Below are 72,089 nucleotides of genomic sequence, written 5' to 3' on the forward strand. Positions count from 1 at the left end.
GACCGGAGCAGAGTTGGTGAAATAAGTTGTGTTGTCCTTTGGGTCCCAGTGACCAGACCAGAAGGACAACACAAAAAGGGTTATATACTTCTCTTTACTTTGATGAGAATTGCTCTCTAAAACCCTGTCTCTTGTAAAGTAAGTAAGTAAAGTTTATTTCTAGAGCACATTTAAACACAGATGACCAAAATGCTGTACAAAAAAGCACTGAGGTGCTGTATTAACCAACACAAGGGTTAGGCCTAAGTGTTGTACACAGTGTGTGCGGTGTCCAAAATAAACTTGACACACTTCTTTTCAGTTTCTAGGTTTTCAGCAGTGAAAAATATGTTACGGTCAGGCTTCAGGCATCAGGCTTTTCCGAACTACCGTCAGTGGCTAAGCGAACTTCTGATAGGGTGAGCCGACTGCTTGCCTTTACGTGATTTGCTAAGATCCGAGGTAAATCACGTAGTGCCGTCTGGGTAGTGTAGTTTATGTAACATTAGGGTCAATCTCTCTGACACTGACGCTTTCTCTGATAGTGGTAGAGTACCGGCTACACGCGAGAAGTAGCAGTACGCAACAAAAAGTACGCTTAAGAGTAAAATGTAGAAGTGGTGGTACTGCGTACCGGTGAGTACCAGCCCACTTCGAGCACTGGGCTACACAACATAAACAGCATAGCTAACACACACACACACACACACACACAGGGTGTATCAACTGTACCCGTTTTACCACCTTGCCTATTTGACAACATGCTAGGTTATCCTTATAACATTCATGTTAGAACATATATTTATTAATAATACACAGTTTAAATATCACAAATATCTAATTTTATTTTCATTTGCGTCCTATGCTGGTTAATTACGACGTTTAACCTGAACAACTAAACAGCGTGTGACGTAATAGAACTCTGTCGCGGGGACAGTTGATACATTGTGTCTCAACCTGTACCCCGCTGGCCACATCGCACATTTCTCTAGATTTTGCAATGACCTTGCATGACACAATACCATGAAATATGTCAGTTTTTAGGGTACAGGATAACGTTTGTGATGATACCAGTTACGTTTAACAGTCACATAAGGACAATAAGCTATTCGTTGTGGAGAGTGCATGGTGAAGTGAACTTACCTTAGAAAAAAAAGGTTTGCCAATATCTTCGGATTGGAGATGCGTCCATTGTTCAAATTTCCCACAATCAAAGAGGACAATAAAATACATGTGCATGTGCACAGCAAAAATCACAACCTGTGCTTGCTGCGCACGCAAGTTATTTAAGGTGTCTGAACGGTACACGTCTCAACTGAGGATCTTAAAATATCTAAGGTTAAAACATCATGCATTCAGTACTAGTTCATAGGGATTGATCAAATTCATATAATTGTGTTAACAAGTTCAAATTCATCACACGTACAAAGGGTAAAAATTGTAAGAGGAATGTGTAAACGTTATATTGATCATTTTATTTTGTGGTGCCTACTTTAAGGGTAAAAGTGTTGATCTGTGATGTAAATATATCTTAATATATGAGCCTGAGAGCGATTGCTTTGGTCTCCACCCAAGTTCCCGTGGGAATCGCGGTCTTTTCCTCATTACACTCCATTAAGTTCTCAGTGGGGAAACAAAGCTGTATTACTCTGGTGAATATTTCTCCTCTTTTTCAGGTACGTTATTGATATAAAACAGTTAATTTAATAACTTGCTAACATGTCAAGAGTGTTTAAGGTGTGTTTTAATAACATTTTGACTAAGTTAGAGTTAAGTTAGCAGAGTGTGTGAGAGTGTGTGAGAGCGGAGCCCTGCTCAGTTACAGAGAACAATAGCTTTGTACTGAGAGTAGACGCCATTTTATGTCATGTTATGTAAGTTAACATGTAAGCAGTTAATAATATATTTTGCGGTGCTATTTGTGTAATGAGTTTCAAGCACTTTATTAACATTTTTGATGAATTTACTTTTGGTTTACTGAGCTAAAGCTACTTTGTGTATAGTATATGTTTCAGTTATTTACAGTGTATGCTGTTGTGACTTGAATAAGCCTTGTACCCTACAAAACTACCTATTTCCTGTAGATCTGTTGTTCTGTAAAATGTGGTACTGTTGTAAAATGATTTAAACTAAAGTTCTCAGTGAGGAACCATAACCGTATCGCTCTCGTGATTATTTCTCCCCTTTTTCAGGGGCGTAACACTTACTCATGATTCTAAGTATGGTTTGCATTAGGCCATCTCTTAAGTTTATGTTTAAAGGTTAGGTAGTTAATGCTTTATTTTAAACCAACCGGGAGACTTTTTCAGTAGTAGCTGGCTCTGACTGAGAAGACTGTTTGCCCAACTTTGCTTTGTCACGCAAAGGCCTGAGTGCAATTACTGAACAGCTCACGAGAAATTAAACTTAGCCTTTGTTGCTTTATTGCACTTAGATTAGATTAGATTGTTTTTATTGATCCCAAAAAAATGGGAAATAATGGTGTTGCAGCAGCATAAATATCAGACACACAGCACACATACAGAGTATACATTAAATAATAGGAAACAATATACATTAAATAATAATTGAATACTACACGAGCAATATTTAAAATATATACAATTTTTGGAAATAAATGTACAACTGATTCAACACAGTTCCTCTGGTACAACTGGTTATATAATGTGTAGTTTGTGCTTATTTTATGTCTGGTTGCATTTTGTGTTTGACACCCATTTTCAGGTGAGCACTTTTGTTTCTGAGACGTAAGCACACTTTTCATTCTCCGGCAGCATAAATTGCAGGTCGCCGCTACTCTTACTGATATATGAAGAAGTGAAGAGATGGCTTCAACAAGGGTAAGTCTCCTGCTACTGAGCTCTGCACTACACTTTCATTTTACTGAAGAGTAATCCAAGTATCTCTCCTGTACTACCTTTACCTTATTACACTAATGTGTTGTAGGTAAGGCAATACACAAGACGAACAACATTTGATTCTACCATAAAATTTACAAATTTAGACAGACATTCACCCCTGAAAAATAGGTAAATTATTTCACTTGGAGGAGAATAAATGACATGTCAGTGCCACATTTTATTTTTAAGTTCAGACTTCAAACTTCAGTCCTTAGGAGTAAAATAAATGAAACTACATTTTCAAATAAAAAAATTACTACTTTTTTATTTTATTTTTATTTTACCTTTTTATTTAACCAGGAAGAGATTAATTGAAATTAAAAATCTCTTTTTCAAGAGTGTCCTGGCCAAGACAGGCAGCAGTACGACCACACATACAGTACATACAAACACAAAATACGAAAAAACACTAAAAACATAAAACTGAAACAGCAAATCTTTCAAAGTCAACCACAATCCTAAACACATCAGGCAAAACATCTACAGCCAGATGTGGCTGCCTCCAAGTCAATCAACATCCTCTTAAAAGCGACCAATGAGACCAGCTCAGTAAGTTTCATGGATTTCTGTAACTTGTTCCAGGTAGAGGGAACAGCAAACTTAAAAGCCTTTTTTTCCCAGCTCAGTTCTAACCTTTGGAACAGACAGAAGGAAAATATCCTGGGAACGAAGATCGTAAGTCCTGGTACTATTTACACTGATAGGTCAGAAGGTAGGATGGAAGGAGACCTAAAATAGCCTTGTATATGAAGATATGCCAGTGTTGAAGTCTCCGTGTTGATAGAGAAGGCCATCCAACACGTTCATACAGTTCACAATGGTGAGTGAGGGCTTTCATACCAGTGATGAACCTCAGAGATCCATGGTATACAGTGTCCAGTGCATGTAAACTTTGAGATGAAGCATGCATGTATAAAACATCACCATAGTCAAGTACAGACATAAAAGTGGAAGCGATCAGCCTCTTTCTAGATATGAACGATAGGCAGGATTTGATTCTGAAATAAAACCCTAGTTTAAGTTTTAATCTTTTTGCTAGGTGCTGAATATGAAGGGTAAAAGAAAGAGATTCATCAATTAAAATACCAAGATATCTGTACTTAGAAACAAATTCAATTTTCCTACCCTGGAAAGTAAGGATAGAAGTCAGATTTGATTTAGATTTCAAATTTGAAAAAAGCATGACTTTAGTTTTTTCTGCATTTCAAGTTTTCAATCATAAAGATTCTGTTGAAGCGTGTTAAAGTCAAGTTGTAACTGGGAGAGGGCCTGGTCTGCGGTGGGTGCAGAGCAATACAGTACAGTGTTATCAGCATAAAAATGAAATTTTACATTAGATCAGTTACAGTTATGATCAGTGTTATTGATATAGAGGATGAATAGCCGTGGCACCAAGACTGACCCCTGCGGAACGGCTCCGTGCTCTGCCGTCCGTCAATACCCACCATGGCCGGATTTGTTGCGGCATGGCTGCGGCCATGACTGACAGCTGAAGTCACGAGGACCCACGAGATCTCGCGAATTCACGTAGAATAGAACCACAAAACCAACACCAGTTAGTTTCCATCCAGAGGAGTAGAGGGGAAACAGCTCTGTGCTGTGTTTTCAAGGTGTAGTGCAGGGAAATATGATCCGCCGTGAGCACGGTATATTTTATTTTGAAAATTAACCGGATATTTATTTTGTTTCTGTGCTCGACTTCCTGTCCCGTACTATCTGCCGTGTGCTGAATTGCTGCGGAGCTCTCTGGCGTCCGACAAAAATAGAAGCTCTGAGTATCTGCTCCGGAGAGCTGCCGACCGCCGGAGCTGGGACGCAGTCGGAACGTAGCCGTACTGCAACCGGTGGAAATGCACACATTGACTTTAATGGAAACCTAATGACTCTGCCGACGTTGTACTATGCCCTTTTCTAAAACCAGATTTGAAGTCAGATAACACATTATAACTGTTAAAAAAACCTTTTAATTGATCACTGACAAGGTATTCTAGAACCTTGACCTGGACAGATCGGTCTGTAGTTATTTAAGATGGTAGGGTCAACACCTTTTAGCAGGGGAACCACAAAGGCTGATTTCCAGATGGGAGGAATGACATTTGTGTTCAAAGACAGATTAAAAATATTAGTTAAGGGCTTCAGGATAAGGATTCAAATAAAAATCCTGAGGCTATGAAATGTTCATTGAAACAATCAAGCATTTTGGCCTTGTCGGTAACTTTTTGAGAGTCTATCACAATGCTTGAAGGAAGCTCTGGCCTTTCCTGTTTCCTGAACACTTGAACAGGTCTGCCAAATGCTTCCCTGACGTAGTAGTTGACATTGTACTGAAACTGTACTGAAAAAGCAGCTGTGGTCCAGACCTACACTTCAGTCCTTAGGACTCACTTCAAAGTATAATCAAACTTAAAACCAAGCTCCATATATTGTCTTGTGAGCCACAGACAGAAAATCAACACAAAAAAATACAAGGACATTTTATCCTTCACTTGAACTTGTGAGAACTTCAGCTGACCAGGAGGCTTCTGTTCAGCTATTCTTTTAATACCAGATGTAGGGCTGCTCGATTATGGAAATAAAATATAACCACGATTATTTCGGTCAATATTGAAATCACGATAATTTAACACGTTTACTCGTTGACTTCTGGAAAGATGTTACAATTATTGAACTTAAAAAACAGTGGAAAAAGTTAAGTAAATCAACAGTAAAAAAAACACATACAACTTTGCCTTAACACTTTTCCTCTTTAAACTTTATTTTTTTCATTCAGAACACGAGAAAATAAGAGTTTACTTGCAAAACGTCATGAGCTAAATAATTGTTGTTCTCGATTATTCTGTTTTTGTGATCATTCAGAGCCGAAATCATAATCATGATTAAATTATGATAAATTGCACAGCCCTAACCAGAGGTATGTTTTTCTTCACATATATGATCATCTCTGCTTTTTCACCGACCCACGTCAAAGTACCTGTCTTTGTAGCGGGCAACAAGCATGGTTGCAACAGAATAAAGTGCCTCACACTGCACACTATTAAAGTGATGATTGACAGCTTCCAGCAGGGTAGTTTTGGTGTCTGCACGCCTCTGTCCGTGTCACTCGGCCGGCCAAGCAGAGGCCTCTGCAGAACTTATATCTCTGGTTGTTATCTGTTTTACAGATCTCGAAATACCTCCACACAGCCGACATGTTGGAAGTTGGAGTTGAAGTTGCTGGCACTCATGCTATGTTCACGGTCGTCACGTGCGCATAGTAAACACGCCACTCTATCGGCAAGGATCTTTTTAAGCTTTTATCAGCCGATACCGATGTTGTGCCGATATCGTGCATCCCTAATTTAGATTGGAGAATCAGAACAAGATTTATTACCGTTACACTTATGAGGAATTTGCCTTTGTGATTGGTGCATACATAACAAACATATTAAACATAAATATGAAATAAACAAATATATACAAATAGCTGTTTAGCATACGAAAAAGGAGACTTAATGGATTGAGTGCAGAATGTGCAACAAAAAAATATATAGTATATTTAGTTGATGTGTTAAGTATTCATGGATTAGAATGCATAAAATAAATAGCTCCCACATATTTTACTGTAATGTGTTATCACTTTAGTCAAAGTGATCTATGACACTGAGTACCAAAATAAGTCAATATAAAGCATAGAAAAGAACAAACAGGGTGAAGTGACACAACAAGAGTAAATGATTATGTTAACATTAAGAAGAGCCTTTGTTGTGTAGAAAAGTAGAAAACTCCAACTGACTGGAGGTAAAATCTCCCACTGTTGACTAATTGTATCTGTGCACCATACCTAGTTTCCACAGCATGTCATGCCAGGTTTCTGAAAAACTGGGCCTTTCTTTGAGCTGCTTGTTTTATGGTTAATGCCCTGACACATTTATTGATTTTTTTTAAAAGAGCAGCAGTTGATTGTACAAACTGAGCCAAAGTAATCCTGAAGATTTTCATTTAAATAAATGTCTGTTAAGCCACTATCTATCCTCGAATTTGGTAGCACAATGTTAATTGAGACTAAGGTCAACTGATGAAAGCCCTTTCATTTGCAGTATTATGAACTGGGTGTCTGTGGTCACATTCAAAAGCAGCGCATAGTTAGCGACAAATTTTCCAGTTGTACCTGTTTTCTGGCACGTTCCTGATGTTGAATATCCTATTGGCTATTTTCGTGGGTTTACCTGTTTGAAAAACCAAAGCTAATTTTGGTAAAATAATGGGTATAACTGTCAATCACCCACCTGCTCGTAAACATGGTCAAAAACTCCAGGGGGTTCCTGCGGTACTGACTAAACGTGAAGTTGATTATTTTTATGATTTATACATTTTAATTGTTTTTCTTATGATTATAGTTCAATGCAAAGCCCGGTGACCTGATCGAGATCGACCGTGGGATTTATCAGCACTGGGCCATCTACATCGGTGGAATGGAAGTTGTTCATTTGACTACTCCAAGTGAGTGAAATGTTGCATTTAACACATTCATCTTGGAGGACCATCTATAACCTTTTGCCTGTCACTCTCCTTAGTTATAGTTTGTTGGTAATTATGTTGTATTATTATTTTATGCTCAGATGGACATTATCAACCAATTACATGCATGTAAATGTAAAATAATAGACAAAGACTTGATGAATAGCAATTTATCTTTTATTTGTCCCTCTAAATCCTTTTCTCTATACCTCTTTTTGTTTTATTCTAACTTCTTTCCTCTTTGTCTTTTCTATAAAACACACATAGATGATGATTCAAGCTCTTCTGGTTCTTCGTTGATGGCCCTGGATAGCCCTATAGGAAAGGTGAAGCGTGAGAAGATCTGGGAAGTGGTCGGCAATGATAGTTTCAAGGTCAACAACCTCCTAGATGACAAGTACCAGCCTCGTGAGCGTGACATCATCGTGAAGGAGGCCTGTAGCATGGTGGGTCTGAAGATGCCGTATTCTATCTTCAGTAGCAACTGCGAGCACTTTGTCACAGACCTACGATACGGCAAGGCAGAGTCTCGACAGGTGGGTATCCTTTGGCTTTTATACTTCTTTTGTATAAAAGCCACACTTTTGCAGGACTGCTTTAAGGGACAGTTCACCCTAAAATCAAAAATACATATTTTTCCTCTAACCTGTAGTGCTTTTTAACAGTCTAGATCAGGGGTCGGCAACCTTTTTGATATGAAGCGCCCTTTTTAAAATTTCATGTTTATTAGTGTGCCATTTCAACATGAAGTTTAATTATGACATCAAAATTTTATATCCAGGGAATCTGTAATTTTATTCCATAGCAACATTTGATAACATTTATTTCCCATAATCAGGCTGTAATTATTATTATTATTATTATTATTATTATTATTATTATTATACGGAACCATGGGTGTAGTATGCAGCGTCCTGATTGGTGGAAAATGTTTGCAGAAAGAAACGGCTGTTGTCAGGTAAAAATGTCACTGTCGAAGAGGTTGAAGCGAAAAGTTGACATGGAAAAGCCCAGCTTTAATGATGAATAGCAGGTCCTGTATGCCTCATTTGCAATGAAACAATGCTGTTGCAAAATAATACAACCAGCATCATCGTCAAGAATGAAGAACGCGAACATAACGATCGCATCATTCACGTGCATATTAAGTAGCCACATGCATCTGTTTTGGTCTTAATAAATCCATAGAGTTACCGCTCCAGCGGAGAGGTTGGTTCGCTCAGCCAGCAGTTCAGTTTATAAATGTGTCCAAATTTCAAGATTTCCTGCAAACTAAGATAAAACAGTTAGACTACAAACCGACAGCTTTTGTTTTAGCTTGTTTGTAAAAATTTGCTATTTGCAGAGTAGAGCAGTGTTTGCGTAAAACACGGTGGACAGCGCAGACAGAGCAGATTGAAATATCGTTTTCTACAGGTTTATGCCTGTCTAAACAGGTGAGTGCATTGATAAGTGTTGGCTTTTTTTAAGTTTTATTGTAGCCTACTTACAGTAACGAGACTAGCGTTAGTTCATCTGCCCCAGCGGCCATTGGTAATCCTCTTTGTATTGTTCGGGGATAGTTTTTATACAGTGGGGATAGTTACAGTCTATGGTGGGAATACAAGTCAATCAAACTACCATAAATAACAGGTCGCGCAACTGTGAACGTTGTAATTTGGCATGCGGATGAGAGAGTGCTTCAGCATTTCAACCATGATTTCAACACATCAAAAACTCCCTTGCACACTTTATATTGCCAGCGTGCCATTGGTCAAGGTAAGCCCATGGTGACACACGTGCCTTATTTTTCCCCCTGGTCTTGACTGTTTTGGTGGGAGTTGCCCAGTGTGGGAGTAATCGGCCGTGGAGATGTCTGCCTGCTATCCATTGTAAAGACACCAGCTGGCACTCGCATTGTGGTGCTCAAAGGGCCGCAAAAAAATCAATGTACAGTATTTAATACACACTACCCGTAAACTGTATAATTATGCAGAATCACTTCAATTTCTTCTGCGTTTTGATACGATTGGGGGTGTATTTTGGTGGAAAGAAAATAGTTCCTATTTGAAACTGCTCACAACCAGGTAGGTGAAGTATCTTGAGTGGCCGGGTCATGATTTCTGGAAAGAGACTTGAGTCTGTCATATGTATTTTTTGGCTCTTTGAGCACCACAAGCCGAGTATATGTTCTCTTGAAACATTTCAATTCTTGAACTCTAATTTTCTCTCCCAGGAAAAAGTCATTCAGATGTAACATTTTATTGATATTTCAGTGGCAAATCCCTTTATCAAAGTGATACACAGCTGTGTGTATGTGTGTGTGTGTGTGCGTGTGTGTGTGTGTGTGTCTACCTGGATACTGGAAGAGTTTATTATGATTGTCTCATTAATTGGCATTATGCAGCTTAAAGGGGCGCTATGCAGTTTTGGCCAATTCTTTGCTTTTTTCTCGGTTTTTGCTCGCAGGTTTCTCTGTAGAGCCCCCCCAGCTTCGTAATATTTGTCAGCTCTTATGTTTACATGTGTCTGAGTCTTCGCTCGGTCAGTCTGCCGTTTCCTCTTTCTCTGTTCCTCTGACAATGCTTTCCTAGCTTTCTGCTTCTTTTTTGCTGGCTGAGCTATGACGATAGTGTGAAAAACTCCATCGCTACCTTGTTCTTATAGCTAGCCAGTATCTGAATGGGGGTATGTTTGCAGTGCCATGAAGCAATTTGTTACATCGCGAGACCTGATATCATGGACGTCGTTAGGCCTATTTTAGGGGGGCTGAAGCTACCCCAAAATGTTCCTAAGCCCCCCTAAATAATAATAAGAACAACAATAACAATTTGATTTATCCTCATTGATATTTACAAATTATATATATATAGCTACAAAAAAATATCCGAAAAATCGGAAGTTAGACAGAAGTACAGAGAGTCGTTGTGCTATCAAGATGATGCACCGCACCGTCTCGTTGCATTGGTGTGAACTGGCAGCTTTGGCAGCTTTCAGAGCATTGCAGACCGGCGCGTTGCAAGTAACTGGGGGATTTATCCCGTCTCGTCCCCACTCTTTGGTCTGAACTCGCTGTGCACCCTCCCCCCCACACATACACACACCGATACCACCCTGATTTTCATTCTAGCAGTTCATCCAATAAGCAGCCAGAGGAAAGCTTTGAGTGAAAGCTTCTCAGCCAATCAGCGGCTTCTACCCCACGTGTGGACTCTTAAGCCTGCCCACAGGCTGCATTGCCACCAGCAAGATATCCAATGAAATGAATGACGTTTGCACGCAAGCTTTTCAAGCTAGCTCAATGAGACAGACACAGGCGGTAGCTATTAGCTAATATGAAACGCAAAGCAAAGCAGCTTGTTTTCATTTAAATTCAGCAAGAAACGCTGCGAGGAGCAGGAGGAGGACATTTTAAGTAATGCGGTTACAAGTGACGAGTTACCATCCTGCTCAGCCGCCCTCTCCCCATCAAGACCTCCCGTAGCGACCCCCTATCACACCAGCAGGCAAGTAGGCTAACAGTTAGGCTGACATTAACGATAGTGTCTGGCTGTCTATATGCAGGGGGAAGCCGTTGTTTTTTGGCTTATTTTAACAGGCCCATCCATTTTTCTGGAGGCCCACCTACAGTCAAAATCCTGGCGCCGCTAGTGACTGATACACGCGTTAATGGTGAAAGGAAGATTGATTACACGTAGTGATACAGAGTCAAATTGAAAGTTGTTTTTAATGACCTGCTTACCTTTTGCTATGTTTTCTTGAGGTAAAGGAAAGGGGATATTTTGGTTTGCTATGGAAAACTGAAGTCTAACTTGAGTGTAGGGCTGTGACGGTATAGTATTTTTCTTATCGCGGTGAAGAAGCAACATATCACCGCAGTATGGCGGTTAACCGTAACCCCCTTACAAGAGTAGCGTAAGTTAGAGCGAGAATGGCAGGGGGCCTTAAGTGATTGACGTCAGTGCCTGTGTGGAGAGCGAGCGGTAACGGAGAGCAGCGTATGAGTGCTGCTGTGAGGAAAAGCGAGAGGATAGCAAAGATGATGTAAAGTAAACAATAAAACAACAAGCTTGAGCTTCTCAAGACACAGTGGCTTTATCTGTTGTCAATACCGCCGGTAAAGTGAATGCCGTTACCCCCGATAAACATCGGCTTAACCCATAGCACAGTGTTTCCATTTCAGCTCAATGAGAGTTTTTACTGTGTTTTGCTGTCATTTATGGCCACTCTGCTTTCTCTCCTCTCCGTTGATCTATTCCACAGACAGTTCAGAAAGCTCTATTGTCAATAAAGCAAAAAGAAAAAAAAAGGTTTGCCGACAACGCCAAGGGCAGACACTTCGCAGCATAGTGGTCTTAGCAGCTGAACAGACAGAGTGCTCTGTCTAAGATAACCAATATAAGCTGCTCTGTTTAGGCTACAAAATGTGCATGCAGGCTGAGATTCAACTGTTCGGTTTTGTCAGGATTAAGCTATAAGCAGAAGGAAACTCCGCTAGCTGCTAGGCTAACTGCAGCGTTAACGTTAATGTGTCCATGTCCACCTCAGCTCAATGGACTGTCCATCCTCTGAAGTGACGGGCAACTTAAAGGGAAACATCACCGATTAGCATTAAGCTTTGTATCAGTAGAAACCTGGTAGTATTTTTGAATGACCATGCTTCTCTCCCTCATGTCCCCCTGAGAGGGGAGAGCTCTGTATTGTGGGTCTGGAAAAAAGCCTCAGATGACGCAAAATGATGATTTTTTCGTCATCTGAGGTTTTTTTGCCCAGAGACAAAAGACTACAGCCTGTATTAGGAGCCACTTCCTCATAGCCCAAAGGGGGTTGGACTGTCGGCTTTTTCCGGAGATTGCCGAGGAAAAAATGAGTGTCAGCCATCTTGAATCCTCGCTTAGCAGGTTCATCCCGAATTTTTATTATGTGCATTCAAACTACCACACACGTGTACCACCGGGATACATTGGAACACATCGGAAAATATGCAGGACACTTTATTACAGACGCAATACTCCACACACTACGCAAGCTTTGCCTGCACGGAGACCAGCGGTGGTGCTCGATTCCTGTGGCCGGTAAAGTGACCTCGTCAGCGGGGAGCGTTGAACGAGTGTGCCGGTGGAAAGCTAACGCTAGCCAGCCACCTGTTCACCAATCCTGCTTGCAAGTGTCCGCTCATTAAACAAACTGGACTACATCCAACTTCAACCAAACTCCCAACGTGAGTTCAGAGAGTGCTGTGCTGTGTTTTTGTTGTTGTGGAAATATTGCTGTGGACAATCCAGCCTGCTGCTCTGTCACCGGGTAAGACTACTAGTGGAGGTGGGCTGTGTTACCCCGGACTGCCTGTTGCAGAAATGGGGTGATTTGTATTCAACTAACTGCTAACTGCTGGTGGAGTTTGTGACTGTAAAATGCCGACAATTCTAGCTACATCCCACGCAAATGTACGGCTGTGTTTATACTCGATGTTTATACCACAGCCCACCAAGAGCTAATGCTAGTAGCTATGTGTTAGCCTTCTTTTATTACATGGCTTGGTTGAATTCTAATGTAGAATGCGGTCTGTTATTTCCATTGACATATATATAATGGACCAATAGACCCTGTTGCTCTGAACAGAGACCAGTGAAGGCTATTAGAAGCACTTTTCCTGTGATCTCTTGCTTTACTGCGCAGCCTCCAACTGACAGAGACAATGTAAATGTGACGTGAGCAACGTGTCTGAAAGTTGTAAGTCTTCTGGTAGCTGTAGCTATACGGTAATTCCTCCACTGTGCGACAGTAAGTCACTTGGTTATGACACAATCGTTAGCCTATTTTTATAAAAACGTCTGCTACGGAGCCATAACGTGAGGTACAAGGTAATGGAGCCTTGTATACATTGTCGTGTTTCTTTAGAATTAAACAATGGACAAATAGAGTCCTTAAACATTTCTGATGTAAAGTTATTCGCTGTCAAAGTGGCGCCAAAATGTATGCTAGTCAGTGGAATGCTAACGGGAGGTGATCTCTTTGTAGCGTCAAAATGGCGCCATAGGAGGTTCGAGTTCTGAACATTGACATATATATTAATGGACCAATAGACCCCGTTGCTCTGGACGGAGACCAGTGAAGGCTATTAGAAGCACTTTTCCGGTGATCTCTTCCTTTACTGCGCAGCTTCCAACTGAGAGAGACAACGTAAATGTGACGTGAGCAACGTGTCTGAAAGTTGTAAGTCTTCTTGTAGCTGTGCCAAGAGAAATCTCAATCATTCCCAATCTTACAGAGACGGAGAGTGTAGGTATATGTAAGGAGATAACATAAGCACAGGCTAATTATTGCTAACTAACATGCTAGTTAACATTCGTAATTAAACCTAAACAGCTAATGTAAGTCGAAACTGCCTGCGAGCTTCTCCTGTACTATACGGTAATTCCTCTACTGTGCGACAGTAAGTCACTTAGTTATGACACAATCGTTAGCGTATTTTTACAAAAACGTCTGCTTACGGAGCCATAACGCGGAGGTACAAGGTAATGGAGCCTTTTATACATTGTCGTGTTTCTTTAGAATTAAACAATGGACAAATAGAGTCTTTAAACGCTTCAGATGTAAAGTTATTCGCAGTCAAGTGACGTAAAAAAAAAATGGCGGTCAGTGGAATGCTAACAAGAGGTGATACCTTTGTAGCAACAAAATGGCGCCATCGGAGGTTCGCGTTCAGAAGCGAAGCTTACCCCCTTGGTTCTGAAGCGAAGCTTACCCCCTTGGTTATTTCTTGATAACAGACCGTTGCTAAGGATAACACACCGTTGCCATGCATAGCAGAGCGTTGCCATGGACACAGTTCTGTTCACTCTGGAGCTATCAATCAATCCGCTGAAAGAAGTCCAGATAATGTATCAGCTGTGGCAAAAAAAAAGCTTATTTTAAATGTGTAACACCACTTGAGCCACGGTGAAACGTTTTTTCGTGTATATGGTTGAAATGACAATAAAACACACTTGTTGAGTTGATCGTCTCACTGTCTGTCTGTAAAGGGTAGGCGTGGCTTGGGAGTGGCCTCATACAGCAGCAAAGCAAGTGCATTCTGGGATTTGGTGTCTTTCATCCATATGAGCCAAAAACACATTTTCTGGCTTATCTCGGCCTAGAAGGCACCAATTTCAATTTTCTTTTCACATTTCTACTACATTAGTGACCCAATTTAAAGATATATTCAGATTCCCAGCGGTGAAATTTCCCTTTAAGTTTTTTTTCTCTCCATAAACTCTTGAATGTAGGATAGAAGACAGTCGATGAGGGTAACTACACAATGATTATTGCTTTCATTATATATCATATCACACAATATCTGTTCTCCTATAACTTCCGCAAGCTAAAATTAAAAAAATTAATAAAAAAAATACCGGTATGCGGTGATGGCGGTGATGGCGGTGATGGCGTCATGACCGCGGTAGTGGCATGTCACCGCCGGTATTGCGGTGATGCGTTTATCGTCACAGCCTACTTGAGTGAACGACATATTCTAAAACAATATCAATCCCCATATAATGTTGTTGTCAGTGAAAACTAAATATCATAGGGTCCCTGTTAATGCTATTGTACCGGTGTATCCTTCAATTCATTAAGCAGATGAGATGGATATTGGAAGTTATTTCAGCAGAGAGAAAGAGAAGCAGGAGATTAGCAGAGCAGTTGATTCTGATTGAGGTCTTCTAACAATAAGCATTTGTTGGCAGGTCTAGGTACTATTGTTAGAGTATACTAAAATGACGTGTTCTTAGATTTCTGGGGACGAAGGAGAGGCTAGGTTTGGATTGAAAGTTAAGCAAGAGGTTTAATAAAAACAACATGAAAACGACAGTCAAGACACAATTAAACATAAAACATGAAAACACAAATGTTACACTGCAGCTGACAGCGGACTGCTCTCATGCTTCTCTTGTGGAGTCACAGAAGAACAGTCCTGAATCATTCTTAAAATCACACATTTATTCCCTTTAGAATTGTGGGTGTTTCCTTGACTGAAAAGTCTCTCAGGTTAAGGACACACCTTAACTCCAGGTCACAGACAAAGGTCAATTATCATGGTAGTGTTGATTATATTCAAGTTTACAGAGTTTGCATTTCCTTTGTTCTAATCACGTCTGGGGATGGCTCCCCTAAGGGAGACAAAAGTTACCTTTCCTGTGGGGACAATGAGTCTCCTACATTATGCTAAATAACAGCCATGACCTGATTAATTCTTTAGAAGCTAGGTTTTGGGTGAGGCAGTCAAATGCTGATTAGTGTAGTTATTTGATTAGATCTACCTGCAAGCTGCATAACCAAAAGTACATTGTTTTAACTTTTTTAACTTCAACACTATGCATAACCTATAACTAAATTATTTCATTATATTTATTATATATGCTAGCTATATTCTAACCAATTTAACTTTCTGCATTCATTGGCTGTGATAAATTAAATAAATATGTAGATGTTGCCTAAATGTAGGCTAGGCTAAAGATGAGCACATGCCCACAGATACACATGTGAAAATAAAATGAAAGCAATCCTATATACAGTACATACAGTATATACAGTAATTTTTTTAGTTCTAACCGACGTGAGAGGACGCTGGCGCTGGTTATTCGCCGCTTCTCCGTCTGCTATTCATCTGCTATTCGTCTGCTATTCTCTTGTGTTTGTGTTCGCTGTACCCCCTACCTCTGGACAGCCTCTGTACCTCTGGACAGTCTCTCTGCTGGTTCCCGCCGCCTGGGGCTCCTTGACCGGACTCTTGCCTCGTCGGTTAGCCGCAGCTAGCTGCCCCTCGTTCACCAAACGCCGGGGCGGCAAATCCCTAGCTGCTTCGCGCGGCTAACCCGATTGCTGACCTCCTCCTCATAGGCAACCTCCACCAGATGCGCGAGCCGACCAAGACTAGACATTCCTCTCCTTCGGTCATGCTGTGGATCATTTTGGCAATCACCTCATTCATCCATCTCCACCTCCACCTCTGTGCTCCTAGCCCACGGCTAACCACTATCACGGAGCTCTCCGTCCCTCCGCTCGGCATCATGATCAAATATTCAACTCTGCAACTGGTCCAATTCGTCAACTACTCCATTCCATCCTGCATCCCAGTCATCAAACAGCTCGGACTTCTACGTCGACGCCGTTACATCCACAGAAGCTCTCGCCGCAAGTTTGTTTTCTTCCACCACGGACAATCCATTCCATCCATCTGGTCACCTGCACGCTCTGTTGCACCTGTCCCACATCATCTGAATGCTTCACCCACTGGTTCACATAGGGCTGAACGCATCATCAGGCTACACAGAAAACCCGGACCGGACTACAGTGCTTTCCCCACTTCACATACACTCAATCATACTCTCCAATCATTTGCTAATCGGCTCACTGTCCCCCCTCAACTGCAATACCCCCACACCCCAACGACCACACGCACTGCTAACCGGGACAACCTCAGATCTCTCCAGCCTGCCCCCATCCCACCACCCTCTCACCATGCCAACTTTGTCCTCCTCAACACCCGATCGCTCAACAATAAAGCCCCTGCCCTCCATGAGCTAATCCTCGACAACACTCTTGACTTCCTTCTGCTCACCGAAACCTGGCAACAACCCAACGACTTCTTCTCCCTCAACCAAGCATCCCCCCTGGCTACAACTACATCTGCAAACCCCGCCCCTCCCACCGTGGAGGTGGCCTCGCGGCATTTTCAATCAGAACTTCCCGGATCACAGAACTCACCCTCCCCTCAGTATCATCGTTTGAATATCTCGCCTTCAAAACTCTTTCCTCCATGACAGTCATCCTCATTTACCGCCACCTAAACCAAATCCCTCCTTCCTCTCTGATTTTACTGAACTCCTCACACTAGCCTCATCTCTCTCCACGTCTGCTGCTACTCGGTGACTTAAACATCCACATGGACTCCCCACATGCAAGCTCTCATCAGAATTCAAAATTTTACTGGATAACTTCTCTCTCACCCAACATGTCACATTCCCCACCCATGAAAAGGTCACATCCTCGACCTGGTCTGCTCCACCAACCAACCAGTGCTCGACCTCCATCCATGCCTCTTTCCCCTCTCTGATCACAAACTGATACGGTTCACCATCCCTTCTCCAACCCCGCCACGCCTCCTCAGAGAAATCACCTTCCGCAACCTCAAATCTATCAATCCCCACCATCTCTCTGACCTGCTCTCCACCACTCTCCACCTGACTCAACCCTCACCTCACCCGATGACCTCACAGACCACCTCAACTCCACCTTGTCTACCTCCCTCAACACCCTGGCCCCTTAAAAACAAAACTTCGTCACTTTTAATACCTCTTCACCCTGGTACACACCTGCACTCCGGAAAATGAAACAAACTGGCCGCCAACTTGAACGTCTGACAAAGAAATCATCCCTCACAGTCCATCATGAAGCCTATAAATCCCATCTCATCGCCTACAAAGATGCCCTCATTGCTGCCAAATCTGCCTACCTCTCCACCATCCTCACCGACCCCTGCCAAAACCCCAGAACCCTCTTCTCCACATTGAAACACCTTACGCCGCCTCGGACCAACAGCCTCCTTACCTCTACTCCGGATCTCTGCAACTCATTCCGCCACTTTTTCACTGACAAAATCAATCTCATTTACAAATCCCTATCCCCTGTATCTGACCTTCCAGGATCTACTCCAGCACCTACCTTGGGGGACCCTCTCTCTCCATCCCTCCAGACCTCCCGACCCTCCTCCACACTTCCTCCTCTCCCAGTTTAACCCAGTTACTCCTCCTGAAATCTCCAAACTCATCAGCTCTTCCAAACCCACTACCTGCTCCCTTGACCCTCCCCTACTCCACTTCTGAAGTCCTGCCTCCCGGTCCTATGCCCCTACCTCACTAACCTCTTCAACTCCTCACTGTCCCTTGGAACTGTCCCCTCTGCTTTCAAAACTGCCGCTGTCACCCCAATCTTCCAAAACCTGGTCTGGATCCCTCCTCTCTCAACAACTACCGCCCAATATCCAACCTCCCCTTTCTGTCTAAAACCCTGGAATGCATAGTCGCCTCCCACAACTACAAACCCATCTTCTTGCCAATAACCTATTCGAACCTCTCCAATCTGGTTTTCGCCCCTACACAGCACAAAAACCGCTCTCCTCAAAGTCCTCAACGACCTCCTCACCTTTGCTGACACCGGTTCCCTCAACATCCTCATCCTCCTCGACCTGAGTGCAGCCTTCGATACTGTGAGCCATAACATCCTGCTCACCAGACTCAAAGACCTCGGTATCGACGGTACTGCACTCAGCTGGCTCCACTCCTACCTTTCCAACAGATCCCATTTCATCTCTCTCCACAACCACACCTCTGCCACAGCCACAGTCACTCAAGGTGTTCCCCAAGGCTCCGTACTTGGCCCCCTCCTCTTCATCATCTACATCCTCCCTCCACTGGCTTCCCATTTCCCACCGGATCACCTACAAAATCCTGGTCCTCACCTATAAAGCCCTCCACCATCTGGCCCCCTCATACCTCACTGACCTCCTCTCCCCTTACCAACCCTCACGGTCCCTCAGATCCACCTCAGCCGGTCTCCTCTCCATCCAAAAGTCCAACCTGCGCTGTTTTGGGGACAGAGCCTTCTCCAGAGCAGCTCCCAGGCTCTGGAACTCCCTCCCCCAAGAGATCCGCACCTCTGAGTCCCTCACCATCTTCCAGTCCCGCCTCAAGACCCATCTCTTCACCTCAGCCTACCCATAGTCCACCTGCCCCCCTCCCTTTTTCATCTGTATCTTGTTTTGTTCTACTTGTTTTGTTTGCTCGTTTTGTTTTGTTATGTTTTTATAATCTACCCTGCCCTGTAAAGCGACTTTGAGTCCATGAAAAGCGCTATATAAATTCAATTTATTATTATTATTATTAATTATTACTCCAAATCTTTTATTCCTTCCACCATCAGGTTATTGTATTTAGACAGTAGCCACTTTAAATAGGATCCGCATTAATATCTTGCATGATAAAGTATGCAGTGATGCCTATTTTTTTCTTTTTCTTGTACCGCTATTTGTCATATTTGTTTAACTTACCAACTTATTAGCTGTCTGGCCTCTGTTTGTCTGTTTTTGGACATTTTGGATGTTGTTTCATGTGACCAATTTGCATTTCGAAGTCATGAAATTAGCATCAGGGTTTTTTTTTATCCTAAAGGATAAGACAGAAGGAACAGAGTAGAAATGTAAGAAGAGGATATGTCTCACTTTTTACTTGTTAACATATTGGTTTCTTGACTCGACATAAATGTAGCTCTAATACAGTAATGAAAGATTCCAATGACTCCAAAGATGTTCAGTTAAGGTTTAGTTTATTTAGTTTAGTTTATTTCAAAAAGGGACAGTGTATATTAATGAACATTTCGAAGAATGTAAATATACAGAATTATAGCGAAAGGTTAATTTCCATTCTTAGTCCCTGACAGGTTGATGGTCCTTATAAATTAAGTTAAATAAATAAAACAAGTCAAAGTAAAACATCACAATAAAAATTACAGCTCAACAACAGAGAACAAATTACAGATTATCCCAGCTAATGACAACCGGTTTGATTTTGCAGTAGCCATTTTTTAAACTGTTGAGAGTTGATAATTCATGTATTGCGCTTGGAGTTCCAGGTATTGGTTGCTCTAAAGGAAATGTTACCTCTGGAGCCTGCTCTGGTTGAGCTGTTTGAGTTCTTTATTTTATTTTTTTATTCCTGTAAAGGAGGTGGAGCTAGATCGTGAAGGATTTTAAAATCTAGAGAGGCAATGTATTTCACAGTGTTCTCCCAATCTAGAAGTTCAAGTTTCTTTAAAATCTGACAGTGATGCTACATTTTAGATTTTCTTCTGTCTTACATGCTGAGCCCAGCTAGTTATCCAATAGGTAATGTGAGACATGATCATTGCATCAAACTATAGCCTAGCCAATTCAAAATTTTGATAGTTTCGAATGTATCTAAAATTGGACAAGTTAAATTTCATTTTGTTCAGTTTTTTTTATGTGCAGCTTGAAGTTCAGTTGTGAGTCCAAAATCACACCTAGGTATTTAAACTCGAACTACTTCAAGCCTTTTCTCCCTTACAAAAATATTAGGGTCTGTGTCTTATTTACCCTTTTTGAAAAATACATGCACACAGTCTTGGACACATTTAGGTGCAAGTGAGAGCTCTCTAACCAGTTGCACACGTTACTCATAACATGCATTTTGTCTTTTGCGTGTACATATAGTGCAGCATCATTATTGGAGGACAGCAACTTGCCAGGTCATTTATGTATAGACTAGGGCTGTCAGTTTAACGCATTATTAACGGCGTTAACGCAAACCCATTTTAACGCCGACAATTTTTTTATCGCGCGATTAACTCATACACAGTTAAGGAAGGATTAAGTTCTTTCGGAGCTAGACCAGAAGCAAAATTATGAATCCCACTATGTCCACGCGGCATAAACATTCAAATGAAAATTAACACTCAGTAGCCTAGCTAACCCGTTTCACACACACACACAGACAGACGGAGACTGGCAGACACACAAACAAACACAGAAACACACAGGCAAAACTGCTGAGCGGAGACACGGGAGAGTGGAGAGGATCGCAAATCGAGAAGAGGAAAGAAAACACTGAGAAACATCGAGAGACGCTAGTTAGCTTGGAAACGATCTAAGTGGAATAACGAAGCTGAAGAGGTGTAGCTACACTACGGCACTTTTCCTATCTAACAGCAGTGGTTTAGAACAAACGTTGTGCTAGTGTGCCTGGCTAAAGTTGGAGCTAACCATATGTCAATGGAGCTAACGGACTAGCTAGCTAGCTAAATTCGGAGCTAACGGAGAGTTGCTGGTTCGGAGGACGCGGAGTTTGGACCGGAGAGGACGACAGCGTGTTTCCCTGCTGAAGAGGACTTTGCCGTAGCTGGTGACTGGTTTTTGTGTTTCAGCTGTGTTTCTGGGACTAACAGCTAACTGCAAGTTGGATTTCTGTGTGTTTGCTTCACTGAAGATAACGTTCCTGCTGGCTGCTGCACGTCCACATGAGCCCGCAACCTTTTTTTTTTTCTCCTCTCGGCTTGTGCGTGTGTGTGTGTGTGTAGGTTTGTGTTAACGCAGTGGTTTAATAGGGTTTGAGTAAGTTTAAAGGGGTAGCTAGTTGTGTGTACTATCATTTGAAGAAATATTGCAGTTAGCCTATTTGAAGGGTGTGATTTGGGTTATGTTTTTTTTGTTATTCAATCTAATGGCTAAATGTTATTTATACATTTAAGTTATTGTTAAGTAAGCAGTACCTTTTTTGTTAAAGAGTTGTCTGAGGTCAGTTATTCCAATACAGCTCAATAGATTTGCTGGTTAAAAGTAGGGTGGTATATGACCAGTGTTGGGAACGTTACTTTAAAAAAGTAATTAGTTATAGTTACTCACTACTTGTTCAAAAAAGTAACTGAGTTAGTAACTGAATTACTCTATAATAAAAGTAACTCGTTACCAGGGAAAGTAACTATTTGCGTTACTTTAAAAAAAAGTTGCTATATGTCAAAGAATTTGGATTTTTTTTAGCAGTTTTCACAAGTCGGTTGAAATGAGTAGAACAGACAGGTGTTTAACGTAGGCTACATAACTTTCCATATTTATTACACGTCGACAGACAGCAAGAGGTTTATCCTGCACTTCAAGTATTATATTTGTAAGAAAAGTAAACAGTTACACCATATAAACTTATATGACACATATACTTTAACAACATACCTGCCTATCATACGGTTGACTTCAGCCTGTGTCATAGGTTTTTGTTGTGACGCAGAAAGATCTAGCTTTTGCTGCTTGGAGGACTTTGCTCCGAGTCCTTCTTTGCTAGTGGATGGCGAGCTATCATCTGTGGTGGAGGTATCGCTGGTTTTGGCCACTAGCTTTGTAGATGCGTGTGTCGGTGTGAGATGCTTCATTAAATTTCTTACAACGGATGTCGACAAAGTCTTCACTCCTGGACATAATGTACACATTACATGCACGTTCTTGCCTTTCACCACAATTAATTTGAAGTAGTGCTTATATCTCCACCTTGAAAACGCCAACTTTTCATTGGATTGCTCCTGACTTCGCCATCTCTGCTGAATCTGTTTAGCTGTTGTGTGTGTTTGGTGGTGTGGCGCGTGTGCTGGCATGTGTGGTGTAAACACTGGCTCTGATTGGCTACCATGAAACATGACTCTGCCTTAGCCAATCATAATCGCTTATCTCGTTATTAACCCACCTCCTCACTAGCTACGAGCCAGGGGTGCGTTCGGATTACACAGTTTATTCAATCAATGCCTAGTAACGTACCGCATTTAACGTCCAGCAACGTTAACGGCGTTGTAACGACGGGAAAAGTAATTAGTTAGATTACCCCGTTACTGAAAAAATAACGTCGTTACCTAACGCCGTTCTTTTAAACGGCGTTATTCCAAACACTGTATATGACTAATCCAAAATAGGTAAACCTTCGTGGTAGCTACCTTAAAGAAATGAACCCAAACACTTCATCATTCCAGTCTAAAGTTACTTATTGCAGCTTGGGCATTGCACTTGACAATGCAAGTTTCTCAAGTCAAATATCCTATATGGCTTTAATAGAAAAATTTATTTTGAAGCATCGTGATGCATCGAGATATCGAATTGAATCGCTGACCTGATAATCGTAATCGAATCGGGAGACCAGTGAAGATTCACACCTCTAGTAGCTAGTAGGCTCGTCACGGCGATTAGCTTCGGGGCGAGTAGTGACTCTAGAGAAACAAAGTGTCTCCTCTGTTCTTTCTGACCACGGTGGGAAACCTGTAGCAGGAAAAGTTAACCCTCTCCTTGATTTTACGTTGGTTATGGAGAACGAGAAACAGGAAATTAGTCGGGGGAAACCATTATGTGACAGATTATTAGTTCCAAGTGAGAATGTTAGTGTGAAATTGAACACTACGTATAAGCCTATGTTGTTTTAAATAAAAAAAACATTTGCACAAAGCAAGCCGATCCACTTTCCCATGGTGATAAGAGCATTAAAACGAAAAAATATAATGGGACAAAAAGAAATCAAGGGACATTTAGAATAGATAAAAATGTGTGATTAAGTGCGATTAATCGTGAGTTAACTATGACATTAATGCGATTAATCGCGATTAAATATTTTAATCGTTTGACAGCACTAGTATAGACTAAACAATAGAGGTCCTAAGATTGAACCTTGGGGTACACCTAGGTTATTCTCTCAAGCCATAGATTTTATATTTTGAACTCTTGACACATTGTAGTCTTGAGTTAAGATATGATTCCATCCATTTCAAGGAGGTCACAGAGAAATTATGAGTCAAGGTAAATTAAGCTAAAAAAAAACCAGCATAGTTCCCCTTTAAATACGGTGCCAGTTGAAAGGCTTAGGGCATTCACATATGTCCTGCTTCATTACATAATAAATGGAGCGGGTGTGAGGGAGCCTGTGTCAAAATCTAGTTTTGAGACATTCATTATTTTGTTTAGTATCATTATTTTATCCTTTTTCAATGCACTTCCATACATGTTGCATTTAAATTCAAGATTTTTTTTCTATTATTGACATTCTATCTTGCACTTGCTCCTCCATCTTCCATTCATTTGTGTAGCAAATTCATGCAATCACATTGTTAAGTCTAAAAAAGTGGCCCTACTGTTTTAGCTAGGCTACGACTGTAAATTTTGCTAGCCAAACAGCTAGCTTCCAGTAGTGGTGCTACTATCAACATGGTCTTATAATTGCTTCAACTCTCATACATCTGGCTACATTCTGGTTTGACAAGGACCTTTTTAATATGGCTTTAATCAGGGGGGAGTGGGCTAGAAACTCACATTAATTATTTTTCAAGGTTAACTTGAAACTTTGTTGTATTCTAGTATAACCACAATTCAAATTATTAAATGTTTTCAACATCCTTGACCTTCAGACCGCCACTTATTTGTCTTTTGTAGGTTACCACAGCAGCTACGATTGGAGGGGCAACTGTAGGGATTCTAGCTCTGGGTGGTCTGGGTGCTCTGGTTGCATCCTGGCTCAAAGATGACAACAAAGAAGAAAGGAGAGAAGAAAGAAGAGAACCAAGGAGAGAACCAAGGAGACATTACAATTGGCAGCAATGAGACAGCAAGATGAAAGAAAAGATCCTGCTATTGTTTGAGTCAATTCAACTGGCAGTGATTAGTTTTAGTTTAGTTTAGTTTATTTCAATCAGTCAATCAATCACATAAATACACAACATCACTTACATAAATGGTAAAAAAAAGACAATAAGTGTCACCTTAGTTCATACAGTGTCATCTTAACTCGTTTATAATCAGGTGTAGGTTGAAGCATTTGCCTATTACACCTACCCTTTTTACATTCTATTCTTATTTTGTTCTTAGGTCCTTCAGGATATCAATTTTATAAAATGTAATATCATTCATTTCTGTATTTTATATACATATTATCACACATATGTGCAGAAGTAAAAAAAATAAATAAATAAATACATTCCCATTCATAGCCCCACTGCATTTTTGCATTTTACTACATTCAGCATTATTATAGACTTTTCATGTTTACTGTGTTATTTCTGATCTACATCACTAACTAGACCACAACCTGCACTAACTGTATATCGGCTCTTCACTACATTTTAGCTTCTTACAGACTGTCTATCTATGCATATTGAGTTATAACTGTTCTAAATCACTAACTGGTCCACAATTTGCAATATCTGTATTTAGACCCTTTAAGCGGTGATACAGACTGTCTATCAATGTATACTGTGTTATCACCATATCACTTTCGTATATCCTTCAGTTTACTTACACCACACATTTGTGCCAGCTTTGTAATGCCTACTTAATCTGCACTTTATGTATCCTATATGTAGCCTATTGTATTCTGCACTCTTGTATTGTATTGAATCTGAAACTGTATGTTGTCTCGCACGCCTTAAGCTTTTCTTAGCCAACCTTAGAACCTGTTCCCAACAGCCTACCTGGTTAAATAAAGGTTTAATAAAAAATATATATACACATTGCCATTCATGCCTCGCTTTTATATTTGTTGATCATCCTACTTTTTAGCAGCAGGAAACCGATGGAATGCCTCCTCCAGGTGGGGAATGAGTCCTTACCCCAAGTGAAGGAGTTCAAGTACCTTGGGGTTTTGTTCGCGAGTGAGGGGACAATGGAGCGGGAGATTGGTCGGAGAATCGGAGAAATCTTTGTAGCATGTAACACATTTTTACTTAATCTAAAAGACTCCACATTAGGGTTGTGCCGATGGATGATATCATCGTCCATTGTGATGGCTGGCCGGCATCACGATGGAGAGCCACCATTGTGATACCACGCCCCCCACCCTGTCAAACTAGCAAAGACACCTGCGTTGGGCTTTGCGCTGCGCAGGGTGCAAGATAGGACCCCTTAAGTGGAAGCTACTTTTTTCCCCCTTACGTGCAACCTATTTGTGAAAAAGACCATCGCTTTGAGCAGACTGGATTGGCTGTGGTGATACATTGTCTCTCTCTCCCTGTCAGTTGTAGCTCGCTCTACCTTCTAGTAACGCTGGATACAGCGGTCTCGAGTGAGAGAGAAAAAAGCGTTAACGTGGAACGCTATCACACTTTCCTTTCTCCCCTCATTGGACTAAGTTTGTCGACACTACTCTGTGCATCAGTACGTAAGTCTGATGTCCTGTAGGTACGGGACGATGTTATGCAGGATTTACGAATGTACGTTAGCAACAGTAGGCTAAGTCACGAGGGTGCTATTTTATGTGTGAGCTAATATTGCGCTGCAAGAGTTATGTTTCTGTTTACTGAACGCGTTATTCAGTGCAAACATAACCGAGAATGTAGTTTAATCTCAGTAATGATGGTATATTAGGTTATTACTGTCGCTCTGTTGAAGGCAAACGTCCCACTGTACTGTCAATACGCAGATCACGGACATCTGATTGACTTTTCTGCACCGTAGTTAAGTGAAAGTAGGTCAAGTTGTAAAAAACTGCCCCTACCAGCAGGGCAGCATTTACAGACTGTTAGCCCATAGTAGTAGAAAAAAATATTTATGTAAAGAGATACAACCCCCTCCCCTCCGACAACGACGATATCATCTTCCATCGCCATGTTTTACTGTAAACATCGTCAACTGCCAATTTAGGGGACAACGCCCAACCCTACTCCACATGTTTACTCCTTCTGCTGATATACATCTTTGTTTTACATTTGTTCTAATCTTTATCTTTGTGAACATGTAAATTCCCCTCAGTTCATACTCGCTCTCTCTAATCTAAAAACTGCTTCTGGATGGACTCTGGAACCATTCTACTTTTGACTTCCTACATTATTTGCATTGTTTTGGCTTCCACCAAGTCTCTAAATTTAAGTATATGTGAGTGTGTTTATAAATAATCGGTTTGTTGGTTCAAGGTATTCTGCTCTGTTGTTGAGTCTTATTACTCTCTTTTGTAATATAAAAATAGGGTTAGTGATTGTTTTGTACGTGTTTCCCCATATTTCCACACAATATGTAATTTGTAATTTGATTATGATTTAAACGTGAATAAACTATTGTCTGTTGGTGTATTACTATCAACACACACACAGCACACATAATACAACTTTGGATAAGATTAGGCAAGCTGTTGTGGAGAAAAATGAAGTTATAGGTAAATCCATGGCTGTTATGTTTCATATTAGTGCTCGTTGGGTAGGTCTGTTTAATGTCTGAAATGTATAAAATGATTAATTTGGCGTATAAGACAATTTGTAAGATTCTTTGAAATCAAGAGAAAAGTGAAGTTATCATTTTGTATTGATTTGTGTGAAAAAAAATTCTTTTTAACTTTGGAGAACCATTTTTATTTAACATGTCATGTTCTGTGTGTACTATTCATGTGTACTTGCAGAAAAAGACCAGGATGTTTACAGTTTTATTTATATTTTCTATATTGTAGTTAAAATATAATCACTTTACACACGGACAGTTAGTTGTGTTATCCCAAAGACTCAGAATCCAAACAAATATTGTATGTAATTAATATCCCTGTTTTCTTGGCAACAATCCTAATGGACCGAGTGGAGGGCATACCGGGGGTAAAGGCAGACGGAGCAGCACAGAGGAACAGGAAAACACTGAGTCATGGTTTTCTTACGGCCTAGTTAAGAGCTTAAAGGGTGTTTATCCCCCGTCGTCTCTGTGCCAGCATTGTGCTGCATCACAATCCACCACTGTTCACATGTGGGGGCAGGTGGGCAAGAGCAGATTCACATAAGACCGTATGTCATCTCCATGCTGTGTGTGTGCGTCCTCTCGTTCCTCTATCTTTGTGAGGACCAATGAAACTTTGAGACCTTGAGAGTGACAACGTTTGGTAAAAATTGGGGCATATTTTGGAAGTTGGGGCAGTTAAAGAAGTTAAAAGACTAGATCTTGGAGTCGGGCATTTAGCTGTGATGTTTAACGTTAAGGACTAGGAAATGTATTAAGTCAATTAGGGTCCTCACAAGTATCAAAGTATGAAAAGAGTGTGTGCATTGGCAGCTGATTTATTTGTGTGTGTGTGTGTGTGTGTGTGTGTGTGTGTGTGTGTGTGTGTGTGTGTGTGTGTGTGTGTGTGTGTGTGTGTGTGTGCGTGCGTGCGTGTGTGTGTGTATGCGTGTGTGCGGGCGGGAATGCAAGCGTGTGTATGTATCTTTGACATGTGAGATAGACTAATCAACATCAACCAGCTGGCTGGCATAACATTACTCACTTTTCATGCAATTCTCTTCATATAGTATAGCAGTACATAAGTCAAGTCTCAACTCTCGTTTAAGACATTGTTCATATGCAAATAATATGCTTAATCCCATATGGAATGGTAATGCTTGAAAGTTCTGTTTTCTCTGATTTGAGGTACAGTGGAGAACTTTGGTTGTACCAGCTGGAATCCTCTAGATAGAAAGGTCATCTTGGACTTAAATTGAAGCTTATGAACTTGGGAGGTTTTTAATGTACATTTGAGGCAGTGATATGCATGATAAAATGCTTGAATATGATCACTTTTGATGACAATTTGTCAGGCAGACATACATTGTTTTGTCTTCTGGGGTATGTTGAGGGTGATATTTGACAGCGAAAAGGCAGCAATCCCCAGAATCTTTTTCTGCTAGTTTCCCCTATGTGTCAGGATACACCATGCAACATTTTAGGGTTATATGACCATTTATGTAGCTGAAGTACCTTAATATTCACAATTACATCATTCCGCCAAAAGCTTTTCCCAAAAAGGGTGTTTTTTGGCCCCTGAGACCAAACAGGGCCGAGTTGGTGGTGGTCATTATCAACTTGTGATGGCCCAAGGTATTAGATAATAGGAAATAATAGTGGAAAAAAAGGTATCAAAAAACATCCTGAGGAGTGGACCTGGCTCGCGGCCTATAAATAGAGTACACCACAATACAACACAAGATGATACTTTAAAAAACAGCAAAATACATAAAACATTAAAAACGTAGCATATATATGTAAAGACAATGATGTAAAGGCAGTGCCAGGAAGTAGGTATAAGCTTACTCATGATTCTAAGTATGGTTTGCATTAGGCCATCTCTTAAGTTTATGTTTAAAGGTTAGGTAGTTAATGCTTTATCTTAAACCAACTGGGAGACTTCTACAGTAGTAGCTGGCTCTGAATGAGAAGACTGTTTGCCCAACTTTGCTTAGTCATGCAAAGTCCTGAGTGGACCGACTGAACAGCTCACAGTTTGTGTTTATAATCTGTCTATTTGCATCTTGTGTTTGACCCCCGTTATCAGGTGAGCCCTTTAGTTTCTGAGACGTAAACAAACTTACGTTTGTGAGCTCTGCCGTCACTGATAAGTTAGTGTATATTTGAAGCTGGTTTAGTTTAAACTCAAACACATACCTGTCAAGTATCCCGTTTTGGCCGGGAAAGTCTCGTATTTTACCCATCTTTCCCGCCGTCCTCCCGTATTACTATTTTCCCGTAAATCTCCCGTATTTTAACCTGCGTTATTAAAAAATAATAATACCCCGAGCCCTTGCGGGGTAAAAAAAGAAAAAAACATTCCCAATCTGAGCTCTGTCACTAGCCTTGCGATAATTGCCACCTGCAGTAGCCTACTACAGGTACTGTAGGTGGCAGTTGTCGCGAGGTTAGTGTGTGAGGTCAGATGATGAGTGACAACGCGGGGGAAAAAAAGAAAAAAACAGAGACGGATGATGGACGCTACGACAGAGACGGTGCGCTGCCAAAACTTATGAAGGCTTTACTATGTATTCCCCATAGCAATGCGAGTTCAGAAAGGGTGTTTAGCATGGAACGAAAAATTGTTACAGAGAATAGGAGGACGTTAGACAACAGAACTGTTTGCTCTCTACTTTCATGTAAATGGACCACTCTGGCCCCGCCCACAAATACACTCCTTCCAAAACAGTCTTAAAGAATGCAAAGTCTGCAACAAATTTGTACAATAACTCACTAAAGAAAAGTTATGTGAAATTAAAAGAAAAACTGTAAAAGAAAAGCAATATGAAATGAAAATGTGTGGAATGAAAATAAAATGACAAGACAAGCAATGTTATAAATTGTAAATGTTTTCAGCATTCTGCATCAAGTGGTGATTTTAGCTTTCTTGTACACCTGTCTTAAAATGTAAGGGATACTGGAGCTTGGTTGGGGTGGTGGGACTGCTCGAGGTGGGCACCGGAAAATTTCCCTTATTTTCCCTTATGAGGTATGCTCAAACATGTTCTTTTTCACTGCCAACATTTTAAATACTTATTAGTATATTTAGATTAGAGAATCAGCATCAGAACAATGTTTACTAGTGTTACAATTGCAAGGAATTCACCTTTGTGATTGGTGCATACATAAGAAACAAACACATTAAACAAATATGAAATAAACGAATATACACAAATGAAGCTCAGCGCAAATTCTTTCAGGAAGACGTCATTAACCCAATCACTACTCATTCTTAAATCAAATCAACTGTTCAAGAAGTGACGCTGTCAGTTAAACCAATCAGACTTGGCCACGAGATTCAAGGACCGATCAAAGCCTTACAACTCTGCTTTAAATCTGTTCTCTGTCCGTGCTGTCAGCTGTCGTTTCAGGCAAAGCGCTCGACCCTCCTCCTCCCTGCCGCCTCCAGTCATTGTGTTTCTCCCGGCTGACCGCTCCGTTGCCTCTTGGGTCCAGTCTCTGGTCTCTTCGCCGCCGCCACCAGTGTCTGGGCTCCGTCGGGGGGTTATGTTCCTATTCCCTACCCCTTTAAGAAGATTATTAATTCGATGGAGTCCAATCTCCAAAAGACTTTGTACATTTTATTATACAGTTGTACAATAAATATCTTTGCATATCTGCAAACAAAGTCTCTCCTGATTGAAATAGCTGTTTAGCGTACGAAAAAGGAGGCTTAATGGATTGAGTGCAGAATGTGCAACAAAAAAATAAATATATAGTATATTTAGTTGATGTGTTAAGTATTCATGGATTACAATGCATAAAATAAATGGCTCCCACATACTTTTCTGTGAGTATGCTGCTGAAAAGCAATGTGTTACCACTTTAGTCAAAGTGATCTACGACACTGAGAACCAAAATAAGTCAATATAAAGCATAGAAAAGAACAAACAGGGTGAAGTGACACAACAAGAGTAAATGATTATGTTAACATTGAGAAGAGCCTTTGTTGTGTAGAAAAGTAGAAAACTCCAACTTACTGGAGGTAAAATCTCCCACTGTTGACTAATTGTATCTGTGCACTATACCTAGTTTCCACAGCATGTCATGCCAGGTTACTGAAAACTGGGCCTTTCTTTGAGCTGCTTGTTTTATGATTAATGCCCTGACACATTTATAGATTTTTGAAAAGAGCAGCAGTTGATTGTACAAACTGAGCCAAAGTCGCAATTGAAGACTTAAGTTAAGGCACGATTATGCTCCGGAACGGACCCGTATACAGACAGTTGTGGATATCACGGATGCATAGTAGCTCTATTTATACTATTCACTTGGAAAACGCATTCAACACGTGCAGTAGATTGCTAGAAGTACAATTTTTGGCTTCGTAAAACATAATTATCGAAGGTGCCATGAGGAGTTTTTTGTAAACAAGCAAAGGTTAGATTTACATTCAGCGTTTCTCCCCAAAACGTATTCTGTGTATTCTTGAGGTCTAACTAACATGTTGAAAGCATTTCCATCTTCATAAAACATTTGTAAACCCGATTTAAACTTTGTTTAAGTTGTTAAAGTAATAATCCCGAAGATTTTCATTTAAATAAATGTCTGTTGAGCCACTATCGCCAAATTTGGTAGCACAATGTTAATTGAGCCTAAGGTCAACTGATAAAAGCCCTTTCATTTGCAGTATTATGAACTGGGTGTCTGTGGTCACATTCAAAAGCAGCGCACAGTTAGCGACGCATTTTCCATCACCCAGCAGTAGTTGGTCCTCCAGAGAGTGTATCAACCACCTCGCTCATCAAGTGCCAACTGACTCAAGTCCCACTGTTTATGTCTGGGAAGCGAGACCCAACATTTTGGGTTTGCAGTTTTGTCCACTGTATCTTGAAGCTGTAGCAGAAAAAGTTAACACCTGTTTTCTGGCACGTTCCTGATGTCGAATGTGACTCAGCAATAACAAAAACAGACAGGCTACTGGCAATAGGAAAGGAGTCTATTGGCTATTTTCATAGTTTACCTGTGTTTGAAAAACCTTTCAATAGAAGCAAACTTTGGTGAAATAATGGGTATAACTGTCAATCACCCACATGCTCGTACACATGGTAAAAAACTCCAGGGGGTACCTGGGGTACTGACTACATGTGAAGTTTATTATTTTTATGATTTATACATTTTAATTGTTTTCCTTATGATTTTAGGTTGATGCAAAGCCCAGAGACCTGATTGAAATCTCCCGTGGGATATATAATCACTGGGCCATCTACATCGGTGGAGAGGAAGTTGTTAATTTCGCTCCTCCAAGTGAGTGAAATGTTGCATTTACTACATTCATCTTGAAAGACCATTTATAACCTTTTGCCTGTCACTCTCCTTAATTATAATTTGTTGGTAATTATGTCGTTTTTACGTGCATGTCAATGCAAAATAATAGTAAAGACCAAGACTTGATGAATGGCAACATATTGTTTGCCCCTCTATATCCCTTTCTGTATGTCTTTTTTCTTTTCATTCTAACTTCTTTCCTGTCTGTCTCTTCTATAAAACACACATAGATGGTGATATTGCCTGGAAAAGCCCCAAAGAACAGGTGAAGCGTGAGAAGATCTGGGAAGTGGTCGGCAACGATAGTTTCAAGATCAACAACCTCCTAGATAACAAGTACCAGCCTCGTGAGCGTGACATCATCGTGAAGGAGGCCTGTAGCATGGTGGGTCTGAAGATGCCGTACTCTATCGTGAAATACAACTGCGAGCACTTTGTCACAGAACTACGATACGGCATTCCAGAGTCTCGACAGGTGGGTATCCTGTGGCTTTTATACTTCTGTTTGCAGGACTGCTTAAAGGGACAGTTCACCCTAAAATCAAAAATACATATTTTTCCTATAACTAGTGCTTTTTAAGAGTTTAGATTGTTTTGGTGGGAGTAATCTGCCTGCTATCCATTATAATGCCACCAGCTGGCACTCGCATTGTGGTGCTCAAAGGGCCACAAAAAATAAATGTATTTAATACACACTACCCGTCAACTGTATAATTATGCAGAATTACTTCAATTTCTTCGGCGTTGCGATACGATTTGGGGTGTAGTTTGGTGGAAAGAAAATAGTTCCTATTTGAAACTTCTCACAACCAGGTAGGTGAAGTATCTTGAGTGGCCGGGTCATGATTTCTGGAAAGAGACTTGAGTCTGTCATATGTATTTTTTGGCTCTTTGAGCACCACAAGGCGAGTGCCATCTAGTTCCAATATATTGAAGTTTTCGAAGAAGGCAGCCATCTCTCTGGTATTTATCTCCAACACTGGGTAATTTTGACCAAAACAACCTACACTGATAAATAGCACTACAGGTAAGAGGAGAAAAGTTTTTTTTTTTATTTTGGAGTGAGCTGTCCCTTAACATGCAAACGCTGGTCCTTTCTAGGACAAATGGTAAAGCTTTGCTATGACTGATATGACTGGAGAGAGCGTTAAAGTGATGGTTCGGAGTAATTCACCCTAGGTCCTTTGCACCATGACCTCGAGCCAAACACCCCCCCAGAAGCTTTTTTCACCTGGGTCTAACATTGGGAGAGTTAGCGTAGAGTAGCGTTAGCCGCTGAATAGCTTAGCGCAGGTCTAACTGCAGGTAGCAGCAGCAGCAGCAACAGAGAGCTGAAGAGAGCAGGCAAGTGTTCATAAACTTCTGGTGTACTTACAAACTTTCCAATCCATCGTTTTATGAGAGCATAACCTATTTGTACTACTTGTAGACGTTTGGTATCATTTCGGGCATTATTAGTGGGGTAACTTACAAGATACAAACGTGGGTCCATTAGCCCCTGCGCTAAGCTATTCAGCTGATAACGCTACTCTACCTAACTCTCCCAATGTTCGACCCAGGTGAAAAAAGCTTCTGGGGGGGTGTTTGGCTCGAGGTCATGGTGCAAAGGACCCTAGGGTGAATTACTCCGAACCATCACTTTTAGTAAACATTAAGGCTTCTTTCAATGAGATACAACTAAAATTAGATCATTTAAATCCTGCATTGAAATGGCTACTGCTATATAGTGAGGTAGTAATTAAATGTAAATACACTTAATGTCTAGTGCAGAACAATAAATACCATCAGAAAGGGGATTGGGGAAAAAAAATTGTTTCATTTAAATACTTAATAATAATTTTCTCTCCCAGAAAAACAGAGAAATTAAAGTTATTCAGATGTTGTAACATATTTTATTGATATTTCAATGGCAAATCCCTTTATCAAAGTGATACACAGCTTTGTGTATGTGTGTATGTGTGTATGTGCTATCGTGAATAGCAACTGCGAGCACTTTGTCACAGACCTACGATACGGCATTCCAGAGTCTCGACAGGTGGGTATCCTGTGGCTTTTATACTTCTGTTTGCAGGACTGCTTAAAGGGACGGTTCACCCTAAAAAGAATACATATTTTTCCTCTAACCTGTAGTGCTTTTTAACGGTCTAGATTGTTTTGGTGGGAGTTGCCCAGTGTGGGCATAATCATGAATCCAGCATCCTGAGCCTGTTTTGTCTATGTTTTGTTTGCTCTAACCTGAGGTTCGTTTTTCTGAGTTTCCCTGAACACATCCCGGGCTGATTCACCAACTGCTTACACCTTCTGCTGTCTGCACACCTGGTCCTGCTTACCATCTACTGCACCATTTCAGCCGTGACCAGACAACCATTCCCTGCCGGATCGCTAGCGTACGCAGTATGTTGTTGCTCTCGTATCAATCTGCAATCTGTGTGCTAGCATCCCTGCTTCTGCTTCCTCCCCGCCCTCCTCGCTTGCCGCGGCCGACAACAATCCAACGAGCGCCCACTGGTCTGGTGGATGTCCTCCAGAACGCCGTTCGTGCCTTTTGCGGTGGAAAATTGTAGTTAGTTTTCCCCTCAAAAATAGGCAATTGAGCACTTTAGTGGTTATGATCATATCAGTGACTATGTAACTACATGAAACGGGCAGAACTGTGTCTATGCCTTGTACAGTAATAGCGTTACTGAAGGCTAGCTGTAGCCTCGCACTGTGGGAATTCACTTGTAGCAGGAAAAGGTAAACAGTGTGAATATCGGAGCGTGTGTGAAGAGTGAAGAGCGGAGGTGTTCACAAGAGAAGGAATTAAATAAACTACAATTTTCCACATATACATTTTCTTCATCCTCCTGTATTATGCCAAGTCATCAACTGTCAACATCATCTTTGACATGGGAGATAGACTAATCAACATCAACCAGCTGGCTGGCATAATATTACTCACTTTTTATGCAGTCACTTCATATAGTATAGCAGTACATAAGTCAAGTCTCAACACGTGTTTACGATATTGTTCATATGCAAAAAAATATGTTTAATCCCATATGTAATGGTAATGCTTGAAAATTATCACTTTTGATGACAATTTGTCAGGCAGACATACATTTTTTGGGTGATATTTGACAGCAAAAAGGTAGCAATCCCCAGAATCTTTTTCTGCTAGTTTCCCCTATGTGTCAGGATACACCATGCAAAAGTTTAGGGTTATATGACCATTTATGTAGGTGAAGTACTTTAATATTCACAATTACATCATTCCTCCAAAAGCTTTTCCCAAAAAGGGTGTTTTTTGGCCCCTGAGACCAAACGGGGCCGAGTTGGGGGTGGTCGTTATCAACTTGTGAAGGCCCAAAGTATAAGATAATAGTGAAAAAAAGGTAGCAAAAAACATCCTGAGGAGTGGACCTGGCTCGCGGCCTATAAATAGAGTACACCACAATACAACACAAGATGATACTTTACAAAACAGCAAAATACATAAAACATTCAAAAGTAGCATATATATACATAAAGACAGTGATGTAAAGGCAGTGCCAGGAAGTAGGTATAAGCTTACTCATGATTCTAAGTATGGTTTGCATTAGGCCATCTTTTAAGTTTATGTTTAAAGGTTAGGTAGTTAATGCTTTATCTCAACAGAGTGTCTATTTGCACCCCCGTTACGCAGAGATGGCAAAAGTACTCACTTCCCGTACTTAAGTAGAAGTACAGATACTTGTGTTAAAAAATACTTTGAAATGTAATTAAAGTATAAAAGTAAATGTAGCCTTGCGAATGACAACCACTTTTTATGCAAAGCTATCTGGACCACACACACGTTACTAGAGTGCAAGATGAGAAACTTCAGTGGACATAAAAACCAGGCTCTTTATATGCCATTGTCTACATTTTAAATGGATGTCTGCCAAACATCACATATATGATTATTGTAACAGAGACTGGGACTCCAGCTTAGTAAGATTCTGACTGAGTAGCAAGATATGAATTCAATTGTGATTCTGTGAGAATTCACAGATCCAGTTTCTCTTTTTTAATCGTCCCCTTAACATTTAAAGGAATCTACATGTATGTGTGTGTGCTCAAATATAGAAAGAAAATAAAAGATACAATATGAATTACTAAACAGATTAATTAAGAAGTTCCCCATACTTTTAGAGTTACACAGCACATTGGCCAGGAGTCATACTTGATGCCTCCTAGCCTATCTCAAACATCTCTCTCAGATAAGGCCAGGGATGATTGGGAACGTCTTGCTGCTTGTCTGCCTAATCTCTCGGATCTCTGTTTTCTTCATTTTCAATCATGTCGCCGTCCATACTACTAGTGCTAACGTTACCGCCATCAAGCTGCAATTATTTGCTGCAAATGAATGCAGAATGCGGCCGAATCTGTCGAGTCGTCTTGTAGTGGTGCGTTACATGCAACGTAGCCTACAGTATATTCCCATCCAATTAGATTGAATTCGGTATTGATCACGTGAAAAATAATAACGGTAACTCCAGTGAAATTATTTGAAACTTGTTAGTGAGGACTAGATTAGGACCGTATTTAAAGCTGATGCTGGTTTCAAACTTCGCCCCCCCCAGGTGTGTCTGTAAAACACGGACAGAGACAACTTCTCTCTTTTGATGCTTTACAAGCAACGTGAAACCTAGCTAACAGGTGAAGAACACAAACAACTAAATCTCTAGCTAACCTACTTTAACTGTACATGAACTATAGACCAATACAACAACAGGCTTAAATGAACTGACAACATAAGTTATACTACTTACAGTTCTCAAGGACGCACACACACGACCTCAACTGATTATCCTCCGGACAGCAGTCTCTTTCTTTTTTCTCACTTTTTTCTGTGTGGCGCACGCGCCCGCTCGCGGTGTGAGGTGCATGTCCGCGCTATTCTCCAACATTACGACCTCTTGTACAAAACTAAAGTAACGAGCCAATTTTTAAAATGTAAGGAGTAGAAAGTACCGATATTCGTGTTAGAAAATGTTAGAATATTTACAAAATGACGTGTTCTTAGATTTCTGAGGACGAAGGAGAGGCTAGGTTCGGATTGAAAGATTAAGCAAGATGGTTTAATAAAACAACATGTAAAACGATAGTCAACAGAAAACACAAATGTTACACTGCAGCTGACAGCGGACTGCTCTCATGCTTCTCTTGTGGAGTCACAGAAGAACAGTCAAAGCACAAATAAACATAAAAGATAAAACATAAAACACTACCAGCATCAGACTGCAAACATGCTTCCCCTGTCGGGACACAAGTTAGCAGCCATGCGACATGACAAACAATACACTGTAAACAGCGGACTACAGAACCTTGTGCCCTTGTCGGGACCCAGGCTTGTAGTCCCGAGATCGTCTCAGGAGCCCCCATTTATCCTGTCCCTCAGGATAAGGACACACCTGAATTTAGGTTTACTCCAGGTCACAGACTAAGGTTGATTATCATGGAAGTGTTGATTGTATTCAAGTTTACAGAGTTTGCATTTCCTTTGTTCTAATCACATCTAGCAGTTACCTTTCCTGTGGGGACCATGAGTCTCCTACGATAGTATGCTAAAAAACGCCATGACCTAATTAATTCTTTAGAAGCTACAGACGGTGTAAGCCAGACCAATGCTAATTAGTGTAGTTATTTGATTCGATCTAGCAAGTACATTGTGTTTAAACTTTTTAACTTCAACAAAATGTTGTTAAAGTAACGCCAGTAAAAGTAAAAATCTGAAATAATGTCAGAAGTATGGATAAATCTACGCAAACAACGACTCAAAGCACAGCAGACCCTGCGACCCTATTGATAACAAAAACAAAAACCACGTTTCGCGTGCACCAAAATCAGTGGCATTTTACGCGTTCATCTTCCATGACCGCATAAACTGGCATATCGAATTCTCGAATGTTTATCTGTCTTCAGTGAAAGCATACAACCATTGGTTTGTTAGTTAGTACCATGGTACCTATTTTTTGTATACAGTATGGTTACCTAGCAACCAAGGCTACAGTTATACAACATTCTGTAAGAACTGCCAGGTAAGTGGTTAGAACACTGAGCTTTGGTTTAAGAGTTGGGAGTTTGATTCCCTGGTGAGGTTATCTTGTTTTTTCATTTTGGATTGGATAATTTGCATGCAATTGCGCAAGTCAGGGCCTTCTTATATACTGTCTATGGTCAGGGCCCGTGAACAAAATTTTTTGCAGGATGGTAGGGGAAGACTCTCTGGTTGGGTTGGTTAGGTTTAGGCAAGAGGGTGGGATTGGTTATGGTTAGGTTAAGAATGTCAGGGTGATAATATTCCAAAAAGGTGTAATACATGAGTAGTATGGATAGCTGTGTGTAAATATATGCCAAGGTACTGTAAATGCACAGGGGTGCAAACAGCATACATTGATATTTTTACCAGATTGGGTATTAATAGAACACATTGCTGTGTGAACCGGTACGAATAGCATTCATTTGTAATTTCACCAGTGTACGAATAGCATTAATTTCTAATTGCACCAAGGTACGAATAGCACTTCTAATTGCACCAGGGTAGGAATAGCATACACTGCTAATTGTACCAGGGGTGCAAATAGCCTCACCGTTATCTTAAACCAAGTTGGAGACTTCTCCGGTAGTAGCTGGCTCTGACTGATAAGACCTAGCCTGAGTCGACCTACTGAACAGCTCACATGTTGTGCTTATAATCTGTCCGTTTGCATCTTGCGTTTGACCCCCGTTATCAGGTGAGCACTTTAGTTTCTGAGATGTAAACACTCTTACGGTTCGGTCTCCAGCAGCATAAATAGGCTGCAGGTCGCTGCTACTCTTACTGATAGATGAAGAACTGAAGACATGGATCCTAAAAAGGTAAGTCTCCCGCTACTGAGCTCTGCCATCACTGATAAGTTAGTGTATATTTGAAGCTGCTTTAGTTTAAACTCAAACATGTTCTTTTTCACTGCCAACATTTTAAATACTTATTAGTATATTTAGATTAGAGAATCAGCATCAGAACAATGTTTACTAGCGTTACACTTACGAGGAGTTGGCCTTTGTGATTGGTGCATACATAACAAACAAACAAATTAAACAGAAATATGAAATAAACAAATATATACAAATAGCTGTTTAGCGTACGAAAAAGGAGACTTAATGGATTGAGTGCAGAATGTGCAACAAAAAAATAAATATATAGTATATTTAGTTGATGTATTCATGTATTGCAATGCATAAAATAAATGGCTCCCACATACTTTACTCCTTTTTTTTATATCAACATTTTATTGTTTTATATTTTTGAACATACAGAACAGACAAATACAATTGAACAAGGTGCTCTTTTTTAAAATGTGTATATATATATATATATATATATATCTCATTTTAAAAGTATCATATCATGTTGATAAGAGCATTAAAATGAGAAACATTAATGGGACAAAAAGAAATCAAGGGACATTTAGCATAGATAAAAATGTGATTAATTGCAAGTTAACTATGACATTAATGCGATTAATCACGATTAAATATTTTAATCGTTTGACAGCACTGCTTCCTATAGAAGCAAATTTTGGTGAAATAATGGGTATAACTGTCAATCACCTACATGCTCGTACACATGGTCAAAAACTCCAGGGGGTAACTGCGGTGCTGGCTACACGTGAAGTTGATTATTTTTATGATTTATACATTTTAATTGTTTTTCTTATGACTTTAGTTTGATGCAGAGCCCGGAGACCTGATTGAGATCGACCGTGGGATATATAATCACTGGGCCCTCTACATCGGTGGAGAGGAAGTTGTTAATTTCGCTCTTCCAGGTGAGTGAAATGTTGCATTTACTACATTCATCTTGGAAGGCCATCTATAACCTTTTGCCTGTCACTCTCCTTAATTATAGTTTGTTAGTAATTATGTCGTTTTTACATGCATGTAAATGCAAAATAATAGTAAAGACAAAGACTTGATGAATGGCAACATATTGTTTGCCCCTCTATATCCCTTTCTCTATGTCTTTTTTCTTTTTCTTTTAACTTCTTTCCTGTCTGTCTCTTCCATAAAATACACATAGATGATGATATTGCCTGGAAAAGCCCCAAAGGACAGGTGAAGCGTGAGAAGATCTGGAAAGTGGTCGGCAATGATAAATTCAAGATCAACAACCTCCTAGATAACAAGTACCAGCCTCGTGAGCGTGACATCATCGTGAAGGATGCCGTTAGGATGGTGGGTCTGGAGCTGCCGTACCATCTCATCTCTTGCAACTGCGAGCACTTTGTCACATACATGCGCTACGGCATTCCAGAGTCAACACAGGTGGGTATCCTGTGGCTTTTATACTTCTGTTTGCAGGACTGCTTAAAGGGACAGTTCACCCTAAAATCAAAAATACATATTTTTCCTCTAACCTGTAGTGCTTTTTAAGAGTTTAGATTGTTTTGGTGGGAGTTTCCCAGTGTGGAGATAATCTGCCTACTATCCATTATAATGCCACCAGCTGGCACTCGCATTGTGGTGCTCAAAGGGCCACACAAAATAAATGTATTTAATACACACTACCCGTCAACTGTATAATTATGCAGAATCACTTCAATTTCTTCTGCGTTGTGATATGATTCAGGGGTGTAGTTTGGTGGAAAAAAATAGATCCTATTTGAAGTTGCTCACAACCAGTTAGGTGAAGTATCTTGAGTGGCCGGGTCATGATTTCAGGAAAGAGACTTGAGTCTGTCATGTATTTTTTGGCTCTTTGAGCAACACAAGCCAAGTGTCATCTAGTTCCAATAGTATTGAAGTTTTCGAAGAAGGCAGCCATCTCTCTGGTCGTTATCTCCACCACTGGGCAATTTGGACCAAAACAACCTAATGGTAGACTGATAAATAGCACTAAAGGTAAGAGAACAAAATGTTTTTTTGATTTTGGAGTGAGCTGTCCCTTTAACATGCAAACGCTGGTCCTTTCTAGGACAAATGGTAAAGCTTTGCTATGACTGATATGACTGGAGAGAGCCTTAAGTAAACATTAAGGCTTCTTTCAATGAGATATAACTACAGTTAGATCATTTAAATCCTGTATTGGAAGGGCTAGTACTATATAGTGAGGTAGTATTTAAATGTAAATACACTTAATGTCTAGTGCAGAATAAGGCTGACGATAAATACCATCAGAAAGGGGATTGGGAAAATAATGAAAATATTCATATAACTTGGATTACAAGTACCAAGTATTATATATTCTCTTGAAATATTTTCATTCTTAATAATAATTTTAAATAAAACATTTAAATCATTCAGATATATAATATTTTATTGATATTTCAGTGGCAAATCCCTTTATCAAAGTGATACACAGCTTGTGTGTGTGTGTGTGTGTGTGTGTGTGTGTGTGTGTGTGTGTGTGTGTGTGTGTTCGTTTCTGTACTAGATACTGGAAGAGCTTATTATGATTGTCTCATTAATTGTAATAATATACAAATCTAGCCCAATCTATTTCAGTTGATAAGAAGCAACTGTGGTGAAAAATAAATTTGTAAAATAAGCTCATTTGCAAGGTTCAATAAAAGGTTGTTAAATCAACCCACTTAGTGCATCTGTCACACATTTACTGTGTTCTAGCTATACATAATTTTACAGAAAGTCTCAAAAGCCACACTGACTACAGCTAGATTTTGTATTGGAAACATTAGGTTTTGTTATGCTGCTATACAGTATGTACATTTTTTACTATCCATTGTTTATAGGCTGGGACACCTGTCAGTCAAACAAAATGCCTTTCTTCTTCTTAAGCATAAAACATAATTGAAATTAGTTGTCAGCAGCTAGTGGGCAAAGTGGGCCACCTGGGAGACTGAAAGCCCCAGGTTCACTATGCAACAATTGGTTTGTGATATTAACTGTCACTGTGTTTGGAAATATGAGGATAGGCCTTATGCAGCTTAAATACAGTGCCAATTGAAAGGATAAGGGCGTTCACATAGGTCCTATGTTTTAGGTTCATTACATAATAAATGGAGCCCTGTTAGTGAGGGAGCCTGTGTCAAAATCTAGTTTTCAGACATTCATTATTTTGTTTAGTATCATCATTTTACCCTTTTTCGATGCACTTCCATACATGTTGCATTTAAATTCAAGAGTTTTTTTTCTATTATTGACATTCTATCTTGCACTTGCTCCTCCATCTTCCATTCATTTATGTAACTAATTCATGCAATCAACCAGTAGCAAACTTTCTTTAAGGGGGTGATCACATTAAGTCTAAAAAAGGGGCCCTACTGTTTTAGCTAGACTACGACTGTTAATTTTGTTGTTGCTAGCCAAACAATCTAGCTTCCAGTAGTGGTGCTACTATCAACATGGTCTTATAATTGATTCAACTCTCATACATCTGGCTACATTCTGGTTTGACACAGACCTTTTTAATATGGCTTTAATCGGGGGGGAGTGGGCTAGAGACTCACATTAATTATTAGTTGTATTCTAGTATTATAGAATATTATTATTATAGTAAAATTATTAAATGTTTTACACATCCTTGACCTTCAGACTGCCACTTATTTGTCTTTTGCAGGTTGCCGAAGCAGCTAAGACTGCAGATAGACTTCTAGGTGTGGGGATTTCATTTCTGGATGCTCTGAATGATTTCTTCCATAAAGATGCCAACAAAGAAGAAAGGAGATAACCAAGGAGATAACCAAGGAGAGAACCAAGGAGACATTACAATTGGCATTAATGAGACAGCAAGATGGAAGTAAAGATCCTGCTATTGTTTGATTGTTTTGATTTGTCAATTCCCCTGGCAGTGATTATGATTTAAACATTGTTAATTAACTATTGTCTTTGTTGGTGTATTGCTATCAACACACACACACACACACACACACATATACAAACATACAAAAATGGACACACACACAACTTTCGATAAGATTAGGCAAGCTTTTGTGGAGAAAAATGAAGTTATAGGTGAATCCATGGCTGTTATGTTTGATATTAGTGCTCGTTGGGTAGGTTGACCCCATGGTTGTCTGTTTAATGTCTGAAATGTATAAAATGACTAATTTGGCATATAAAACAATTTGTATGATTCTTTTAAATCAAGTGAAAATTGAAGTTGTCATATTGTATTGATTTGTGTAAAAAATAAACAGATTTTCTTTTTAACTTTGGAGAACCTTTTTTAGTTAACATGTCATGTTCTGTGTAGTGCTAATTTTGTCAGACGAGACGAGACTAAGTATGTTCGTCGACGGCCTGTTTTTCCATGACTAAGACGAGACGATGACGAGACTAAATTAACATGCATTATTGTTGACGAAAAGAGACAAAACTAAAATGTTTTGCATAAAATCAAAACTAAGATAACATCACTCTTCATTGTCATCCAGGGACATCACTAGGATTTAAAGACAGGGGGTGCTTAGCTCCTAGGTTATTTGTAACTTTGCCAAATCTTTGCACTCACATCTTTTGTTGCTGTATTACAACTACACTTATGTCAACAACCAGTCAAGAAGCCAAGATGTTAACAAGTAAAAAGTGACAGACATATCCTCCTCTTCCATTTCTACTCTGTTCAACAACAGTTACTGTAATCTTAGCTTTTAGACACATCAAAGCTGCATGGGGGAATCTACTTAGGCCAGACTTTGCTCCTGATGAGTTCTTCTGTAAGCAATGACTTAAATGCTATCTGTCTGCTCATGTAAATGTGTGATAAAGTAATAACATACTATATCTAATTCCTCTCTCTATAAGATAAGTTGTCCAAAGAATGCTATTTAATTACACTAATTACTGTTACTCCGCTGTGGATTGGTTCAATCAGTCATTCAATCATTTCACTGTGTAGTTTGGCTTGCATACAGTATAACCCAAGAACCAGAATTTGAAGGCCTACTTTTAGGCAAGATCTACATAGTTATTTAATTTATCACAGCCAATGATTGCAGAAAGTTAAGTTGGTCAGAATATAGCTAGCATATATAATGAAATAATATAGTTTAGGCTATGCCTTAGTGCTTAGGCCTGCCAACAAATCAGTCCCTCCAGGATTTCGTGATGTCGATGTGTCTGTGTACATCCGATTGTATTTGCATGAGGAAGAGGCTCGATATAAAACCAGACGCGTTAACAAAGTTGCATTCAACAAAAATCATTCAATAAGTGTATTTTGTCAGGTAATTATGACATTTAACCAGTATTTGAGATGTGTGAAACACTATTTGACTGAAATGGTTATATGAAATAATCTCAGAAATAATTTATTTAAAAGAAGACTAAAATGTTTTGACTAAAACTTGACTAAGATATATTGAGTTTTCTTTTGACTAAAACTAGACTAAAATGACGAGACTTTTAGTCGACTAAAACTTGACTAACAAAAAAAGATATGTGCATGACTAAATATGCAGTCTAAATATGACGCTCGCACACACAAGCACACACACAGATACACAGATTACTTCCACATTGAATTGCGTTTTATAAGTGTAGGAATGCGGCCATCACATACAGTTTACTAAACAGGCCTATTATGGTGTGTTCTTCTGTTCCAACTGGATGAATGTGTACCTAAACAAGCAGATAGATTTGTAGTCCCGAACTGCATACTACAAAAATCTAACCGCAAATCTACCACGAGCTAATTTTAGCTAACGTTAGCTAGAATGTCAAACGGGTCTAGTCAGTCTTTCAACGGCTCTGGAGCTAGTAAATCAGCACGTAGGAGAATGTAAAGTCGCACGTCAATGTTAAAATAGCAAGGTGACCAGTAAAACTACAGCAGACGACTACCCCTGGCTAATTAAAAAAATAACTTACTTCAGGTTGGAGTTGGAGTAATTTGGACGCTGAGAGGAGGTTGGCTGGCAAGCAGAGGTTGCACTGCACAGTTATATTTCATTCTCCCTGTTCGTTCTTTAATGTGAAATGCTGTTTGAATTTCCAAGATAGAAACGCATTCCTGCCCTGGATCTGTCGTGCCTGTTCCGAGTCCATTGTGACTGATCACGCAAATAGCAAATTTTTTCGATTTCATATTGGGGCTTCTGGGAAATGCATGGAGTTGCCTTAATTTATTCAGAGTGAATAAACTCGTGAAACAGAAGTATCGTCATGTAATCCATTGATTTCAACAATGTAACTGTATTCTAAATACCAACTATTTAAATTGTAACTGTAACGGAATACAGTTACTCATAATTTGTATTCTGAATACGTAACGCCGTTAAATTAATTCGTTACTCCCAAACACTGGTTAAAGTCCAATAAGTAACGTTACTTTATCAAACCGTATGGATGTGTCCCAGGCCAGGATAGGAAATTAACTAACAATGTAAAGATCCCGAATTAAAAATAGGGGACAAAATGAACACTAGTTCTGTGTGTACTATTCATATGTACTTGCAAGAAAAGACCAGGATGTTTACAGTTTTATTTATATTTTCTATATTGTAGTTAAAATATAATCACTTAACATTACACACGGACAATTAGTTGTGTTATCCCCAAGACTCAGAATCCAAACAAATATTGTATGTAATTAATATCCCTGTTTTCTTGGCAACAATCCTAATGGACCGAGTGAGGACATACCGGGGGTAAAGGCAGACGGAGCAGCACAGAGGAACAGGAAAACACTGAGTCATGGTTTTCTTACGGCCTAGTTAAGAGCTTAAAGGGTGTTTATCCCCCGTCGTCTCTGTGCCAGCATTGTGCTGCATCACAATCCACCACTGTTCACATGTGGACCCCCGCTACAGCCGGGGCAGGTGGGCAAGAGCAGATTCACATAAGACCATATGTCATCTCCATGCTGTGTGTGTGCATCCTCTCGTTCCTCTATCTTTGTGAGGACCAATGAAACTTTGAGACCTTGAGAGTGACAACGTTTGGTAAAAATTGGGGCATATTTTGGAAGTTGGGGCAGTTAAAGAAGTTAAAAGACTAGATCTTGGAGTCGGGCATGTAGCTGTGATGTTTAACGTTAAGGACTAGGAAATGTATTAAGTCAATTAGGGTCCTCACAAGTATCAAAGTATGAAAAGAGTGTGTGCATTGGCAGCTGATCTATTTGTGTGTTTTGTGTGTTTGTGTGTGTGTGTGTGTGTGTGTGTGTGTGTGTGTGTGTGGTTGCGTGTGTGGTGGTGTGTGTGTGTGTGCGGGGGGAATGCAAGCGTGTGTATGTATCTTTGACATGTGAGATAGACTAATCAACATCAACCAGCTGGCTGGCATAACATTACTCACTTTTCATGCATTTCTCTTCATATAGTATAGCAGTACATAAGTCAAGTCTCAACTCTCGTTTAAGACATTGTTCATATGCAAATAATATGCTTAATCCCATATGGAATGGTAATGCTTGAAAGTTCTGTTTTCTCTGATTTGAGGTACAGTGGAGAACTTTGGTTGTACCAGCTGTAATCCTCTAGATAGAAAGGTCATCTTGGACTTAAATTGAAGCTTATGAACTTGGGAGGTTTTTAATGTACATTTGAGGCAGTGACATGCATGATAAAATGCTTGAATATGATCACTTTTGATGACAATTTGTCAGGCAGACATACATTGTTTTGTCTTCTGGGGTATGTTGAGGGTGATATTTGACAGCGAAAAGGCAGCAATCCCCAGAATCTTTTTCTGCTAGTTTCCCCTATGTGTCAGGATACACCATGCAACATTTTAGGGTTATATGACCATTTATGTAGCTGAAGTACCTTAATATTCACAATTACATCCGCCAAAAGCTTTTCCCAAAAAGGGTGTTTTTTGGCCCCTGAGACCAAACCGGGCCGAGTTGGTGGTGGTCATTATCAACTTGTGATGGCCCAAGGTATTAGATAATAGGAAATAATAGTGGAAAAAAAGGTATCAAAAAACATCCTGAGGAGTGGACCTGGCTCCCGGCCTATAAATAGAGTACACCACAATACAACACAAGATGATACTTTAAAAAACAGCAAAATACATAAAACATTAAAAACGTAGCATATATATGTAAAGACAGTGATGTAAAGGCAGTGCCAGGAAGTAGGTATAAGCTTACTCATGATTCTAAGTATGGTTTGCATTAGGCCATCTCTTAAGTTTATGTTTAAAGGTTAGGTAGTTAATGCTTTATCTTAAACCAACTGGGAGACTTCTACAGTAGTAGCTGGCTCTGAATGAGAAGACTGTTTGCCCAACTTTGCTTAGTCATGCAAAGGCCTGAGTGGACCGACTGAACAGCTCACAGTTTGTGTTTATAATCTGTCTATTTGCATCTTGTGTTTGACCCCCGTTATCAGGTGAGCCCTTTAGTTTCTGAGACGTAAACAAACTTACGTTTGTGAGCTCTGCCGTCACTGATAAGTTAGTGTATATTTGAAGCTGGTTAGTTTAAACTCAAACACATACCTGTCAAGTATCCCGTTTTGGCCGGGAAAGTCTCGTATTTTTCTTTCCCGCCGTCTTCCTGTATTAGTATTTTCCCGTAAATCTCCCGTATTGGCACTGGACAACAGAACTGTTTTGATGACAATTTGTCAGGCAGACATACATTGTTTTGTCTTCTGGGGTATGTTGAGGGTGATATTTGACAGCGAAAAGGCAGCAATCCCCAGAATCTTTTTCTGCTAGTTTCCCCTATGTGTCAGGATACACCATGCAACATTTTAGGGTTATATGACCATTTATGTAGCTGAAGTACCTTAATATTCACAATTACATCATTCCGCCAAAAGCTTTTCCCAAAAAGGGTGTTTTTTGGCCCCTGAGACCAAACAGGGCCGAGTTGGTGGTGGTCATTATCAACTTGTGATGGCCCAAGGTATTAGATAATAGGAAATAAATTAGTGGAAAAAAGGTATCAAAAACATCCGTGAGGTGTGGACCTGGCTCCCGGCCTATAAATAGAGTACACCACAATACAACACAAGATGATACTTTAAAAAACAGCAAAATACATAAAACATTAAAAACGTAGCATATATATGTAAAGACAATGATGTAAAGGCAGTGCCAGGAAGTAGGTATAAGCTTACTCATGATTCTAAGTATGGTTTGCATTAGGCCATCTCTTAAGTTTATGTTTAAAGGTTAGGTAGTTAATGCTTTATCTTAAACCAACTGGGAGACTTCTACAGTAGTAGCTGGCTCTGAATGAGAAGACTGTTTGCCCAACTTTGCTTAGTCATGCAAAGGCCTGAGTGGACCGACTGAACAGCTCACAGTTTGTGTTTATAATCTGTCTATTTGCATCTTGTGTTTGACCCCCGTTATCAGGTGAGCCCTTTAGTTTCTGAGACGTAAACAAACTTACGTTTGTGAGCTCTGCCGTCACTGATAAGTTAGTGTATATTTGAAGCTGGTTAGTTTAAACTCAAACACATACCTGTCAAGTATCCCGTTTTGGCCGGGAAAGTCTCGTATTTTACCCATCTTTCCCGCCGTCCTCCCGTATTACTATTTTCCCGTAAATCTCCCGTATTGGCACTGGACAACAGAACTGTTTGCGCTCTACTCTCATGTAAATGAACCACTCTGGCCCCGCCCACAAATACACTCCTTCCGTCTTAAAGAATGCAAAGTCTGCAACAAATTTGTACAATAACTCACTAAAGAAAAGTTACGTGAAATTAAAAGAAAAACTGTAAAAGAAAAGCAATATGAAATGAAAATGTGTGGAATGAAAATAAAATGTAGGCTAAATGTAAAGACAAGCAATGTTATAAATTGTAAATGTTTGGGACTGCTCGAGGTGGGCACCGGAAAATTTCCCTTATTTTCAAATCCAAAACTTGACAGGTATGCTCAAACATGTTCTTTTTCACTGCCAACATTTTAAATACTTATTAGTATATTTAGATTAGAGAATCAGCATCAGAACAATGTTTACTAGTGTTACAATTGCAAGGAATTCACCTTTGTGATTGGTGCATACATAAGAAACAAACACATTAAACAAATATGAAATAAACGAATATACACAAATGAAGCTCAGCGCAAATTCTTTCAGGAAGACGTCATTAACCCAATCACTACTCATTCTTAAATCAAATCAACTGTTCAAGAAGTGACGCTGTCAGTTAAACCAATCAGACTTGGCCACGAGATTCAAGGGCCAATCAAAGCCTTACAACTCTGCTTTAAATCTGTTCTCTGTCCGTGCTGTCAGCTGTCGTTTCAGGCAAAGCGCTCGACCCTCCTCCTCCCTGCCGCCTCCAGTCATTGTGTTTCTCCCGGCTGACCGCTCCGTTGCCTCTTGGGTCCAGTCTCTGGTCTCTTCACTGCCGCCACCAGTGTCTGTGCTCCATCGGGGGGTTATGTTCCTATTCCCTACCCCTTTAAGAAGATTATTAATTCGATGGAGTCCAATCTCCAAAAGACTTTGTACATTTTATTATACAGTTGTACAATAAATATCTTTGCATATCTGCAAACAAAGTCTCTCCTGATTGAAATAGCTGTTTAGCATACGAAAAAGGAGGCTTAATGGATTGAGTGCAGAATGTGCATCAAAAAAATTTATATATAGTATATTTAGTTGATGTGTTAAAGGTATTGTTGAGGATTTTCCCAAATTTTAGAAAAGAACCACCCTCTGTACTTTTTGAAAAAATGCACATGCGCAACACTCTGCCTGCTCCCGAGAGGGAACGCCTATTAAACGTGTGCACAAAAGAAGATTTGCACTTTTTCACAAATTGAGATGTTTACCATGTGTGCGCGGTGTGTGACTTGTGCCACGGCTAGCATCGCTAATCATAGCTTACATCAACTTTTACTAGCAGTGATTTTAAATGGATTTCTCCAAATAGCATGCCAAACTTTACCTGTGGAGTAGAAACTTCACGACTGAGGCATCAGTGGGAAGCCCAACCTGTGCTTTTAGCGCACGCCAGCGTGTGAAATATTCTCCCAAAAGCTTCAATGCTTCAATGAATGGCTGAAACCGTAGCTCAAGCTCACCACACATATACACCTGAAAGCTAGGGACGTGCACGTACCACGGCCTTACGTAAACATATCACCAGAATGATTGACAACCAGGAGGACCAATAGTCTTGATGATCCACCCGGAAAAAGAAAATCCTCCACTATACCTTTAAGTATTCATGGATTACAATGCATAAAATAAATGGCTCCCACATACTTTTCTGTGAGTATGCTGCTGAAAAGCAATGTGTTACCACTTTAGTCAAAGTGATCTACGACACTGAGAACCAAAATAAGTAAATATAAAGCATAGAAAAGAACAAACAGGGTGAAGTGACACAACAAGAGTAAATGATTATGTTAACATTAAGAAGAGCCTTTGTTGTGTAGAAAAGTAGAAAACTCCAACTATGGGCTGAAATATGTGCCACCAGAAACTGAATTTGAATCATTTATATTTGAATTTGAATTGCTAAACTTGAATAATTGCATTGAAAAACTGAATTTGAATCACATAATTTGAAATTGTATTGTTTAATTTGAATCATTGCATTGAAAAATTTAATCTGAATAATATAATTTGAAATTGAATTTATTCGTTTGTAACTGAAGTCCAATAAAATTTGATCTTCACTGAAAATTCAACTCTCTATATATCCTCACATTCAGTTCTCACTATTCAGATTCAGATCAGCAAATTCAATTTCAAGTTACTGAGACAGACATCCGGGTACTTGGAGGATGAAGGAAGAGCAATCGAGCGCAGATCAATAGGTAGAGTTCAGTGGCGCAGATACACAGGACTCCTCTTCGGCCAGCACTTACGTTTTGGAGCACAGCCTCGCCTTGACCCAGAGACTCATAGATCATATAATCTACCTGTTAACAATGTTCACAATGTAATGCCTGGTGTTAGTAGGCTTAGGTTTATTAGTCACATTCTTCCACTTAAGTAAACTTAAAATGAACTATTGCTACTTACCTTAACCTAGCCTGCTGCATGCAAAATAGTGTGACTATCCATATTTGACAATACAAGTTAATTAATTTAAACATTTGAATTGCATTGGTTTACTTTGTACATCAGCAAGTCTGCAATACAATGTGATGTAAGAGCCAGTCCCCTGAGTTTATACAAGATGTTTCCACATTAAAACGCAAAATAGTAAATTATTTGAGTCTATTTTTAATCAACTCTAATATCTGATCGTGCGTCTCCTTCCTTAGAGCGTTTATATACATATTAGTTTTGTTTGTGATTTAAAAGTGTAGCTTTATCATCATGTGCAGTAACAAACAAAACAAAGAGACTAATTCATGTGTTTATAAAAAGAATATTTATTATAATCAGTTCACAGATCTGAGTCCAAACAGAAACTTCACCCTTCTGAACTAAGAGGTTCTGCTTCAAACTGAAGTTTAAACAGACTGAAATGTCCAGGCTCACTCCTCCACTATTCATTTCATTTATTTCTGCATGTAGTTATTTATTTAACGAGACTTAAAATCATGTTTCGTCGTCCACAGTCCGAGTCCCGCCAGACTCCCTTTAGGAAACCTCTGATTTAAACTTCAGGCTGTGACAGTCCGCTCCGCTGAGTCCTGGTTCTAGTTCTCCCGGGCTTCCCTTCCCTCCAGCCGTCCCAGCAGTACGGCCCGGGCCTCCAGCAGGGTGGTGTCGGTTTTGGCTCCCAGGAAGCGGGCAGTGAGCTCCAGATCCTGCAGCCGCAAACGGACTCTGCTGCCCCGTTTTAGCTTCTCTCCGTCCGCCGGCCGCCGGTGTTATGTGCCTTCTGGTTTTTCCACCTACTGGTTTCCGAGCCTGTCCAGATGCCGTGTAAACCTATCAACCTACCCACGTCAACAGATTCGCTACATATTCATAAACATTTTACTGGCCTTTGCATGTCGCAACTCAAATCAAAACTATACTGAACTGAACTGAAAATATGAGCCCTACATTACTATAACATTGTACAGCGGGGAAAATGTGTTTTAAAAGTATTTAGGATGATCCGTGTCGCGCTGGATTCGTACCTACCTCAGCAAAAATAAAAACTTAAGAGTCCACTTCACCGTCCACTACACTATCACGTTTATCACACCAGCTACCAGGACATAGCTTTGTTTTTTCTTTTCGGTCAGTAGGCCATGAATCACTGTTTATTTGAGTATTCCGAAACAACAGGTTACCTTGATTTAGGCTTAAAAACATAACTATATCATGCACTCCAACCTTCTGCTACACCTCTGCGCTGCCCATGTGCAAGGATTCATCATAAATTATAGCAGGCAGCACACGGATTCTGAAACAATGGGTCTAAAACAACTGGTTACCCTGGGCTGGAAACGTGATCTCGAAGCTCTCAAACAGCTACAATAACATGTTCCTTGGATTTATGAAAAGAAGCGATATTTCTATTGACATGGCTCACATGCCTACATCTACGTTTCCAAAGTTATACAACGCCATATGACAGAAGACAAAATATTTAACCCAATAAAGGATTTGCTGCTTTTCATTTTATGACATTAAACCTACCTGTTCGCCAATATTCCCAACAACAACCGTATTCCAACCTCATTTATCTTGCAACTAACATCAACGGAGCTTGTTCTGAATTGGTTCGAAACAACTTGCAACGATGCACTCTTAAGACGAGTGTTGAAAACAAGGTTCACCTTTCATCTTACACCAATTTCAAAACTGATCTTCTGATATCCGGGTGGTGACATAGAGCCTATAGGCTACAACGAAAACAATTCAAAGGTTGGGCGCAAACTATATTTCAAATTTCTTAAACAGAACTTTGTAGCCTATTGTAGGGGTTTCAAATACGTAGTTATTTTCCGTCGTAAACATAACGTTGTAGGCTATTCGAAACGTAGAACAAGGTCAATAGAAATATTGCTTCTTTTCATATCCAAGGTAGCCTATTGTAGCTGTGAGAGCCTCGAGATCATGCGTTTCCAGCCCAGGGTAACCAGTTGTTTTAGACCCATTGTTTCACAATCCGTGTGTCGCCTGGTAGAATTTATAACAAATCCTTGCACACTGACAGCGATGGTTAGAGTGCACGGTATCGTTACGTTTTTAAGCCTAAATCAAGGTAACCTGTTGTTTCGGAATACTCAGATAAACAGTGATTCATGGCCTACTGACCGAAAAAAAAAAGTCATGTCCTGGTAGCTGGTGTGATAAACGTGATAGTGTAGTGGATGGTGAAGTGGACTCTTAAGTTTTTATTTTTGCTGAGGGAGGTACGAATCCAGCGCGACACGGATCATCCTAAATACTTTTAAAACACATTTTCCCCGCTGTACAATGTTATAGTAATGGTGGGCCCATTTTCAGTTCAGTTCAGTATAGTTTTGATTTGAGTTGCGGTACGCAAAGGCCAGCAAAATGTTTATGAATATGTAGCGAATCTGTTGACGTGGGTAGGTTGATAGGTTTACACGGCATCTGGACAGGCTCGGAAACCAGTAGGTGGAAAAACCAGAAGGCACATAACACCGGCAAACGCAGTGGAACTTCCAGCCGAAATCTACATACAGGTCGTCCTGGACTACGTGATAGATCCTGCCGATCACCACTCTGTCTTTGGCCGGTCCGATCTGGATCAGCGGGGACCGGCGCAGCAGCGAGACGAAGCGGTGTTCCTGCCCGGGGAAAGAGACGCTGTCGCCGGTGTTATAGCCCTACTGGTTTCTACCCTAACTGGTTTCCGTATGTTGTGTTTACCTAACAGCTGCCGATGTGGTCCGCCTGTGTCACCAGATTCGTCACATAATCACAAACATATTACTGCCGATTTTCAAATCGTTTCCCAGATCTACTGTCGCAAAAATTTTGTCTAAGTAATCGCCACATCACAGCCACCTACAACAAACAAAAAAAGATCTAAAAACAATATAACCATTCAAGTTCGGGTCGAGCTGGTTTCGATCTTGTGGCATAAATATAATAGTTAACACCTAAGTCGGCAGCTCTACACAGTGAGCTATCAAAGCTCTGAATGAAGCTGCTTCCAGTCACCTATCTATTAGCTACGTCATCACCCAGGTAACATTTTGATTTGAGCTGATCTAAAACACCTGGTTACCTGGGCTTAGTTGAGGAAATACCCGATGGTAGTTTTCACGTTTCTTTCCTCACATCTACGGCCATATGGACTACTACTACTTCATCACAGCCACCTACTAAGCTACACATTGGGACTGATACATATGTTTTAACAGTAACGATAACTCGTGGTCTAATATTGTCGATATAGGCTACACAATTGTTACCACCGAGTCACAGAAAAGTGGTAGTAGGCTGCATGACTCAGTTTGAATGCATGGTCTTCATGATTTACAGTCATCGTCTCTCCTTCTGTGTAACCTGTATGGTATGGCATATAGTAGCCTAATATATACCTCAGAATTTGCAAAATAACGGCTTGTAATACAGTGTTAACCTACTTGAGTTTGGCCGCGAATTAACCAAGCATGTTAATGTGTCTCTAATCGAATCATTCCATCCAAACTGATGTAAAGTTGTTCTGAAATCTAACTCCGACACAGCAAAGTAGCTATTAGTATTTTTTAATGAGCTTATTCATCTTTAGTGATATGAGTTTCTCTCTGGGTTTAACCCAGTGCGCCCCTTGTGGACAAAATAAAACACCAGCATATTACAACATGAGAAACATCACATTCATAGCCTATTACAAGCCACTTCCAAAAACTAATATAGGCTACATAATGTGATTGTGGACATTACGCCTTAGCCTACATTTAAAAAGTGTTGATAGAGGAATCGCAACAGAGTCGGGTATAGCCTACACCGAAGGGAGGCTACAATATTACAATGAGGAAATTATAGGCCTATTATTGTTTCAGATCAACCCAAAACAAAATGTTCCTTTGATGTTAGCAATCACTGGGAGGCGATTAAGGCATATATACAGATCAACTTTCTTTTTCGCCTTTCTTGCAATTGTACTGATTTGTTATGAATGCGTTTTTGGAAGTGGCTTGTAATAATTAAGGCTATGAATGTGATGTTTCTCATGTTGTAATATGCTGGTGTTTTATTTTGTCCACAAGGGGCGCACTGGGTTAAACCCAGAGAGAAACTCATATCACTAAAGATGAATAAGCTCATTAAAAAATACTAATAGCTACTTTGCTGTGTCAGAGTTAGATTTCAGAACAACTTTACATCAGTTTGGATGGAATGATTCGATTAGAGACACATTAACATGCTTGGTTAATTCGCGGCCAAACTCAAGTAGGTTAACACTGTATTACAAGCCGTTATTTTGCAAATTCTGAGGTATATATTAGGCTACTATATGCCATACCATACAGGTTACACAGAAGGAGAGACGATGACTGTAAATCATGAAGACCATGCATTCAAACTGAGTCATGCAGCCTACTACCACTTTTCTGTGACTCGGTGGTAACAATTGTGTAGCCTATATCGACAATATTAGACCACGAGTTATCGTTACTGTTAAAACATATGTATCAGTCCCAATGTGTAGCTTAGTAGGTGGCTGTGATGAAGTAGTAGTAGTCCATATGGCCGTAGATGTGAGGAAAGAAACGTGAAAACTATCATCGGGTATTTCCTCAACTAGATAGGTGACTGGAAGCAGCTTCATTCAGAGCTTTGATAGCTCACTGTGTAGAGCTGCCGACTTAGGTGTTAACTATTATATTTATGCCACAAGATCGAAACCAGCTCGACCCGAACTTGAATGGTTATATTGTTTTTAGATCTTTTTTTGTTTGTTGTAGGTGGCTGTGATGTGGCGATTACTTAGACCACATTGCGTAGAGTGACTGGGAAACAATTTGAAAATCAGCGGTATTTGTAATTTTTTGATCTGGTACTGATTAAGGGATAATCTGGTGACACAGCAAAACACAGCGTTACGCGGTAAACACAATATAAAGTAGGAGAAACCTGTAGCGGCTATAACAACGGCCATGGAAACTCTACCTCACGCTGAGCGCGTCAGATTGCATGTCCAAGGGGCGCATATATATCATAAAACACATTCTCACCTGTGAACTGTTATCCCTTGCTGTTTGGTTTTTGTCATTTCTTTCGTTCCAACATCCAAAAACAGTTTGGCATCTTTAGTGCTATTCCTGCGCCACTGAACTCTACCTATCGATCTGCGCTCGATTGCTCTTCCTTCATCCTCCAAGTACCCGGATGTCTGTCTCAGTAACTTGAAATTGAATTTGCTGATCTGAATCTGAATAGTGAGAACTGAATGTGAGGATATAGAGAGTTGAATTTTCAGTGAAGATCAAATTTTATTGGATTTCAGTTACAAACGAATAAATTCAATTTCAAATTATACTATTCAGATTAAATTTTTCAATGCAATGATTCAAATTAAACAATACAATTTCAAATTATGTGATTCAAATTCAGTTTTTCAATGCAATTATTCAAATTTAGCAATTAAAATTAAAATATAAATGATTCAAATTCAGTTTCTGGTGGCACATATTTCAGCCCATATCCAATTTACTGGAGGTAAAATCTCCCACTGTTGACTAATTGTATCTGTGCACTATACCTAGTTTCCACAGCATGTCATGCCAGGTTACTGAAAAACCGGGCCTTTCTTTAATGCCCTGACACATTTATTGATTTTTTAAAAGAGCAGCAGTTGATTGTACAAACTGAGCCAAAGTCGCAATTGAAGACTTAAGTTAAGGCACGATTATACTCCGGAACGGACCCGTATACAGACAGTTGTGGATATCACGGATGCATAGTAGCTCTATTTATACTATTCACTTGGAAAACCCATTCAACACGTGCAGTAGATTGCTAGAAGTACAATTTTTGGCTTCGTAAAACATAACTATCGAAGGTGCCATGAGGAGTTTTTTGGAAACAAGCAAAGGTTAGATTTACATTCACCGTTTCTCCCCAAAACGTATTCTGTGTATTCTTGAGGTCTAACTAACATGTTGAAAGCATTTCCATCTTCATAAAACATGTGTAAACCCGATTTAAACTTTGTTTAAGTTGTTAAAGTAATAATCCCGAAGATTTACAGGGGTGCGTCCCCATTGGCTAATGAGAGTTAAGGGGAAAGTTTGAGTGACAGCTCAGCCTCAGTGCAGGTAAACTAACGTTAGAGACTCAGAGTCTGGTCTGGAGGACACAGAAGCCACTCCACAGGGGATTACTACAAGATTAATAAAGTGTAAGTATTATTAATATATATATTATCTCTGATCTACGTTAAGCATGCATGGTATAGACATTAGTATTTCGTTGTTTGTGTTAAGTGACTAGCTAGCTAGCTAGTAAAGCTTTTTTAAGTTAGCATTTAACATTAGCTATAGGCTACTGCTAACATTATCTAAAACTTGTAGCCACCAGCTACCTTACTGAGCTAATTTACCATGGGAATCATGTATTCTTCGTGAGGCCTTACTCAATGGAGCTGTATTAATTATCGGCTTCTCTCTGTAGAGACCTGCAGGACCCGAGCAGAGCTACGATGCTCTCCCAGGTAACCTTAGGTTAGTAATGTAGCTATATTATGGTCTATTACGAAAAATTATTATCCGGCTAACTACTAATTGTTGTGGTTGCTATTGGCCTGATAATACACAATGCTAGGGTATTGGTTAAGTTGTACAATGTTGAAGCTGTGAATATAATGTATTATATCTAGAGGTCGACACATACTGTACAGTACAAATGCAGTGTTGGCACTGCTTAACTGGTTCATCTTTATAGTTTTGTGCTCATCTGTACTTTCCTAGTTAGGACAAATACTGGCTATTCTAACTCTAATTACATGTCTTCTGTTGCATTTGCAAGCAGGTCAGCATAAGGAAAATGTTCATAGTGTTTTTAAAGCCTACACATTTGCTAATGCCTACTTAAAAGCAAGTTATTTTAATTGTAAATCACACAACCTTGGAAGCCTCAGTTATCAGTAAGAACTTTGTTACCATTTGATTTGTGTAAGAAACTTTGTTATAATTTTCTATCACAGCTCACATCAGGCAGCAGGCCAACCAACCAGGAGGACGTGGAGCAGCAGAGGGAGAGGAGCCTTCGATCTCTCTGTGGAGGAAACACTGTGTGCGAAGGCTTCAAACAGCCAGGGTATAGACCAATAGTGTATGTATTGATCATATTTTGCTCAAATACTCAATTAACACTTACAATAACCTTTTCTTAAGTTTTCATTGGTGTACTTGTAGTTTCTTAGTCCATTGTATGTCAATATATCCTACTACAGTATACTGCCCTGTAATTTAATTTGTGTTTACATTGTCTTACTGTAATTATATTTTAAAATGCACATAATATATTTAAAAAAAATTACATTCACCCTTGTCTGTTTGGTTCATTATATAAAAACAGGAAATAAGGTTGAGACTATTATAATGCTTTATTTTTAGTCCAATATAAAACTTCACATAAATAATGGATATTTGAACATATTTAGCTGGGGCTCCGGTGGTAGAAGAAGCTGGAACTCAGTGTCAGTCATTATTTGCAGTACATCACAGGTCAGGGTCAGTTTTTCATCACCAACAATACACAAACATACTGAGTAATTGGGTTATGTATATATTTCACATATTCAGTTTCACCTAAGGCAAGCTGTATTTCTCTGCTGACTTGTGTCTGCAACAACACTTCTGAGGGTGGTGCAGGAATATCACACAACTCCTGGACGCCTGGGATCATCTGGTCTCCTGAGCTCACTGATGGCCCACCGCTCCAGTCTGGACGACAGCCTTTTCTGCAGGACAGTTCTCTGAAGGGCTGGGATGTGGCTGTAGTCCTTCACTTCCTTGACTTCTTATTGTAAAGCTTGAAGTACCTTATTGGATGATAAAAAAGTGTTTGAAATTAGCTCAATAATAAATAATTGTAATAAAGCCTGCACTCTAGAAAGATTTTTCTAGCTTTCTGAACACTACTGGAACACTTATTTCTGGAATATTATTGATCACACTTCTAGATTCCTACCTCCACGTTGACTACATGTGTAAAGTAAGATATGGCCAGCCACCAGGACACATGCACACACGAGATGTTTGTGTCAGAATCGCAAGCAAAAACTCAGGGAGCGCAAAGGAGAAAGCTGGGAGCATGACTACAAACGTGATGGAGAGAGCAAAAGACTGATCATTGAGAAAGAAGCAGAGGGAACTGTAAACAAAAGGACATAATATCAAACAAATAAAAGACCAATAGTTTACAACTACACAAATGTTTTGTTTGCAATTTTTAAGTTTTACCTTTGAGGTGACAATTTTTTTGCTTGAGTTAGTGTTTTTTGTTTGATACTTGAGAAGTTTTGCTTGGAATTAAAGTCACAAAACTAATCCCATAGTGGTCACATTCAAAAGCAGCGCATAGTTAGCGACGCATTTTCCATCACCCAGCAGTAGTTGGTCCTCCAGAGAGTGTATCAACCACCTCGCTCATCAAGTGCCAACTGACTCAAGTCCCACTGTTTATGTCTGGGAAGCTAGACCCAACATTTTGAGTTTACAGTTTTGTCCACTGTATCTTGAAGCTGTAGCAGAAAAAGTTAACACCTGTTTTCTGGCACGTTCCTGATGTCGAATGTGACTCAGCAATAACAAAAACAGACAGGGATACTCGTCTACTGGCAATAGGAAAGGAGTCTATTGGCTATTTAAAAAACCTTTCAATAGAAGCAAATTTTGGTGAAATAATGGGTATAACTGTCAATCACCCACATGCTCGTACACATGGTAAAAAACTCCAGGGGGTACCTGGGGTACTGACTACATGTGAAGTTTATTATTTTTATGATTTATACATTTTAATTGTTTTCCTTATGATTTTAGGTTGATGCAAAGCCCAGAGACCTGATTGAAATCTCCCGTGGGATATATAATCACTGGGCCATCTACATCGGTGGAGAGGAAGTTGTTAATTTCGCTCCTCCAAGTGAGTGAAATGTTGCATTTACTACATTCATCTTGGAGGACCATTTATAACCTTTTGCGTGTCACTCTCCTTAATTATAGTTTGTTGGTAATTATGTCGTTTTTACGTGCATGTCAATGCAAAATAATAGTAAAGACCAAGACTTGATGAATGGCAACATATTGTTTGCCCCTCTATATCCCTTTCTCTATGTTTTTTTTCTTTTTATTCTAACTTCTTTCCTGTCTGTCTCTTCTATAAAACACACATAGATGATGATATTGCCTGGAAAAGCCCCAAAGAACAGGTGAAGCGTGAGAAGATCTGGGAAGTGGTCGGCAACGATAGTTTCAAGATCAACAACCTCCTAGATGACAAGTACCAGCCTCGTGAGCGTGACATCATCGTGAAGGAGGCCTGTAGCATGGTGGGTCGGAAGATGCCGTACTCTATCGTGAAATACAACTGCGAGCACTTTGTCACAGACCTACGATACGGCATTCCAGAGTCTCGACAGGTGGGTATCCTGTGGCTTTGATACTTCTGTTTGCAGGACTGCTTAAAGGGACAGTTCAAAATCTAAAAAAACAAAAATAAATATTTTCCTTCTAACCTGCTAGTCTTTTTAATACCTACTATCCATTATTATAATGCCACCAGCTGGCACTCGCATTGTGGTGCTCAAAGGGCCACAAAAAATAAATGTATTTAATACACACTACCCGTCAACTGTATAATTATGCAGAATTACTTCAATTTCTTCGGCGTTGCGATACGATTGGGGTGTGTAGTTTGGTGGAAAGAAAATAGTTCCTATTTGAAACTGCTCACAACCAGGTAGGTGAAGTATCTTGAGTGGCCGAGTCATGATTTCTGGAAAGAGACTTGAGTCTGTCATATGTATTTTTTGGCTCTTTGAGCACCACAAGGCGAGTGCCATCTAGTTCCAATATATTGAAGTTTTCGAAGAAGGCAGCCATCTCTCCGGTCGTTATCTCCAACACTGGGCAATTTGGATCAAAACAACCTACACTGATAAATAGCACTACAGGTAAGAGGAGAAAATTGGAGAGAGCCTTAAGTAAACATTAAGGCTTCTTTCAATGAGTTATAACTACAATTAGATCATTTAAATCCTGCATTGAAATGGCTATTGCTATATAGTGAGGTAGTAATTAAATGTAAATACATTTAATGTCTAGTGCAGAATAAGGCTAACCATAAATACCATCAGAAAGGGGATTGGGGAAAAAAATGTCAGTTTTATTTAAATACTTAATAATAATTTTCTCTCCCAGAAAAACAGAGAAATTAAAGTTATTCAGATGTTGTAACATATTTTATTGATATTTCAATGGCAAATCCCTTTATCAAAGTGATACACAGCTTTGTGTATGTGTGTATGTGTGTGTGTGTGTTTAATTATATTTCAACTTTAACTTGAAACTTAGTTTTATTCTAGTATAAACACAATTACACATCCTTGACCTTCAGACTCAGCCACTTATTTGTCTTTTGCAGGTTTCCACAGCAGCTGCAGTTGTATGGAGTTATATTCCTATCTTTAATCAAGAGCGCATTCTTTCAATTTGAGAGCATTTCTCACTGATATTACGTTCAGATTTTGTAATAATTTCCCTCAAAACCTTGCTCTCACACTCAAATAGTCACTGCTCGCGCTTGGATTTGCTCTGCTTGTGCTCAAAGTTTGTGCTCGCTTGGATTTTCTATGCTTGTGCTCAAAGTTTGTGCTTTCCGCTTGGATTTGCTCTGTTTGCACTCAAACTTTCTGCTTGGACTCAGATATGTTGTTGTTTGGACAGATTTCCTGCTCTCAGCTTTGAACCTTCTCCTCGCACTCAGGCTGATTCTGCTCACTTGCAAAGTTTCTGTCTCGGATTTCTCCAGCCGCTTGGATTTTTGTGTGTTATAACCCTATCAAAAGTCAACAACCAATAGAATGCCAGCTGTAGTGTTGACCAATGAAATGATCCCAACCCCGTTGAGGGTGCGTTCACTTTACTTTAGAACGTCTGTTGAGGGCGGCTGCACTGTAACCTGACTGTAACCAAGTTTATATATCGGGGCCCGCCTGCCCGCTTTATAGCTTTATTATAAGTATATGTCAACAATGTGCACAGAATGGTCGACGCACTTTCACCTGCACCCGTCAGGAAACGGGAGAAAGCTTTGAAGTGGGACGTAAGTTATGTCCACAACTACGAGGGTGAGTAACATAACTTAAGCACCTAGCTAGCTAGCTAGCATATGGCGCTAGCATATAGCCTAGCTTGATGTCCAGAAACAAATATATGTTCTTTATTATATAGCTAGCTAGATTGAACGACATATGACGGACAGTGTGTGTATATGTGATGACCCTACTTTGTATTTTTTCCTCGTTTGGTTAACCATGTTCCTGGGATTTGGCTAATTTCATGTTAGAGCCAGTAGTAAAACATAAACTGTAATATAACTGAAAGAACACAAGAAACTGGATTGTTTGTGTCAGTTTTTGCATCACTGTTGTTTGTTGTTCATCAGAATTTAGTCTTCATTCCTTCATATAACATTAGTTTGAAAATAGATTCATAGCAATCTGTATAAAACGTAATGTTAAGTTCAATTTTATCACTATAATAAAAACAGATCTAGAAATGATATGGTTTCTTATTTGCTCCATAAATAGCAGTTATTTGTTTAATTGATACAAAGCAAACTGAACTGAAAAAACAAGTATTTTGTTTTACTTTCATTTCATCCAGGTGGGGCTGAGGGGTTTGACCCCTGTTGATCTGTGTGTCATATCACCAACCCATGATAGCTAGAATTCACCCTGCTACTCCAGATCTACCTGCTGTATGGCTGGCTACAGACTACAACCATCTGCTCCAGATCTACCTACTGTACGGCTTGCTACAGACTACAACCATCTGCTCCAGATCTACCTGCTGTATGGCTGGCTACAGACTACAACCATCTGCTCCAGATCTACCTACTGTACGGCTGGCTACAGACTACAACCATCTGCTCCTGATCTACCTGCTGTACGGCTTGCTACAGACTACAACCATCTGCTCCAGATCTACCTACTGTATGACTGGCTACAGACTACAACCATCTGCAAGTTTTGTTTGTAGTGAACATCATCAACAGCTGCACTTAAAGTCTCTTGGGTTCATATGGGACTTGGTTGTTCTCCATACTGCATCAAACACTGTATTATTTTTTTGTGTTATATTAGTACAGACAACAGTATCATTACTTAATCACAGTATATATTATTCTGGTGTACACTGTTGACTTGACTCCATGCTATTGACTATACTTTAGCTTGCCACCTCAAAACTTTACCTTAATTGCTCTTGTATAGTTAATTTATCTTCTACTAGTTGTACATACCTCCTATTTAATTGAATTATTCTTAATTTGTGTTGCCATACCTGAATCATCCCTCTTGTGAACACTAGGCCTATCTTATCTTTATTCATAACCCTGCTCACAAACTCACCTGAACCTGGGTCATCTGTTTGCCAATATCAATGTTCCTGCTACAGTAAATCCTATAGGCACATTGTACTGCTTCACCGTAGTATGAACCATACACTTTTAAGGTTTTGTGTCAAATATTGTGCAATTTGTTATGAATTACTCATTGTTTTGACAAGGTAAATTAAAGCTATTTACCAAGTGTCAGCTCTGGTAAATTTAATTGTACTGTTTTTTTTTTATAAATGTTATGGAACATGAAAAAACAATTTGCCTTGATCAGGGTTTTAATTTGTTGCAAATGTGAACATGGTTTTAATAATCTGTATCTTATTGCTCTGAAAAACTACAATGATTTAAGGAATAGCAGTGATACTTATCAACATTTATTGAATTGATTGAATATATGGACAGACATTACAGGCACCTATTCATGTCAACAGAGAAAACAATAATTTGTTCTCTCTTTTATCACTTTGATTATACGCTGATGGTGCAGAAAAGGGTGAAGTCCTTGTAGATCTCTGGCACTTTGAGGACAGACCGATTCAGGAACTCTCCACTGTTGTCTTTGTATAGTATGCTCCTATTAAAGACAGATTCATAGACATCAACATGTATTATATTAGGTGTACATAGCTTGCTTTAACATCATTACTATCTTACCTTACCTTCTCTGATTTGGTTTTGTGGACATCAGTAATTTTCTCTCCCAGGCCTGGTTGTGCACCCTGTGAATTTAAGCAAGAAACATAAGTGTATGTAACATGATTTTACTATTATATTATTATTATTTTTACAATTGCATTATTATCAGACTTGCCAACCTTCTTGGTTTGTGCTACTGCTGCCTGTCCTCTGCACACAGGTGAGTGATGTTCTGACTGGCACAGGTCCATGCACATAGTGCAGCTGTGATGCAGCTCAACGGGTACAAGTCACACCTGGAAGAAGAAGAAAAAACCAACAAAATACGTGTTCTTTCTGCTCAGTTTGCTTTGTATTAATTAAAAAATTACATTTAAGTTGCAAATAAAGCATATTATCTCTAGATCTGTTTTATTAGTGGTGAAATTGTACTTAACAGACTGGGTCCGTGTACTTTTTCGTTCATTTGATTTTCATTTCATAAACAGGTATTAAAAACAAATGGTTATTTGATTTTCGTTTTAAATCATGGGGATCAGACCTCCGGTGCTGGGTCTAATATTCTAATATTAGCTGCTGCGCTAGCTAGCAGCTAGCTACCAGCCCTGTGAGCTTGGTCCCCGCGGTTCGCTCCCCAGTGCTGACTGACTCTGGTCCGTCTGCAGAGCTCGCGTTGCCGCTCTAGCTGACCTGGGAATCTACCGCTGCGTGATTTATTCATATTTTATTTACTTTGCAGTGATATGCTATGCACTGATGTCAGGCAGGCTTGCTGCTGCTTTTAGTCTGAGCCTGTGAGATAACTAAACTTCCTTTGAATATAACGTGCATATAAATAGAGCCGAATAAATAAAAGTCCCCCGGAAATAAATATAAGTAAAACATATGTATTTAGGCTATTGAACTATAATGACTAATGCCTATATATGTATTGCCTCATTTATGTATTTCATGTTCCATTTCATAGCCATATTTATTATGTAAAGGGGGCAAAATGGACGATCAGTCGCTCAGGAAGTTATAGACTACAGTTTCCCTCAACAGCAGCCGGGACATTCTAACGCTTAACGAAAAGCTTAACGTGGTAACTTAATGTACCTAAACAATGATCAATCAGATATCAATCAGTTATCAGTCACATAACGTCCATAATAATTGGACTTTGGGTTAGATTTTTTGACAGTTTTCAGTGGTTATGAGGAGCAATATGAGAGAGAAATTTGGTAATCATTGATCATTGTTTAGGTACATTAAACCACCTCTATTTGTTTCTGGACATCAAGCTAGGCCATATGCTAGCTAGCTAGCTAGGTGCTTAAGTTATGTTACTCACCCTCGTAGTTGTGGACATAACTTCATACGTCCCACTTCAAAGCTTTCTCCCGTTTCCTGACGGGTGCAGGTGAAAGTGCGTCGACCATTCTGTGCACATTGTTGACATATACTTATAATAAAGCTATAAACGGCGCGGGGATATATAAACTTGGTTACAGTCAGGTTACAGTGCAGCCGCCCTCAACAGACGTTCTAAAGTAAAGTGAACGCACCCTCAACGGGGTTGGGATCATTTCATTGGTCAACACTACAGCTGGCATTCTATTGGTTGTTGACTTTTGATAGGGTTATAACACACAAAAATCCAAGGCGCGCAGGAGAAATCCGAGAGCAGAAACTTTGCAAGTGAGCAGAATCAGCCTGAGTGCGAGGAGAAGGTTCAAAGCTGAGAGCAGGAAATCTGTCCAAACAACAACATATCTGAGTTCAAGCAGAAAGTTTGAGTGCAAGCAGAGCAAATCCAGGGCAGCACAAACTTTGAGCACAAGCAGAGAAAATCCAAGCGCGAGCACAAACTTTGAGCACAAGCAGAGCCAATCCAAGCGCGAGCAGTGACTATTTGAGTGTGAGAGCAAGGTTTTGAGGGAAATTATTACAAAATCTGAACGTAATATCAGTGAGAAATGCTCTCAAATTCAAAGAATGCGCTCTTGATTAAAGATAGGAATATAACTCCATACAGTTGGAAGGACATTAGTAGCATTTGTAGGATTTTTAGCTGAGGTTGTTGCTCTGCTCACATCCTGACTCAAACATGACAACAAAAAAGAAAGGAGAGAACCAAGGAGAGAACCAAGGAAACATTACAATTGGCAATAATGAGACAGCAAGATGAAAGGAAAGATCCTGCTATTGTTCGAGTCAATTCACCTGGCAATGATTATGATTTAAACATTGTTAATAAACTATTGTCTTTGTTGGTGTATTGCTATCAACACACACATACATACACAAACACACACATATACACACATACACAATACAACTTTGGATAAGATTAGGCAAGCTTTTGTGGAGAAAAATGAAGTTATAGGTGAATCCATGGCTGTTATGTTTGATATTAGTGCTGTTGGATAGGTTGACTCCATGGTTGTCTATTCAATGTCTGAAAAGATGCGGTACTCTATCGTGAATAGCAACTGCGAGCACTTTGTCACAGACCTACGATACGGCATTCCAGAGTCTCGACAGGTGGGTATCCTGTGGCTTGTATACTTCTGTTTGCAGGACTGCTTAAAGGGACAGTTCACCCTAAAAAGAATACATATTTTTCCTCTAACCTGTAGTGCTTTTTAACGGTCTAGATTGTTTTGGTGGGAGTTGCCCAGTGTGGGCATAATCTGTCATGAATCCAGCATCCTGAGCTTGTTTTGCCTATGTTTTGTTTGCTCTAACCTGAGGTTTGTTTTTCTGAGTTTCCCTCAATACATCCCGGCTGATTCACCAAATGCTTACACCTGCTGCTGTCTGCACACCTGGTCCTGCTTACCATTGAGGTATATGGCCATCTTATTGTATCTGCATATTCTATATGATTTGTATTTAAGCTTTGGGTAACAAAGAAACCCAGATGAACTTTAGCCTACATTCGCTGGACACTTCTCTGGAAACATCTGGAAAGAATTAGGGATGCCCTTGTTGGCTTGGTTCCAAAAGGATGATAGTCATTGGTCAAAGTATTGTTTCCTCCCCCAACTATGTTACACATATTATATATATATACCATGTTCAAACAAAGAAAAGGCAGAGAGACTTTAGAGAATCTGAGAAGCTGTCCTCTCCGAGCTCTGCAGGGCTTGTAATTTGATGCTGATTTCTTGAATATGAATAAACCTTTATAATCAAGAAACAGTGTCAGCGGATTCCTCTCTACACAGCAACACATCATCGATACTAATTAAACAACACCATCTACTGCACCATTTCAGCCGTGACCAGACAACCATTCCCTGCCGGATCGCTAGCGTACACAGGATGTTGTTGCTCTCGTATCAAGCTCCTAGTTTTGCCAAGTCTTTTGCTGTTTTTGCTCCTTTTTGCCTGTCGCTAATCAGCTGCCTGTTCCTCTGCCTACAGTTCCTCACCTGGATTGTCACTCACACCTGCCTGGCTGTTGACTTCACTGCAGTACATTTGGATCAGCACAAAACCCTGCCACCTTCCAGCCCCACTCCCTGCCGACCAACTGGACCAAACCATTTCCACATTCTATTCCAAATAAATACTCACCTTGTACAACTACTTACATTGTCCTGGTCTGCGTTTGGGTTCCTGCACTGGACTAATCCTGACATAATCGTCTGTTGAGATGTATGCCTGCTATCCATTATAATGCCACCAGCTAGCACTTGCATTGTGGTGCTCAAAAGGCAACAAAAAAATGAATGTATTTAATACACACTTCCCAGTTAAAGGAGAACTCCGGGAATTTTTATGTTATCTTGATCGCTATAAATATGTGAGTACTGTCGATAGCAAAAAAAACAAAAACGAACAGAATTGGTCTTAGCAAACTGGAGTTGCTGCAGCTAATGCCCATAGCTCCCAGTTAGCTAAAACTGTAGTTTTGGGGGCATAACATAAAGAGTGCCTTTGTGCCTCTTAACAGACACAAAATACAATTAAAATGTTTGTGCAATATGAACAGGGCTTTTACGTGACAACAAGATGCGTTTTCAACTCATACCTCCTGCCGGTTGCTAGCTCGCCGTGCTAGCTGGTAGCTGCCGCCTGGGAGAGATGTGATCAGCCAGGCAGGCTTCTGTGTAACATATATATCCATTTTGTGTGCGATCCATCTGGCGTTGGTAAGTAGGAGTATTGGCAGTGGCAATCTGTATGCTAGTTTCCTTGGCCGGGCTAGCAGGCCCGGCCGGCATCCCTGCTTCTGCTTCCTCCCCGCCCTCCTCGCTTGCCGCGGCCGACAACAATCCAACGAGCGCCCGCTGGTCTGGTGGATGTCCTCCAGAACGCTGTTCGTGCCTTTTGTGGTGGAAAATTGTAGTTAGTTTCCTCCTCAAAAATAGGCAATTAAGCACTGTAGTGGTTGTGACCATATCAGTGACTATGTAACTACATGAAACGGGCAGAACTGTGTCTATGCCTTGTACAGTAATAGCGTTACTGAAGGCTAGCTGTAGCCTCGCACTGTGGGAATTCACTTGTAGCAGGAAAAGGTAAACAGTGTGAATATCGGAGCGTGTGTGAAGAGTGAAGAGCGGAGGTGTTCACAAGAGAAGGAATTAAATAAACTACAATTTTCAACATATACATTTTCTTCATCCTCCTGTGTTATGCCAAGTCATCAACTGTCAACATCATCTTTGACATGGGAGATAGACTAATCAACATCAACCAGCTGGCTGGCATAATATTACTCACTTTTTATGCAGTCACTTCATATAGTATAGCAGTACATAAGTCAAGTCTCAACACGTGTTTACGATATTGTTCATATGCAAAAAAATATCTTTAATCCCATATGTAATAGTAATGCTTGAAAATTATCACTTTTGATGACAATTTGTCAGGCAGACAGACATTTTTTGGGTGATATTTGACAGCAAAAAGGCAGCAATCCCCAGAATCTTTTTCTGCTAGTTTCCCTTATGTGTCAGGATACACCATGCAAGGGTTTAGGGTTATATGACCATTTATGTAGCTGAAGTACCTTAATATTCACAATTACATCATTCCTCCAAAAGCTTTTCCCAAAAAGGGTGTTTTTTGGCCCCTGAGACCAAACGGGCCGAGTTGGGGGTGGTCGTTATCAACTTGTGAAGGCCCAAAGTATAAGATAATAGTGAAAAAAGGTAGCAAAAAACATCCTGAGGAGTGGACCTGGCTCGCGGCCTATAAATAGAGTACACCACAATACAACACAAGATGATACTTTACAAAACAGCAAAATACATAAAACATTCAAAAGTAGCATATATATACATAAAGACAGTGATGTAAAGGCAGTGCCAGGAAGTAGGTATAAGCTTGCTCATGATTCTAAGTATGGTTTGCATTAGGCCATTTTTTAAGTTTATGTTTAAAGGTTAGGTAGTTAATGCTTTATCTCAACAGAGTGTCTATTTGCACCCCCGGTACGAACAGCCTCGGCCACACAGCTGAGCTATTCAGACCCTGTGACGTAACAACAAAAACACGTTGCTCGCGTGCACCAAAATCATGGCAGACGTTCATCTTCCATGACCGCAGAAACTGGCATATTAGGAAAATTTTGTCTTTAAATTTTATAACAATTGAATTTCTAGCGGAAAATGGATACTACAGTTGCGCTTTCTGTCTTGAAAGCATACAACCGTTAGTTTGTTAGTTAGTACCATGGTACCTATTTTTTGTATACGGTATGGTTATCTAGCAACCAAGGCTTGAAGACACCAAGTGGTAAACAGTTATACAACATTCTGTAAGAACTGCCAGGTAAGTGGTTAGAACACTGAGCTTTGGTTTAAGAGTTGGGAGTTTGATTCCCTGGTGAGGTTATCTTGTTTTTTCATTTTGGATTGGATAATTTGCATGCAATTGTGCAAGTCAGGGCCTTCTTATATACTGTCTATGGTCAGGGCCCGTGAACGCAAAACATTTTTTTGCAGGATGGTAGGGGAAGACTCTCTGGTTGGGTTGGTTAGGTTTAGGCAAGAAGAGTGGTATTGGTTATGGTTAGGTTAAGAATGTCAGGGCGATAATATTCCAAAAAGGTGTAATACATGAGTAGTATGGATAACTGTGTGTAAATATATGCCAAGGTACTGTAAATGCACAGGGGTGCAAACAGCATACATTGATATTTGTACCAGATTGGGTATTAATAGAACACATTGCTGTGTGCACCGGTACGAATAGCATTAATTTGTAATTTCACCAGTGTACGAATAGCATTAATTTCTAATTGCACCAGGGTACGAATAGCACTTCTAATTGCACCAGGGTAGGAATAGCATACACTGCTAATTGTACCAGGGGTGCAAATAGCCTCACCGTTATCTTAAACCAAGTTGGAGACTTCTCCGGTAGTAGCTGGCTCTGACTGATAAGACCTAGCCTGAGTCGACCTACTGAACAGCTCACATGTTGTGCTTATAATCTGTCCGTTTGCATCTTGCGTTTGACCCCCGTAATCAGGTGAGCACTTTAGTTTCTGAGATGTAAACACTCTTACGGTTCGGTCTCCAGCAGCATAAATAGGCTGCAGGTCGCTGCTACTCTTACTGATAGATGAAGAACTGAAGAGATGGATCCTAAAAAGGTAAGTCTCCTGCTACTGAGCTCTGCCATCACTGATAAGTTAGTGTATATTTGAAGCTGCTTTAGTTTAAACTCAAACATGTTCTTTTTCACTGCCAACATTTTAAATACTTATTAGTATATTTAGATTAGAGAATCAGAATCAGAACAATGTTTACTAGCGTTACACTTACGAGGAGTTGGCCTTTGTGATTGATGCATACATAACAAACAAACAAATTAAACAGAAATATGAAATAAACAAATATATACAAATAGCTGTTTAGCATACGAAAAAGGAGACTTAATGGATTGAGTGCAGAATGTGCAACAAAAAAATAAATATATAGTATATTTAGTTGATGTATTCATGTATTGCAATGCATAAAATAAATGTCTCCCACATACTTTACTCCTTTTTTTATATCATTTTATTGTTTTATATTTTTGAACATACAGAACAGACAAATCCAATTGAACAAGGTGCTCTTTTTAAAATATATATATATATATATATATATATATCATTTTAAAAGTATCGTATCATGTTGATAAGAGCATTAAAATGAGAAACATTAATGGGACAAAAAGAAATCAAGGGACATTTAGCATAGATAAAAATGTGTGATTAATTGCAAGTTAACTATGACAATGCGATTAATCACGATTAAATATTTTAATCGTTTGACAGCACTGCTTCCTATAGAAGCTAATTTTGGTGAAATAATGGGTATAACTGTCAATCACCTACATGCTCGTACACATGGTCAAAAACTCCAGGGGGTAACTGCGGTACTGGCTACACGTGAAGTTGATTATTTTTATGATTTATACATTTTAATTGTTTTTCTTATGACTTTAGTTTGATGCAGAGCCCGGAGACCTGATTGAGATCGATCGTTGGATGTATCAGCACTGGGCCATCTACATCGGTGGAGAGGAAGTTGTTAATTTCGCTCCTCCAAGTGAGTGAAATGTTGCATTTACTACATTCATTGGAAGGCCATCTATAACCTTTTGCCTGTCACTCTCCTTAATTATAGTTTGTTGGTAATTATGTCGTTTTTACATGCATGTAAATGCTAAATAA

At 39.8% G+C, this 72,089-nt stretch overlaps 5 protein-coding genes and 1 long non-coding RNA gene across 9 annotated transcripts in view; all 6 read left to right on the plus strand.

The window, feature by feature from the left end:
• Positions 1-1,542: 1,542 nt before the first annotated feature.
• Positions 1,543-25,442, plus strand: LOC120549654 (phospholipase A and acyltransferase 4-like). Of its 3 annotated transcripts, none has more exons than XM_039786706.1 (5): positions 1,543-1,655; positions 2,754-2,819; positions 7,256-7,358; positions 7,644-7,912; positions 24,364-25,442. In XM_039786706.1, exons 2-5 carry the CDS (start codon positions 2,805-2,807, stop codon positions 24,529-24,531), a joined length of 555 nt encoding a protein of 184 aa, XP_039642640.1. In that variant the 5' UTR covers positions 1,543-1,655; positions 2,754-2,804; the 3' UTR covers positions 24,532-25,442. The 3 variants fall into 3 exon arrangements, with proteins under 3 accessions (XP_039642640.1, XP_039642642.1, XP_039642641.1); XM_039786708.1 differs by having other exon boundaries at positions 1,587-1,631; XM_039786707.1 differs by having other exon boundaries at positions 1,592-1,655; positions 2,704-2,819.
• Positions 25,443-32,189: 6,747 nt separating this feature from the next.
• On the plus strand, positions 32,190-33,537 carry LOC120548892 (phospholipase A and acyltransferase 4-like). The gene is made up of 4 exons (XM_039785403.1): positions 32,190-32,204; positions 32,301-32,403; positions 32,655-32,899; positions 33,526-33,537. Exons 1-4 carry the CDS (start codon positions 32,190-32,192, stop codon positions 33,535-33,537), a joined length of 375 nt encoding a protein of 124 aa, XP_039641337.1.
• Positions 33,538-39,137: 5,600 nt separating this feature from the next.
• LOC120549656 (phospholipase A and acyltransferase 3-like) lies at positions 39,138-43,578 on the plus strand. The gene is made up of 4 exons (XM_039786709.1): positions 39,138-39,285; positions 40,136-40,238; positions 40,490-40,734; positions 42,986-43,578. The coding sequence occupies exons 1-4, from the start codon at positions 39,271-39,273 to the stop codon at positions 43,094-43,096; spliced, it is 474 nt and encodes a 157-aa protein (XP_039642643.1). The 5' UTR covers positions 39,138-39,270; the 3' UTR covers positions 43,097-43,578.
• Positions 43,579-53,296: 9,718 nt separating this feature from the next.
• On the plus strand, positions 53,297-60,852 carry LOC120548893 (phospholipase A and acyltransferase 4-like). The gene is made up of 3 exons (XM_039785404.1): positions 53,297-53,314; positions 60,208-60,310; positions 60,562-60,852. Exons 1-3 carry the CDS (start codon positions 53,297-53,299, stop codon positions 60,825-60,827), a joined length of 387 nt encoding a protein of 128 aa, XP_039641338.1. The 3' UTR covers positions 60,828-60,852.
• A 5,575-nt stretch (positions 60,853-66,427) lies between these two features.
• Positions 66,428-68,002, plus strand: LOC120548816. Its single transcript, XR_005637283.1, has 2 exons — positions 66,428-67,257; positions 67,838-68,002. It is a non-coding gene; the product is annotated as an uncharacterized LOC120548816 (long non-coding RNA).
• Positions 68,003-70,911: 2,909 nt separating this feature from the next.
• Positions 70,912-72,089, plus strand: part of LOC120549761 (phospholipase A and acyltransferase 3-like) — an 8,838-nt gene continuing 7,660 nt past the window's right edge. The window contains exons 1-2 of one of the 2 annotated variants that reach the window (XM_039786883.1): positions 70,912-71,021; positions 71,862-71,964. In XM_039786883.1, the coding sequence (XP_039642817.1) occupies positions 71,007-71,021; positions 71,862-71,964 (118 nt within the window). In that variant the 5' untranslated portion in view covers positions 70,912-71,006. The remainder of the gene's footprint in view (positions 71,022-71,861; positions 71,965-72,089) is intronic. The other variant, XM_039786882.1, reaches the window with a different exon arrangement.

Source organism: Perca fluviatilis, chromosome 20, assembly GCF_010015445.1.
Source record: "Perca fluviatilis chromosome 20, GENO_Pfluv_1.0, whole genome shotgun sequence".
Classification (NCBI taxonomy): Eukaryota; Metazoa; Chordata; class Actinopteri; order Perciformes; family Percidae; genus Perca; species Perca fluviatilis.

Bases quoted from the DNA above. Each gene is read 5' to 3' on its own strand.
- LOC120549654 (XM_039786706.1), top strand. The intron at 7,359-7,643 runs GTGAGTGAAATG...AAACACACATAG, and splicing joins TGTTCATTTGACTACTCCAA to ATGATGATTCAAGCTCTTCT. The intron at 7,913-24,363 runs GTGGGTATCCTT...TGTCTTTTGTAG, and splicing joins GCAAGGCAGAGTCTCGACAG to GTTACCACAGCAGCTACGAT.
- LOC120548892 (XM_039785403.1), top strand. The intron at 32,404-32,654 runs GTGAGTGAAATG...AAACACACATAG, and splicing joins TGTTAATTTCGCTCCTCCAA to ATGGTGATATTGCCTGGAAA.
- LOC120549656 (XM_039786709.1), top strand. The intron at 40,239-40,489 runs GTGAGTGAAATG...AAATACACATAG, and splicing joins TGTTAATTTCGCTCTTCCAG to ATGATGATATTGCCTGGAAA. The intron at 40,735-42,985 runs GTGGGTATCCTG...TGTCTTTTGCAG, and splicing joins GCATTCCAGAGTCAACACAG to GTTGCCGAAGCAGCTAAGAC.
- LOC120548893 (XM_039785404.1), top strand. The intron at 60,311-60,561 runs GTGAGTGAAATG...AAACACACATAG, and splicing joins TGTTAATTTCGCTCCTCCAA to ATGATGATATTGCCTGGAAA.